Source organism: Cylas formicarius, unplaced genomic scaffold (assembly GCF_029955315.1).
Source record: "Cylas formicarius isolate icCylForm1 unplaced genomic scaffold, icCylForm1.1 PGA_scaffold_2__14_contigs__length_35257938, whole genome shotgun sequence".
NCBI classification, from domain to species: Eukaryota; Metazoa; Arthropoda; class Insecta; order Coleoptera; family Brentidae; genus Cylas; species Cylas formicarius.
The window spans coordinates 4,840,866-4,912,954 of record NW_026844319.1 but is presented as its reverse complement, the minus strand read 5'-3'; the positions used below and the strand labels follow the sequence as shown (position 1 = coordinate 4,912,954).

General features: G+C 36.6%; 1 protein-coding gene across 1 annotated transcript; it reads right to left on the bottom strand.

Annotated features, from left to right (window-relative positions):
* Window positions 1-40,964: 40,964 nt before the first annotated feature.
* Window positions 40,965-57,178, bottom strand: LOC132698556 (venom serine protease 34-like). The gene is made up of 5 exons (XM_060664713.1): window positions 57,085-57,178; window positions 50,804-51,002; window positions 48,937-49,137; window positions 46,521-46,829; window positions 40,965-41,057 (listed from the first exon to the last, which is right to left on the bottom strand). The coding sequence occupies exons 1-5, from the start codon at window positions 57,169-57,171 to the stop codon at window positions 41,035-41,037; spliced, it is 819 nt and encodes a 272-aa protein (XP_060520696.1). The 5' UTR covers window positions 57,172-57,178; the 3' UTR covers window positions 40,965-41,034.
* Between the last annotated feature and the right edge of the window lie 14,911 nt (window positions 57,179-72,089).

Here is a 72,089-nt window from a genome sequence, read left to right as displayed (position 1 = left end):
TTTAACATAAAATTTAATTTGTTTTATATCCCCAAGGCAATGTATCAGTAAATATATAATTAACCACTCTCTTATCATCGAACGGTGTTAAAACAATTTTCCTTTGGTTTACCGTAAAAACTTCATGGTTTTTACTACGAAACAGATGTTCGTTGGTATACATTTGAGTTTTATCAAACAGACAATTATAATAGTCTTCAAAAGTGATTGTTTTTAATGACGAACCGGTAATACCTTTGGCTTTTTTAATAGTTTCGACTTCTTTTTTGTTAGAAGATTTTTCTCGTTCTACATTTGAATAATATAATTTGATCGCGTACATTTTAGATTTTAATCCGATAAATTCGTGCATAATTCTACCGTTGTTTTCGTCTTTCATCAATCCCAAAACTTTTTTATTAGCCAAAGGAATATTATAAATGTTATCGGGAGGATAATCAGAAGTGTCAAATTTATGAATATCTTCTCGAATACATTTATAAATATCGTCAACGTAAAAATTATATATTAACGAATCTGTATCTGAATACAAGAGTTTTACATCCTTGCCGAATTTTGGTATAATATAATGATAATGAAAATCGTATAAAAATGTTTTTGAAATTTCTAAAATACTAAAACCAGCGTAAATGGGTTTATTAAATTTAATATTCAATCTCTTCATTTCAATGATAACCATGTCATTGTCGAAAATTGTTAAGCTATGAAAATTTGGTTTTGAAATATAACTCTTTGCACCGTATCGTCCCGACCAACTTGTTACCAGTTTAACGTCTTTATATTTCCGAACGTTTTCCATAGTCTTGCCGAAAACGGCATTATTCATTAATTTAAAAAAAATTTTTTCGAATTCGTTTTTGCTTTGCTGCCTCAAGTGTGTGTTTAGGTCAATGTAGGTTTTCAACCACGGAGATTGGTTAAATTGTAATATTTTATGAATTTTTGTAACACGTAAACCTAACTGAAGAGCCTGTATGAGATTTTTATAATGTATTACGTAGTTTTTTTTATCAAACAATGTTGTCAATAATTTCGGCTGTTTTGTTTGACCCGTTGGTGGAATCAAACGTTCCGGACATAGAGGTAGATCTTTGTGGATATCGTGAAGTATTGTAGGATATTCTATATCTACTTCAAGAAGATACCCAACGTCAGAATCGTCCGACGTGTTTATGATAGAATAAAATGCGTTATTATCGATCCATTGGAACCCACCCGTCGGTAGTGGTAGTCTCATTGCCGTTCCATATAGGTTATTTACATCGAAATACATTAAATATGATGAAGGAATGTCTGGATTATAATCGTTTTCCATGTATTTATTGTTAGCCTTACCGTATCGGTTACTGCATTGTGAAATTCCACCGCGTATTCCTTTTTCGATCATCATTAATTGATCGATGTCCGTAATTAATTCTAGTTGAACATTTGAAATGAGAAGACATGCATCGTATGCCAGACCCGGTGCCGTGTAATATTTCAAACATTCCAAGCCATACGTTTTTTGACATACATTTCTGAAATTTTCGAAAACGTCCGTCAATAATAGTACGTCTGTTTTCAAATACAATTCCATATATTCGCGTAAATTTTGAATTTTGAATGTTGTCCAAATATTTTTGGCATGCTCGTAATCTTTTATCGTAATACCGGATTTTCTAAGTTTACTATAGAAATTTTCAATCGGGGGCAATTCGACGTCGTTCAATTTTTCCCAATCATCTAGATATTCATACGGAAAGACTCCCTTTTTCTGTAACAACTGAAATTCTTCGAGATTTTCGCAAAAGCTTCTAGTAATGTTTTTTTCGCTAGGGTCTAAATAAGAACTTAACTTATCCAAACTACTAGCCATAAATCTGAATGAATCTAAAAATCGAAAATTAACGCTCGTGTTTTCGATATATTTTGTAAACGATATATATTTTTCTTTGTTACGAGGTAGTAATATTACCGAACCGGGAATTTCAGTTGCCAAGTTTTTAATAAAAAAGTGTAGATCGTATCCTAAGTTATGAAATACCACGGGTATCGTATGATCGTCCTTGTAATTAAGATTGCAAGAAGAATGAGCAACTCCTCGATATTTTCCCGTGAAATGACAATGATCTTTTACTCTTAAATCATTTTCGGTAAATGGTTTTGAACAAATGTGACATGTGGTTGATGTATAAAATGATTCTTTTTCATGTTCAGTCAAAGGTGTCATTGAAACAGCATTGTTAAATATAGGATTTAATTGTAGGGCCAGTTCTTGTAATTGTCGACAAAACCAGCTCATACAATCTTTACCCGTATACAAGTTAAATTTGGAAAGATTATTATCGTAACTGCACAACAGATAATAAGAAATACTACAAGGAATATGTTTTTGATATTTTTTAATGTTTCCCGTCGCAGCGGAATCTTCGTATTTTTGTAAAATACACTCGATATCCGCGTAAATAACAAACGGTACTTTTTCTTTATTTTTAAAATGCGAAAATGTTACGTGTTTCTCTTGTTCAGTTGGGAGCGTAATTTTGGTTTTATTTAATTTTCTGCAACTAAATATGTGTTTATTTAAAGTTTGTTGTGAATAAAAATGATTTAAGCACCTATCGCAATAAAATCTGCTATGAGTCGAATCTCCGCTTTGTTTCGATAATAACCGTGATAAACTTCTAATTAATGCGAAATGAAAAACTGTCTCAAAATTGTTAATGTGATTAGAGAGATTATTGTTGTCGACGTCGTCGTCGTCGTCGTCGTCGTCGTAATCATTGGTTATATCGGTGGGAAGCATCAATAAATTAACCGTTCTTAAATAAGAGAATTGACTTAAACACGCCGGTACAATTTCCCGCTTTTCTAATGAGAAAACGTTTATGGAAATATTATTCATTTCTTCAAACTTTTTTATGTCTTTTAATTTGATTGGAAATTCAATGCCATCGTATTTTAAAACTTCACTGAAATGAGGATATGAATAGGTAATACGCGGATTTTGATTTGTACGACAAGGATGTAGCGCGGCAACGATAGACCAAAGAAAACAATATTCATCGTTATTTTGAATATTAAGAACAGCTTTTTTATTAATAATAAATTTTGGCATCGATACATAAGTTGAAAGACCGATATTTATCGGTGTATAATTATTAATGTTAACTTTTAATTGTAGAATCCGGTGAAGAGCCCAACCAGAATCCCTCTCTTGAAAATCCTCTAATTTTGTTAATATATTATTTTTAATATAATTACTATAAAATTCTTTCAAATCGGTATTATGATCGATGACGCGATTTTTGGTGGAAAAATGTTTTACATCGGTTTCGCCTGTTTGTGGTTTTACAAAATCTGCAAGAAATATTACGTTAACTTTAATTAGGGACTCCCGAAGGGCTTTTTTTATTTGACAAGAGAATGATCTAAACGCCTTGCTAAAAAATATTATAGGATCTTTAATATCTAAATTAACTATTGCTCCCGTTTTAATACGATTTTTAAAGCAAGACTCGTTATCAACCCAAATTAATTTTGCATTATTTTTTTTAACTGTTTTATGATGTTTGAATTGTTCTTTAAAATTTTTTAAAAGACTTAAATTTGATTCTATTTTTGCCACCGCTTTTCTGTCTGTCGACGATGACGATACACTTTTTAAATATTTTTTCAAAATTAAATTGTTTCTGTTCAGAAATTTTATCCACTTGCAATATTCATGTTTTGTTTTAATTAACTCACCAACTTCTTTAATTTTCAGCAGCGTTTTTTCACTCAACTCACTGATTTCAGACATTTTTACTTATACGCAGCAGACTTTTTTGTCTATTCTAATAGACGCGTATGTGATAAATAATATCACTTTGTAGAATTTTACCGCTTTTATCGGATAGCGGGGTTAGGGTCAAAACTATTATGTTTTGCGCAATTGATAAATATAACGTAATCGCTTTTAATATTATGAATGCACTGTGTTATTATCGTGCTGACGAAGTGGAAATTTTAGGATAGATAATAATTAAAAAAAATAAATGCATATAAATATATCGAACTCTACGACAAGGAATCATTGTACACAACGACTATGGACACTCCGTCAACATTAATTTTTGAGTCAACGGATCCCGCCAGACTTTCCAACAAGATGCTGGCGGTATTTTTAAAAAATTTATTCAGGTAAGTCTGTCACCTTCATTGTTTTGTTTTCCATAATTTACTAAAAATCTATCAAATTATCATAGGTATGGGAGGAAAGAAGTGAAGATTGTGAACAAGAGAGTTCACTTGTATTTGAAATATTCACCGAAGAATGAAACGGTTCAGGGAAAATTAAAAAATCTTCCCGTCCGATACCTGAGAGTGGCGGCCGATGACGAGGAAGAATTACAATTGTTATTGAAGGGGATGCGTGAATTCTCGGACGTCAATTTTTATGCGGCTGCCATAGAGGAGGACGAACCGGTACCGGCTAAAAAATTCAAGCCGGCTTCGGAAGAAGAGAAAATAAAAATTCTGGAAAACAGAATTTTAAAATCAGCCACTACTACGACGATGACGACGACTACCACCACTCCCAGTACCAGCAAAGTTGAAGATTTTTGCTTCGTTTTAGACGACGACGCGGAAGAGTTTGAAAGTCAAAAATTTAGTGTAGTTAGTAAATAAAAATATTAAAAAATATTCGAGTTATAACTTGTTTAATTTTTTCCATCACATGATAAAAATAATATTAATTGTTCTTATGGTTAAAGTTAATAAAACAACAAGTTTACTACGTTCTCTTCATAATCTGAATCAATTTCATCTATAATTGATTGTTTCATTTCACTCGGTGAATCGTAATTACTAATAGGAGTCGAATTAAATGATAACTGTCTAGGCAATATTTTTCGTTTCTTTTGAATTACTGATAGCGGTAAAGTTTGTTCTTCTGCTGCGGCGGCGGCGGCGGGCTCCTCCACTTTTACGGGAGGATGATACTTTGGAGTAGTTTGTGTTACATCACTTACTAGAGTCGTCTTCGTCGTCGTGGTTGCTGGCGTTGTTGTTCTTGTTGAATTTTGCAAAGAAGACTCGATATTTTTCAATCGTTTTGTAATAGGCTTAAACATTGTCTCTTGCATCATTTCACCACGTTTTAATTCTTCAAGTTTTTTTCTTATATCCGTACGTTTAGAAATTAATCGTTTTTAGTTAGTTAGTAAATAAAAATAATAAAAAAATATTCGAGTTATAACTTGTTTAATTTTTCCATCACATGATAAAAATCATTTTAATTGTTCTTATGGTTAAAGTTAATAAAACAACAAGTTCATTTTTTAAGATAATTTTTATTAATATACCAATTTCTCAGCAATAGTACATTTTCTTTGGCACAATTAGAGAAATTATAAAAGTGATTATTACAATGAAAATTATACTGGTTATTTTCTTTTAAACTTTTAAAATTTGGACATCCAATGTCATGTAAATCGACAATATCAATATCATTGTAATAAAGCAGTGATTTTAAATAGTTTACCTTACAACTGCCTTTAACATAGATATAGTTATTTTGTACAATGTTTCTAATAAAACTAACTACACTTTCTTGAGGTAGACAGGTCTCATCTTCTTTTTCATCCCAGGATAGTCCGTGGACACGATTCGTGGTCTTCAAAAGATGGTTTCTAATTTCATCTGTGAACCAGTTATACGGACAAGGTGTTTTCACCATTCTATGAAACACTTCTCCACTGGACACGTTTATAATTGCGATTTCTCTAACGATATAATCGCTCTGTTTATACTGAAATCCTTGAACGTCGAGGATAAACATTTTTTAAATGTTCTACGAGCACTACTAATTTGCAACTGAATCTTCCTCAAACCTACGCAACATTATTTATATCTATCCAACTATTGTGTTTGTTATCAAACCCCAACCACTTTACAAACACTTTATCGCGTTTCCTTTTGAGAATTTTTTCAACTAGATAAACGTCTGGAAACTTCACTTTTTGCAATTGTTCGTTGTAAAATCCACCGAGAATATTTTGATTATTTTCATCTTTTAATAAATACGTAGTGGGATTGGTTAGTTGAACTTTATCTACCGTAAAAATTTCCGTTGACCAATTTGGTTGGTATTTTTTATCGAAAACACCTCGCCTCTTCGATATTCGTACGCGATCGCCAATCTTAAATTTGGTATTAAGATTTGTCATTTTTATTCGATTAAACACCGTTTCCATTAGATTTTTTTCGTGCTTTTTTATAACATCGGCCGGTTTCATTTTAATTACGCTGTGATGTGTATTATTGTAGTTTCTAACAATTTCCGATAATATGTCGATCCATTTATAGTTTCCTCGTAGACTAAACTCTTTCCACATTATATTTTTTATGGTACGGTTCACTCTTTCCACTATAGCGGCCTTTTTCTCGCTAAATACATTATAATGATTGATATGATATTTTTTCATTAAATTTTGAAAGTCTTTGTTAAAAAATTCAGCTCCAGCGTCAGTTTGTAAATTTTTTGGTTTTTTGGTGGACTTTAAAATTGTTTCCATAGCTCTCGTCACTTCCGCTCCCGACTTATTTTTTACAGGTAGCGCCCAAACAAATTTAGAAAAACAATTTATTACAATTAGTATGTATTTGTATCCACGATTCTGTTTTGCGTACGGAATCATTTCGATAAGGTCAGCTTGAAACAGATCATATAAAGATTTAATTATAGTTTTTCTACGTTTAAAGTTTATACGAGCAGGTTTATGAAGTTCCTCGACAACTTGTCGCTTGGCATCCGTAATAAATTTCGACGGCTTCATTCTATAATATCGACTTCGCGCAATTCTTCAATTAGCGAATTTATCTCATTTAAGTGACCCGTATGACCTGCAGACTGTGACGATACGAGTAGACGCAATCGATCGACTAATTCATTTGGATCGTCCCAATAAATGCAATCTTTTTTATTGGGTGTCACTTCCATTGTTGTCATTAAACCCTTTCCCCCAGTTGTTGTTGTTGGTGCAATAATATTTTTATATTTTTTCAGCTTACTTCCGTCAATTTGAGCATTGGGTTTATAATGTCTTTTGTGAGCGTTCGTTTTGTATACAATTTGTTTATAATTTTCCCTGTCTTGTTCGTTAAATAAACTATTGTTAGGATACTTTTTAAATAACAATTCGTATAAACCTTGAGTACCTCTGTACCGTTTACCTTGAACATAAATATCTGATCCTTGAATATCTACTTGTGAGTTACCAATAAAAAATTTTTCAGTACTTTTATCCATTCTAACGCCATACTCGTGATCAAACTCTCTATTTTCGGTATCTTCGTACATTTCTCGAATATATTTCCGTGGTAATGGATCGTATTGATCCAAATATTCAATAAAAGACACTGGTCCGATATCTTCAAATCGACTAGTAGATTCCTTGTCTACGTTTACTACGTTGTCTTCATAATCTGAATCAATTTCATCTATAATTGATTGTTTCATTTCACTCGGTGAATCGTAATTACTAATAGGAGTCGAATTAAATGATAACTGTCTAGGCAATATTTTTCGTTTCTTTTGAATTACTGATAGTGGTAAAGTTTGTTCTTCTGCTGTGGCGGCGGCTGCTGCTGCTGCGGCGGCGGCGGGCTCCTCCACTTTTACGGGAAGATGATACTTTGGAGTAGTTTGTGTTACATCACTTACTAGAGTCGTCTTCGTCGTCGTGGTTGCTGGCGTTGTTGTTCTTGTTGAATTTTGCAAAGAAGACTCGATATTTTTCAATCGTTTTGTAATAGGCTTAAACATTGTCTCTTGCATCATTTCACCACGTTTTAATTCTTCAAGTTTTTTTCTTATATCCTTACGTTTAGAAATTAATCGTTTTTTCAAAACTTTATCATTTTGTTGACTGATCATAGCGCTCGATATCACCGTCTATAGCAAGTTACGTTCTGAATGTAGAACCACTAGTGAATAACCTTTATAGGAACAGCTCTCTCTGATCAGGCGTAAACAACTTTTGATCGGGGACCTAAACAGCTCCTGAACAGGTCTAAAACAGCTCTTGATCAGGTCTAAACAGCTTCTGAACAGGTCTGAACAGCTCCTGAACAGGTCGAAACAGCTTCCGCCGCCGCCGCCGCGATAGGACGATTAGAAATGTATGAAGCAATCAAATGTTTTCCTATATCGACCTCCTTGATTAATATCGCAGTCTTTAAATACAGTTAGGAAACTAAACGCTTCGTTCCAGCATAAAGCACACATTTCTTTAAAACGTTCAAAAGTCATATCGGTACCGATATGATCGTTGTATATGTGTTTCAAATTTAAATCGTCTTGTTTGAAAATTACGAGACAATTAGCATTGTCTCTTATAAGATGTTTAGGTATTTTAGCATACGTTTGACATAAATAAAACGAATCAATTTTATTATGTCGTCCCATACTAAAGTATTCGCGTATGACATCTTGGTTGTCGCACGCTACATCGTCGAAAATGAAAATACTGTTCGGTTTAGCCTCCGACGGATGCATAATGCTTTCACCGGCGTTAAATGTAAAATATCGAATACCTTTTATTGATTTCAGCAGTTGATCCAGGTAAATATATTTTGGTTGGTTCAAAGATCGCGAATAAATGTATACGTTTTCAAATTTTACACCGTTCTCCTGTTCGATTAAATTAATCATCACGTTAGTTTTACCGCAATTCGAAGGACCCACGATAATACATCTTATTGTTGCGGGAAACAATTTACCATGCCTCTTGTAAGATTTTTCGTGAAACGTATTATTTTCAATATCTAATGTAGTACTTTGTTTAATAAGTTTCATAATGTGATTGTTTTCTAAAACACCGTACTATTCATAATGATATAAAATAGATGACTTACAAACTTTTTATATTAGTTTGTACTAACAAAACGAACACACACGATCGTCAGCATGAAATGTTACGCATCAGGTAACGGTTTATTAAATACGGTAATCAACAAATTGCCTTTTGAAATGCATATTCCGGGGTATAATTGGTGCGGCCCCGGTACAAAAGTTGAAAAACGTCTCGCTAAAAACGATTCCGGCATAAACGGTTTGGACAATGCATGCAAACAACACGATATCGCCTATTCAACGGAAAGTGATTTAAACAAACGTCACGAGGCAGATAAAGTATTAGCTTCCAAGGCTTTAGCGAGATTTAAAGCTAAAAATTCCGGGTGGAAGGAGAAAATTGCCGCTTTAGGAGTAACGGCGGCAATGAAAACAAAATTAAAACTCGGAATGGGCATTCCAAATACAGACCGCGGCGGTGGTGGTTACTATTACCGTTCCAGGAGATTAATTCAAACTTGTTTAAAAAAACTACAAAAAACTAAAAAAAGTTTATACGAAATTGAGGATTCTTTAGCCAAGATGATAAATCAGAAAGAGAAAAAGAATATTTGCAGCCAAAAGAAGAAAAAGAAGACACAGCAGCGAAAAGAAAACAACAAATCGAAACCACAGACATATGAAGATAAGAAAGATTTTGATATCGCAGACGATTATCCATTAGATAGAGTTCGACCTAAAAGCATTCTAAATGATGATGAAGATAATGAAATTTCAAAAAAGAAACCTCGTATCGTATTAGTTCATAATCGGAAAAGAAAAGCTGCCACGATTGATAGAAATGAAATAAAAAGGACAAAAAGATTAAACGTAGAAGATAATGAGAAAAACATAGAAATGGATGATTCTATCAAAAATATCGAATATTGATAATAGAAAATGAAAATTAAAAGTAAGTATACACACCACCTAAAAACTTCAAATTATAAATAGTGAATAAAGATGGAAAACACTTTCAGTACTAATTAGAAGTTGTAATCGGTACAATGGTCAGAAGAAAAAACACTAATCCAAGAAAACGTAAAACAAGTGCGATACAACGACGACGGCGACGAGAGAAAAAAATTGGCTTTACAAATGCTACTAAACGAATTAAAAAACACGTTATTAAACAAAAACCTAGTACTTATGGTGATGCAATTCGTGTCGCATTAAAGGCGGCTCAGAGTTTAAAAAATAAAATCAAACCTAATCGTATCGTACCGATACCAAAAACGGGTGGTGTTTTACCGCTCATTCCGATATTTGCTGGACTTTCGGCGCTCGGTGCTCTTTCCGGTGGAGCTGCGGGTATCGCGAAAGCTGTAAACGATGCGAAATCGGCAACGAAACAATTGCAAGAATCGCAACGCCACAACAAAACCATGGAAGCGATCGCAATGGGTAAAGGCATATACTTAAAACCGTATAAAACAGGAATGGGACTTTTTCTTAAGCCATATAACCGTTAACAAATAAATAGTAAATTTAGTACCGGCGTCGCAATTGCAGTACAAATTAATAAAATGAATAAGAAGCAAATACCTAACGATTATCCGTTAACGAATATTCAGTTGGAAAAGTATGCTAAAAAGTTGTTGAAAATACCTTGGTCTAGGGGTGTTTTTATGAGAGATAATCTGCCCAGAAAAATAAGAAAAAATGAACGAGGTATAATCAACTTGGACAGTAGAAGCGGAACCGGAACCCACTGGACATGTTACAAAAAACAGGGACCTAATATCATGTATTTTGACAGTTATGGAAATCTACCTCCGCCACTGGAAGCATTGACATATTTCAATTCGAATGGACCGTGCAATATACGATACAATTACGATGTTTATCAAAAATTTAATACCGTGAATTGTGGTCAGCTATGTTTACATTTTCTTTCCGAATAAATTATTTATTATTAGCAAACTGTTATTCATTAATCCGATAACCTTTGTACAGATCGGTCGGTATGTATACGTTTACATTATCTGGTAAAGACTCGATACTTTCGACTAAAATATATCCTCCCATAGTTTTGGACGATTCAAAAAGTTATGCGATCGGATTGATCGACTTTGTTACTTTCAACACAATTCCCAATGTAGACAATTCCAACAATAAATTTTATATCGGAAGTCAAGTTATTGCCGTACCCGAAGGTAGTTATGAAATTAACGACATTGAAAAGTTTATAATGGAGAAGATTACGGAGAAAAACGAAACATTGAAAAAAGAAAAACAAAATAAACAACAAAAAACAAATGTGATTGAAAAGGAATTGTCGATGAATGACGAAATCGTTTTATTTATGAGGGCCAATCTTAATACACTAAAATACGAAATCAAATCCAACGAGATGATACATTTTGAAAAAGGCGATTCGATTGCAAAATTGTTGGGATTCAAAAATAGAAAACTGTCTGCCAATCAATTACACATATCCGAATTTCCGATAAATATTTCGAAAGTAAATTCTGTTTGTGTAGAATGTAATTTGATAAAGAATTCTTATAATAATAATAACTCAGTACATATACTACACATGTTTTATCCTAGTGTGCCGAGCGGATTTCGTATAATCGAAAAAGTGTCAAATGTTATATATTTACCTATAAATTCTAATTACATTGACGAAATTATCCTTAAAATAGTGGATCAAGACGGTAATTTGATTAATTTTCAAAGAGAAACGATAACAGTAAGAATACATTTAAAGGAAGTGGTGTCATAAAAAATGGTGCTCCTCTATAACCTCAACATTCCAAATGGCGTTTTCACGTAGTCGAATATAAAAGAAAATACGGATCTACATAGAGTTAATCATAGTCGATCGTTGAAACCGTTAACAGTCGAAAATTCCGAATTTCTTCGCTATCTGGGATTAACATTGAAGGGAAACGAAGACTTATTGTCTTTTGCAAGTGTTTTGGAAGTTACTACAACCAGAAGAAGAAGAAGAAGAAGAACAAAGAAGATGAGTTTTAATATTCTGAACGTAGGTGAACAAGCATTTATGGACAATTCTATTATTAATTACGAGTTACATAGCTACACTCCATACGCAAATACGACATTAAATAATTCGGATGAAATACGGATTCCTATACAGGCTCAAGACGTTTACACTTTACCGACCAATAGTTACATGTATTTCGAAGGACGAATTGTCGACAGCGAAAAAAAAGTAAGCACGACTCTTAAACCGATCAATAATTTTATAGCGTTTCTTTTCGATGAAATTCGTTATGAAATTGGAGGGATCGTTATAGACAGGGTTAGAAATCCTGGAATTACAACTACTCTCAAAGGATTGGCATCTTTCACAAAAAATGAATGTGATCGATACGAACATGCCGGTTGGAATCACTTGCAAAATCCCGAAATAACAAACAAAGATGGATATTTCAATGTAAACGTTCCTCTTAAAAATTTAATGGGATTTTTTGAAGATTTCAAAAAAATTCTAATCAATATGAGACAAGAATTGGTTTTAATTCGAAGCTCCAACGATAATAACGCCGTCATATCTACGAAAGAAAACGAAAAACCCAAAATAGAATTATATAAAGCGATATGGAGAATACCGCACATACAAGTAGCAGATGTGGAAAAGCTACGACTTCTCAAGTATATAGAGAAAGGACGAGAATTAGAATTGGCTTTTAGAAGTTGGGAATTGCACGAATATCCATTGTTACAGGAAACGACTAAACACACGTGGAACGTTAAAGCCACAAATCAACTTGAAAAACCTCGATTTGTTTTAGTTGCTTTTCAAACTCTTCGAAAAAATAATGTTTCTAAAAATATGTCCAATTTTGACCATTGTAATTTAAGTAATATAAAATTGTATTTGAATTCAGAAACATATCCATATGATAACGTTAATTTAAATTTTACTAAAAATTATATCGCCATTTTATATGAAATGTACGCACAATTTCAACAATTTTACTATTATAAGCAAATAAGCGAACCCTGTTTAACATTTAAGACGTTTTTACAGTTGGCGCCTTTCATTGTAATAGATTGTAGTAGACAAAATGAAAGTTTAAAATCTGGTTCGGTAGATATTCGGCTGGAATTTGAAACTTCTCAGAATATTCCCGCAAACACAACCGCCTATTGTCTTATCATACATGATCGTTTAATAAAATACAATCCCCTCTCTAGCACTGTCAGAATTATTTAATTTTGTACTAATTTTTTGTATAGTTATTTGCAAATTAAAATAGTTTAACATGATGGTGATCTTTTATTTGCGCATGCTCTTATTAAAACTGTATAAAATGTATCAAACGTTGCAAATATTATTCATTGTGTAATTTATTGTTAATCTGTCAAGTTTAAACAAAAAACATGTTTCAAACAAAAATAATTTCTAGTCTGATTGTGACTTTGAATTTCATCGATTTTGTCGTCGTGCATACTCCAATCAAAGCAAACTCAATTTTGGAGAAAGTCTACGTTGAAAATTACACTTTTCCAATTGAACGAGGAACATTCTACCTATACGAAAAATCCAAAGAAAACATAACTTTGAAGCAGTGTCCGGCATTCTATTTTGACGGTGCTTTTCCCGTAGGAACGCAAATTCGAAATTCGTTTAATAAAACTATAGGTACAGTAATTGGTCAACATTTGAATTATTATCCGATATTTCCGAGAGAAAATACGATCATGTATTGTGGAAGATACGGCTTGGAAAATCTAATTGGAAATAAATCTATAATTGTTGAAAATTATGAATTTACATTAGATGATTTTAAAAAAATTTTTGTAGAACTATCTAGTCTAGATTATCAATGTTTTATTTATGCGTAAAATTATTTATATACTATTGAGAATTTAAATAAATATATTTATCGATGAATATGTTTTTATCTGCGCATCACCCAATCTCTGAAAAAAATAAGTGAAAAGTGCTACACCGTCAACTTATTCTAAATCTACGCAAATAGTGAAAAATTTAGCAAATTGTAATTTTAACATATTTACTTTGTATGTACAAAATATAATGATAATAAATAATATTTGATAACATTTGACCATTTAAATGAGATATTTTTGTGTTGTTCATCTAATAAAATGTAAAATTTGCATTAAAGTGTTTAGTCAAGTACGAAGCAGCAGCAGCCATGAATAGTGATCGTTACGTAACAACAACAACCGAAAAAAAAAAGTGAAACAAGATGTTTCGGAAAACTCCAAAGTCTACTACTATAACGGTACCAAGTACTGTAATAGCTGTAACAAATCTTTTTGCTTTTGTGAAGAATCCATTAAAAATCATCCAATATGTAATATAAAATATTGTTCGCAATCAACAAATCGTTCGAACAATATAAGTTTATATTGCGACGAAGTTATTCCATCATCGTCGTCGTCGTCGTCGTCGTCGTCGTCGTCACCACCAGCGGCCAAAAAAACAAGGATTTAGAACATACCCTATAGAAGAAGAAGAAGAAGAAGAAATACGTTGTGGTGTTTAGCAAATTTATATCGGATGTCAATACTTTGTAAATGTTTTCAATAAATCATCAATTTTATCGGTGCACATTTATTTAATTGTATTCACCTCGACAACCTTTTTAGATATTATTTTGTTTTCTATTCAAACTTATCAATGTAAATGTTTTAAATAAATCATCAATTTTATCGGTGCACATTTATTTAATTGCATTCACCTCGACAACCTTTTTAGATATTAATTTGTTTTCTATTCAAACTTATCAATGTAAATGTCTTAAATAAATCATCAATTTTATCGGTGCACACTTATTTAATTATATCGACCAGCGCGCATACACGACGACGACGCGATAACGTGCCGGCCCAGTTACGCTAGGGGAACAGCGCGCGCGTCGGCGGCGGCGTTTATCTCCGAAGGTTCGCGGTTCGAATCCCGCCCGCGCGAGACATCGGCGGCGGCGGCGGCGGCGGTCGCTTTTTTCGGCTCTCAAAAATTTCTCACCCCCGCACCCCCACACCCCCCGTAGTGTCGAAAAGGCACTACGAAATTTATTTTTTCTACGAACCCCTTTTTTTACCGGGGTGCAATTGCCAAAAAGGCACTAGCGACTATGACGTCATAAAATGTTTTTTAATCAGTGACACCACTTTTTCCCCAAGGGGAGGCGCCAAAAAGGCACTATGACGTCACACCTCGACACAGGTGTAATTACCTTACCCACCCCCAGGGGTCCCCGTACACCTGTCTACACCCTAATGGTGACACTTTCCACTTCTTCGGCGTGACCTTTACTTCTTTTACATGACCCCCCTTACGAAGAACTGGCTTTGGTACACTGCTGATGGAAAATGCCATCGGTGACCTTGAATCGTCACAGTCCCGCGTTAGAATAACTACTAAGGTTATAATATGGGCTATAATAACGCGCCAATGGAATACGTGTACTGGGTAAAATTACTAGTCGCGTCGAAACATGCAGGGAAGACGTCCGCGGATAAACGAAATTCTTTCTATCGTCGAAGAGTTAAAAGAAGCCGGTATAATACGTTAGTTTAATAATGAGTCTCGACAAGTTCCAACGGAGTCCGCTCCAAGCGAACTACCGTGATAAAGAGCTCCGCCTTCGATTATACCGCGGGGGGAAACGTCCATATGAACTATTTAAGAATTTGCAATGTCCAAACGCCTCGCGAAAACTACGACGCGGCCACCAAAAAGTACGTGGATGATGAGGTGTTCGAGGTGCTTACAAAAAGGTTAACATCCAAAGACGCCATCGCATCACAACCGCTGCTACCCTCAGTGCGTCAGAAGAACAAGCGTTGGAAAAACACGCTTTAGCGGTAGAACGACTCTCGCGGCAAAATAGGGACATTAACCTGGTGTTGAAAGCAAACAAAACGAGATTCGCACATTTAGAGCAACAAGTCAGAACGTTTCGAGGTGAATTTCTACAGTTTCGCCGCGACCTTGATCGCAGACTAGGCGAGATATGCACAAAGCAAGAGTTGGAAAATCACGCGTTAGTGGTATCGACCCAAAAAAAGAGCAGCGGACCAAATTGACGAATGAATAGTAAAGAAAAGATAAAACTCGTGCGGGAACTGCACAAGCCGGCACGTAGAAATTGTGGGCGTCGCAGAACTATAATACGAGGGTTGGATGATTTGTGGCAGGCCGATTTGGCCCAGCTCGACCGACATGCGAAACAAAATAAAAACTTTAAATTTATATTGGTCGATATCGATTGTTTTTCAAAATACGTGTGGTGCGAACCGTTAAAAACAAAAACGGGTAGTGATGTGACCAAGGTCTTCTCCAAAATTCTAAAAGAGGCACGGGATCGACACCCAAAACGGATCTGGGCAAGGAATTTTATAATCTCAATTTTGAGAAGCTCATGGACAAGCACGAAATTAATCATTATAGTACGTACAGTAAGAAAAAGGCTGCGATAGACGAACGGGTAATAAGGACACTCAAAGAAAAATTGCAACGGTATTTCTCTAAAAACAACAAGAAAAAATCTGTTGAATCGGAAGTGAAAAAAAATGTTACATATACATTTTACATTAGAATAAAAAAAATTGAACAACTAAAAAAATGACTAACATAACCCTAATTTTACAAATGTTTTTTATTTTTGTTAGCAATGAATATGACAAAAGAAATCATTTATCGCCATTAAATTATTATGTATTCTGGCGTGATAGTTTTCTAAGGGTTCTTATTTTAAGTATATTTCGGAATAGCAACTTTCCCACCAACTCCCCTGACTCTGATATACCATAAATATTAATGCACGGGCTTCGACGGTAGATACGTGTCGATAATCGTAAAAATCAAATTTGTCAAAGCGTCTTTGCAAGATTCACAAACCATCAACACTAATGTTCGGGTCATCACTATATTGTTAGATTACGTTCGAATATTTAAATATTGGCGCGATCTATCGATTTCGGATGCGTCGGGAAATCTTCGGGTCTATTCGCGCGCGTGAGCCGGGACGCCGCAGAGGGTGGCGACGGGCATCAGTTTGATGCCCTGCTCTGGCATGCACCGCTCGACATTGACGCCAAGATCGGAAAAGTCGTCTTTAAAACAATCTCGATTTATTTAAATCTAACATCAGGTGTGGGGTACACGTGTAATCGTTTAACGTAATTTGGAGTGTGCTATAATGGCCGAAGAAGAACTGAATCGATCTTTGGGCGCCATAGCGTCGATCCTTGAGAATTTGCAACAGCGTGTCGGTACAAAGGAGCCGTCGCCGACATCAACCACATCGCCAGCCACCCAAACCACTCCCATTTCGTTGGCCTTGCCGAGTTTTGACCCCGACAATATGGATAGTGGTATTTGGTTACAAAAAATTGAAGGGTATAAGAACGAATTTGCTTGGTCAGATCGGGAAACCGTGAGTAGAATTGGTCCATTTTTGCAAAAATCTGCACTAAGATGGTTTTCGGCATGGCAACCCACGGAAGAAACGTGGGAAAATTTTAAATTTGACTTTTCTGTATCTTTTCCCAAACAAAAGAATTTGGGTAAACTGTTAAGCGATGCTGTAAATTATCGTAGTTCCGATGCGCGCAGTTATGTTGAATACGCGAGAATTAAATTAGAAAAATTAAAGCGCACGCGGGCAAGTTGGTCTGATTCGGATTTGATCGAAATAATTGCTCATTCAATAGACGATCTTGCGGTCAGAACTGCGGCCTATAATTGTAGTGCCGCCTCTGTTAGTGATTTAATTGCATTTCTCTCTAATTACATAAAAATTCCTCTGGTCGAAAAATCGGCATCCGAATTGAATAAGAAAAATAATGTATTTTCACACAAAAAAACGACGCAGGCAAATTGTTATTCTTGCGGTCAATCGGGACACTTTTCTCGCGATTGTAAATCTAAAACTAAGAATACCAATAACTCGGATAATAAAGGGTTTGATGTTTGCCGATATTGTAAAAGACCTGGTCACGGCATTGAAAATTGTTTTCGTCGGCAAAATAAACAAAGTCGAGGAAGTGAAGTTTCAGAGTCCGGACAGGACCCAACCGTAAAGAAATTTAAATCTCATCACGTTTTGCTCAATTCACATAATTTTAATGAAAACAAGTTAAAAACTGTGCCTATCGTTATTTCGGGTTACACTACAAATTGTTTAATTGATACCGGCTCCACGTGTTCGCTAATAAAAGAAACGTTGGTAGACAAATTAAATCTAAAGAAAATTCCGCGTGTTACTCCTTTACGATGGTTCGACGGTACCATACATAATTCTTTTTCTTTTACCAAAGCATTGGTAGAGTTTCCCGAAATAAAAATAACGCTTGATCTTGTTATTGTGCCGCATAGTCATTCCAAATATGACGTTATCGTTGGTGAAAATGTTTACGAAAATAATGTAGTTTTAATAAAAAATAAAAACGTTCAAAAAATTATGCCCATGCTTGCGCTTACAAATTCTACTCGAACCATTCATAACTCGGAAATAACAAGTGATCTGGAGCATGCAGAAATGGCTGAACTAATCAAACTGCTGGGGAATTATCAGAATTTGTCAACTGCTACTGATTTTACCATTAAACCTGTCAATACCGGGGAATTAACCATCACATTGACAGAAAACAAAACTGTTTATCACCATCCCTACCGTATGTCGGAGTTTGAGCGTCAGAAAGTACGTGGCATCGTTGCTGATCTAATTAAAAACGAAATCGTCCGGGAGAGCAATTCTCCATTTGGGAGCCCGATTATACTCGTTAAGAAAAAAGATGGGACATTTCGATTGTGTGTCGATTATCGTCATTTGAATAAAATAACTTTAAGAGATCGGTATCCATTGCCACGTATTGACGATCAGCTCGATCGTTTAGGCAAAAATAAATTTTTCACGTCACTTGATATGGCTTCGGGCTTTCACCAAATCCCGATTAATCCCGAGTCGATTCCAAAAACCGCTTTCGTGACACCGGATGGTCAGTATGAGTATTTAAAAATGCCTTTTGGACTGGCCAATGGTCCTGCGGTCTTTCAGAGAGCAATTAATATGGCTTTAGGTAACCTAAAATATGACACCGCGGTTGTTTACATGGATGACATAGTAATACCCTCCATCACACTTGAGGATGGATTTTGTAAACTAAAATTAGTTCTTGATGCTTTGTCTAAAGCCGGATTTTCAATTAACCTTCGTAAATGTCGATTTTTTATGCAAAACATCACCTATTTAGGTCGTCAAATATCGGCTGATGGTATCCGACCTGATCCGAATAAAGTTAAAGCAGTCAAGGAAAGTCTGTCACCCACTAACGTGAAACAAGTGCGCCAATTCATCGGTTTGGCGAGCTACTTCCGTAAATTTATTCCCGCTTTTTCTTCCAAAGTAGCTTGTATAACTCACTTGACTCGTAATGATGTTCCCTTTGTTTGGACGACTGAATGTGAAAAAGCAAGGCAGTATGTTATTGATGTCCTTACTCAAAAACCCCTATTGTCAATTTTCGATTCAAATTTAGAGACTCAATTGCATACTGATGCGAGCAGTATTGGTTTCGGTGCTATTTTATTGCAGAAACACAGTGATACCTTTCGTCCAGTTGAATATTTCAGTCAAAAAACCAATCCAGATGAAGCTATGTATCATTCGTTTGAACTAGAGACTCTGGCCGTTGTGAAAGCTTTAAAAAATTTTCGTGTATATTTGCTTGGATTAAGATTCACTTTAGTAACTGATTGCAATTCCTTAAAATTATCTGCAAGCAAAAAAGAACTTAAGCCGCGGACCGCCCGCTGGTGGGCTTATATGCAGGATTTCGACTTCGAAATTGTTTATCGTAAAGGCTCTGAAATATCTCATGTTGACTTCCTTAGCAGGAACCCAATTGAAACTGTAGCTCATATCGATTCACAACCCTATTTTCATAAAAATTGGCTTACCGTATCACAAAGTCAAGATGAGGAATGTAAACAAATCATTCAATCTTTGAACGATGCTAAAGATGATGTCAAACGAAAATATAAATTAGAAAAAGAGACCTTATTTCGTATTACAACCAATAAAAATAACAAATCGTCTCAGTCTTTACTTTTTGTACCATCTAATAACCGTTATAGTCTTTTGAAAATATTTCACGATGATCAAAGTCACATAGGTTGGGAAAAAACTCTTGCCTCAATCAGACTTTACTTTTGGTTTCCCCATATGACCAGGTATGTTAAAAAGTATGTTGAACACTGTTTGATATGTGCAGTACGAAAAAATCAGACGGGTCCTAAACAAGGCTTCCTTACTTCTATCCCAAAGCCCGATGAACCATTCCATACAGTTCATGTCGACTGTCTGGGCCCCTTACCAGGTAATCCAAAAAACTATAAATATATCCTTGTTATAATTGACGCCTTCTCCAAATTCTGTCTCCTATATCCTCAATCCACCGTTACTACAGAAGAAACAACACAAAATTTTGCTAAATTCCTCAGCATATTTGGCACGCCCTCCAAACTAATTCACGACGCTGGAACTAATTTCATAGCAAAAATATTTAAATCATTTACCGAATATTTTGGCATCGAATTACACGTGACAACCCCCGGTGTTCATCGCTCCAACGGACAAATAGAACGCTATATGCGAACTATTACCAATTTGTTAAGAGTTGAATCCAATAAAGTAACAGATTGGCCGAACAAAGTATGGAAGATCCAGTTAGTAATCAATACTACGAAACAAAAGACGACTGGTTGCTCACCTTTTAAGTTAGTATTTGGTCGAGAGGGTCAAACGCCTCAAATTCGTACAGTCTTAACCGATTTGCCAATCCCTGATGAAACTAAATCTCCAGTGGATTATTCCGCAGTTATAAAGAAACTACGGCAAAATTCAGAAAGGCAGTTGAATTATCTAAATAAGAAGCGAAGAGACAATCAGCTGTATAAAGTAGGTGATACTGTTTTGTTAAGCCGAGGTCAAAGACCTGAAAAGTTTTCTTGTGAATTTGTTGGTCCTTACATAATCAAGAGATCACTTACCAATAATCGGTATTTGATTAAGAAATTAGGTACTCCGAAAACTTTTAAATGTTCTAAGGATCAGTTGCGGCATTGGCCTACTGATTGGACGCCTGACGATTTCCAAAGATTATTACAACTAGACAATTGTAAGTACATAATTTGACTTGTTGTGCCGTGTTAGATTGATTTGAGTTGTGTATATAAAACTAATTTAAATAGTCTTTGGAGTATTTTGTGTTTTGATTTTGTTGTTTGAGAGCCCATCGCAAATACGTGCTTATTGCAGTATTTCCATCGCGCTGCTCAAGTCAACTCTGTGTTTTGATTTTGTTGTTTGAGAGCCCATCGCAAATACGTGCTTATTGCAGTATTTCCATCGCGCTGCTCAAGTCAACTCTGTGTTTTGATTTTGTTGTTTGAGAGCCCATCGCAAATACGTGCTTATTGCAGTATTTCCATCGCGCTGCTCAAGTCAACTCTGTGTTTTGATTTTGTTGTTTGAGAGCCCATCGCAAATACGTGCTTATTGCAGTATTTCCATCGCGCTGCTCAAGTCAACTCTGTGTTTTGATTTTGTTGTTTGAGAGCCCATCGCAAATACGTGCTTATTGCAGTATTTCCATCGCGCTGCTCAAGTCAACTCTGTGTTTTGATTTTGTTGTTTGAGAGCCCATCGCAAATACGTGCTTATTGCAGTATTTCCATCGTGCTACTCAAGTCAACTCTGTATTTGTAAATGCGTGCTTACTACAGAATTTCCATCGTGTCTGTCAGCTTGTGAGTTATTACGTAAATCTAGTCCCAATTGTTTGTGAAATTCATTTGATTGATGAATTCTCGTTTTTTGTTCATTACAGGGAACTCTGGGACGGCTGATGATAAATCTGCAGAATGAAAGGTTTACGAATTTTTACCGATGTACACATCTATATATTTTAACGTTGCTGTAAAGAAATAAAACTTTGTTTTTTTTCTGTGTGTTCATGTCTGTGACACTTCAAATGAGTCATGCATTCCGAGAGCGGAATGTTGTCAGTTTGGCCGTGTTAGATTACGTTCGAATATTTAAATATTGGCGCGATCTATCGATTTCGGATGCGTCGGGAAATCTTCGGGTCTATTCGCGCGCGTGAGCCGGGACGCCGCAGAGGGTGGCGACGGGCATCAGTTTGATGCCCTGCTCTGGCATGCACCGCTCGACATTGACGCCAAGATCGGAAAAGTCGTCTTTAAAACAATCTCGATTTATTTAAATCTAACAATATAGTGTTTTTCCCATAAATAATAACTATAGTGCTCAAAAGGATTGTCTGTATACTTTGGCCATACTAAAATGGCATTCCGATGTTCCAACGATACTTTCTTTTGACGTGTTATAGAGCTCAAATCTGGTAGAGGTGGCCGTTCACATCTGACATCGAGTGCATTAATATATTTCCACCTATATTTGGGATATTTTTCCATTATCTGTAGCGTTAGCTTGAATCCACCTCAGTAAGGTGGATTCAAGCAGAAAATGTGCAACAAAATGAACGTTTTCACTAATTGACTTTATACATAGATCCTTCAACGACAACAATTTGTTCATTATCTGCAACAGAGAAAAAAATTTACAGAGCCTTGTAATGTCCCCACGGAACAGTATCAAACTTGTTTGCTATATCTCTTGTCGTCATACGGACTTAGCGCCACTTTAGTTTGTTCGATACTAAATACCTCGTGCGTATAAGAACGAAAGGTTCGTTGAGTAGCATGTTTTTCTTTTACATTTTTCAAGCAATCAACAACATCTTCAAAAGTTATTTTATTTTTAACAATATGGTATTTTACACCCTTTGATTTTTTTTATAGTTTTTCGGTTTAATATTTTATAAGTGTACATTTTCGATCTTAGTCCGGCATAGTGTGAAATTATTGTACCGTGAGCCTTGTCCTTCATTAGACCCAGTACTTTCTTATTGGCGCGAGGCATATTATATGGATTATCAATGGGATAGTCGGACGTGTCGAATTTGCTTAAATTCGACTTAATAACCTCTTCGTTTACATTATCACAATGGATGTTGTAAATGAAACTGTCCGTATCCACATACTGAATATTACATTTCTCCGGATCTAACTTAGCAATTAAATTTTTATCGCCGTAACGATCCCCCCACTTTCTTTCTAAAAATTTTAAAATGGTCGTGGTCGCGGACAATGACGTCTTTCGATGAGAAAGGCTCTTCGCAAATATGACAATGCGTCGAAACTTGAGAGAAAGTAATTTGCTCTTCCATCGGTACGATATTAATAAATTTTGATTGGACAATTTTCGGAAAGTCAGATATTTGTCGGACGAACCAATCCATACAATCTGAGCCGCGATATGATTCGAAAAAGGGCAAAGAATCGTCATAAGAACATTTAAAATAATACGCAGCACTATATGCCTCATGCTTTTGATATTTTCGCGTTTTGTCTGAAATTATTAAATTTACATCTTTAGGTTGACTTTCGAAATCGGCGTAGATTACAAATGGCGTGGTTTGTTGGTATATATGGTTTCGAAATTCAACATAGTCGTATTTGGGAAAAGACACTTTATAAACGTTCAAACTAGCACACAACGTTTCATGATCCTTTAAGAGCATTTCGCTACTGAAGTAATTCACCTATCGCAAACATATTTTTACAGTGATGTCTACTAAGCTGGGACGACACTAATCGAGATAAATTTTTAATATAACAATAAGGATTTTATTTCTTCTTCTTCTTCACATTGATGGTCCTCTGCCGTCGTCGTCGGTTCCGGATCAAAATCATTAATTTTTGGATAATACTTATTTTGAATTAATAGTAAATTGACATGTTTTTCGCGTTTTTATTTAGTTAAACGGGCCGGTAACACTGAATAAAAACTTTCGCTGTTGTTTTGAATTAACTCTAAAACGTACACATTTACGGAAATTCCGTTGGATTTTTCAAATATATGAATTTGGTTTAGATCCATCGGTGTTGGACAATTTTCAGTTCTTAAAACGCTCTTATAATAAGGATATGAAGTCGGTAAGTGTGGTTCGCGAAGTTCTTTTGCAGGAAAAAAAGCACAGACCACTGACCAATAAAAACAGGCTTCGTCATTATTTTGAATATTAATGCATGCATTTTTTTTCTTAATTTCTCGGGGCAATTCAATAATTTAGTTTTTACCCGAACAGATAAGGGCAATACGGTGATTGCTATGTGGAAGAATAATTATATAGAGAAAATAACACTATTTCTAAACCCAAATAAGTTCCAAATCCTCCCATCGGACCCAGCAAATCTGTATCAGAAACAAATAAAAGATTGTATTAAGAACAATAGCTTATTTATAGATTCTAACAAATTTAACCTTATCAATATGAACCCAACAGTTCCAAAATTATATTCGCTAGTTAAACTTCATAAAGAAGATATGCCAATCAGATCAGTAGTATCCTTTATGTCAGCACCTTCATACAAAGTATCTAAAAGACCAATTAACATAAATAATTACCACTGTAGATTTTCGGCCAAGTATAGAATCAAAAATTCTTTTCAAATCAAATAATATCAAATCCATAGCATTACCAGAAAAGTCGAAATTAATTTCATTTGATGTCGAAAATTTGTTTCCAAGTATACCACCAATAGAGACAATATTTAACAGAATATTTAGTTCAAAAGAAGGTCTAATTATGGGAAATCCCCTAAGCCCTATGCTAGCCGAAATTTTTAGGGACCATTTAGAATCCATTATACATCAACACGCTCTTGCCAAACAGTTTTTATTTTGGTATAGATACGTCGATGATGTTATCGCTTCTTTTGTAGGAAGAGAAAGACAATTACGTAGTTTTCTGAATTATATAAATTCCATAAAAACTATGGAATTAGAAAATAATAATTCAATTAACTTCCTTGATTTAAAACTAACAAAAAGAAAGAAACATACAAATTTCTCCATTTATCATAAACCCGCACATACACACACAGTAATTCACAATAGTTCTAACCATCCATACTAATATAAAATTGCCGCTTTTAATAGGTATTTACATAGATTACTTCAGGTCCCGCTAAGTCAAGAAAATTACGACAAGGAATTAAATACAATTAAACAAATTGCATTGAACAACGGTTACGAGCCCAATTTAATTGACTCACTGTTAAAAAAGAAACTATATAACAAGGCCATGAATCTAGTCTTTCCTTAACAATACTCTAATAAAACAAACAAAAATTTTAATACATTAACTTTATTTTGGACAACCAAGTGAAATAATAGCTAAAAAACTTAGAAGGCTAAATCGGAATATTGCTTTTAAATGTAATAGGACATTAGGATCTGTAATTAAAAATAATAAAACGAAAATACACAATTTATGTAAGTCGGGAGTATACAAATTAACATGTGGATCTTGTCCAAAAATATTCATAGGTCAGACAGGCAGAAGTTTCAAGAAACGGATTCAAGAACACAAAAGTTCATTCTTGAATTCTAAAAATGACTCCAATTATAGTAATCATTTAATAGAAACAGGACATTCCTTCAATAACGATGTTAAAATATTACATAGTCAACGCAAAAGCAAAAAATTTACGTTATTAGAAACAATAGAAATTAATAAACTGAAATATACAAATTTGCTACTAAACGATCAAACCGACTTAAATAATTCTGCCCTCTTAAACCCTTAGGTAAATATTCTACCTACTGTATGGATAGTCTGTAATCAACTTTGTGATAGTTAGTTTATAGATTCTTTCTGAAGAAGGTACAGTGTACTGAAACAATTGTCAAAACAATAAACAAGTGTGTGGTAATCTTAAAGCAAGTGTTTGTTTTTATTAAAATCTAAATTTTCGATGGGGAGTGCAAGTTTCTGTTGCACCACCCGCAAGACTACAACCCTTATTCAACCACCCCCTTATATATACATATTTCGTGCATGCTTTGGACGCGGCATATAAGGTCCACGACATTTTTTAGTCGCTGCTGTCCATTAACATACAAAAACCACAAAAGACAAACAGAAATCGCAAAATCAAAAGCCACAAAAAGCAGTAAAAGAAAAATCAAAGGAACCCACGAAATAAAAACCGCAAAAACAACAGCCGACAACAAAAACCACAGAAGCCCGACAGAAATCGCAAAATCAAAAGCCACAAAAAACAGTAGAACAAAAACCAAAAGAACCCACGAAACCAAAACCACCAAAACCGCAGCCAACAACAAAAACAACAGAAACCACACGGAAACTGCAGAACCAAGGGCCACAAAAAACAATCAAACATCCAACAGAACTAACGAAAAAAAAAAAACACCGAATCAATAGTCAACACCAGAAGCCAAAGAACAACTTCTAACTACCGAAACAGTACAAACCGTATGGGAAAAACTCCCGAAGAAGTAGATTTCAAAATTGTATCTACGTTGGTCGAAGATATACTAACTAACCCAAATAAACCACTCAGAAAAAAAAACGCAAAATCCACGAATTAATATATTTCACCAATAAAAAAATTGAACCACTTAAGACGACAATCGAAAACGAAGAAAAATGTAAAACCAAAGTAAAAGAAGCTATACAAAAAAGTGAAAAGTTAAATTAAGACAGTGAGATATTTCCCCATCCAGGCATTGAATTGTATTTCACATAGCGTCTACAGAAGGTAATCGAGATTAAAACAAAACGAACAAAAAAAAATCCTCAAAAAATTATATCCAGAAGAAAAGCCGTCAACATCAAAAACTCACCCCCCGACAAAAAAGTCACATCAAGAAAAAACCGAAAGAAAAACACAACGAAAAGATACAACCGACATGAAAGATAAAATTAACAATAAAACAATTTTAGTGAATGCAGGCTGTTAATTTGCTTAAGGAGGCAGAGCGATGTGACAAGAAGTCTAGTGAAATTTTAGAAACCATTAAAGCTCTGGACAAACTGGAATTGGAGACTCGTATAGAATTTTATAAAAAAACGAATCAATTCAAAGAATTTCTGGAGACGACTAAAAGACAGGAAAAATAGGAAATAGAAATTTGGGACCACTGCCTCATATTGACTGTCTTGTCTGTGATAGTGCGCGCTTGTGCTCTTTTTCAGTGATCTGATCGGTTTCTCACTGTTTTAGCGCTGTCGTATTTTAGTGCAGCATAGCACAGTGTTTTGTCGTATGATTGTCGGTCCAATTTGTACTGTTTAGTCATGAATTTTCTTTTATCTCTTTTACAATTTGTATGTCAACTAGTTGTGACTCTTATTTAGTGCGGTTTTCCCCACCGATGCAGACTTGTCACTGTTATTATTGTTTATTGCGGTTTTGGATCTTGTTGTTTCTTTCTCTTTGGTGCTTTTATATTTGTTAGTACTCGTCCGACCGCTAACGTATTTTATGACTACCATTTGCTCCCTGTTGGGCTCTACTGTTTGATTTTACATGTGACATTTTGTATTATTTTTATTTAGCTTAGTTTATGGCCACTACGGTCGTTATCAGTAGTAAAGTTTGTTCTCTGTTCCATCTGTAAAATCTTGGTAAAATTTTACGAGAATAAACGTTTTGGTAGCCAAATAGCTCGTCATCTAATTAGCGACGCGCATGAATGGATTAACGAGATTCCCACTGTCGCTACCCACTATCTAGCGAAACCACTGCCAAGGGAACGGGCTTGGAAAAATTAGAGGGGAAAGAAGATCCTGTTGAGCTTGACTCTAGTCTGGCATTGTAAGGTGGGAGTAACTATGACTTTCTTAAAGCTTTTTGGCTGGGGAGAAGTAGTTTGCTCGCAAAGTGTGGGGGCTTGTTAAGCGACCGCTTGTTTGGGGCGCGCGAAGCTCTGGTCAAGCACCTTCCGCAGTCCAAGTCGTTTGAGGTGTCGGACCGTGCGGTACTAGTATCCGAGACTTGGACTCCCCCTCTCTTGCAAGGTCAGCTAAGACATGGTTGGAGTCGCTTGAGGTGTCGGTTTTTAACTAGTGGGGCTCTGGCTATGCGGGCGGCGGGCGTAAGGCTCGAGTGTGGTCTAGCTACCCACTGCATCCGCTAGGCATTCAGGTCCCAAGGATAGCCACCAGGGGCTAATGTGAGAGGGTTATGTCGCTACGCTTGAAAGCATTTGAGGATGGAGGTCAACCAGGCCTTGTTCAGCGGACTCGGTTCTGGTGTGTGAGAAATAACTCGTCAGTGCGGTTAGGTGGCACCTCCGCATTTTGAAGGACTAGTCCTGGCCTCGCCAACCAACACCATGGCCGTTCTGAAATGGAAGCCTACCGAGCGGTAGGCGGAACTATGCGCGGAATAACCCCCCAATGGGAGAACGGCGTCTGGAGGGTGTACGTTTATGGGCAATGGAGGGGGGGCCCGGCCGCCCGACAATTGTGCAGGCACTAAACCAAAACATAAAGCCTCGGATGGACTTTCCCGGGGTGGGGCCGCTGCCCTCCCCTCCTGTTACGACTGGTCGAATGGAGGAACGCGCAAGCGGATCTTCGAACCCGGCCCCGCGGCGGGTGGGTGGCCCTCTGACAAGGTCGAAGGCCCGTCGAGGTGGGTGTGCTGTTGCCAGTGGACGTTCGCAGCTGAGGCCAGACACCGCGGGACCAAGTGGTACTAGTAACGCGGTGGAAGATGGCCGCGCTGTAGTCCTGTTAACGACGACCAATGCCGATCCCAACGGCGTAGCCGGACCGACGCGGGCAGATGAATTTCTCTGTCCACTATGCGGTCGATCCTTTACCACCAAAACCGGACTGGGAGTGCATCGGAGGCGGGCACATGAGGAGGAGTATAACGAGGGGCTCAAAGCGCCCAGCGTCAAAGTACGCTGGCAGCGCGAGGAACTCGAGCTCATGGCTGTCTTGGAGGCGGAGGCAGGAACCCTTCTTGAACCTCTACCTACTAGACAAAATGTCAGGGCGTTCGCAGGAAGCCATTAAAGGCGTTCGGCGACGTCAGGACTACAAAGCCATGGTTGGTGAAAGGCTTGCGGAGCTTGAGCATGAGCACTGGGCGGAGGTGATGGGGGCCGAGTCGCAGCAATGCGAACTGGGCCCACGGGACCACCCGCCCGAGATTCGTGCAGGCCTAGCGGCGGTTTGGGAACTGATGACGGAGGCGGAAATCTCGGCAAATGAGATCAAGCTGAACTCTGCGCCTGGCCCTGACGGTATCACGCCACGCCAATGGAACGAGATTCCCGAGCGACTTCTCAAGGCTCGGACTTCTCTACTTCCAAAGAACGCTCTCCCAGAACATCCGGGAGAGTACAGACCGATTACCGTGGCTCCAGTACCCTTGCGGCAGTTTAACCGTGTGTTGGCTGGCCGCTTGGGGAATTCGAACTTAATATCAGTGGACGGTCGAGTTTCTGATGAGGTGAGAGTTCGGCGAGGAGTTCGTCAAGGGGATCCCTTATCACCCCTCCTGTTTAACCTGTGTTTTGACTATGCGTTGCGCAGTATGCCGCGGGAAGTTGGATACACGTTGGGGGGAAGCGAGAACATCCAGTGCCTGTCTTATGCCGACGACCTGGTCGTGCTCTCGAGCACTCGATTCGGGATGAACGTCGCGCTTAAGCACCTGCAGTCAACAGCGGTTCGGTGGGAGTCCGTCAAGGCGATCCATTGTCACCGCTACTGTTTAAGGACAGATCCTCCGTCATGATGCAGTTTGCCCTGCCTTGGCGGGTGGACTACGGAACAACGGCTGCCACGTCGAGCGGGAGCGGATCTTTTGAAAGCCCGACATCATCGCTAGCAAGGCTAGCCTCGCTGTCATAGTAGACGGCCAGGTGGTCTCACCGCGGCAGGAGCATCAAGCAAAGGTTGCGAAGTACGCTGGCAACAGTGCACTCATCACAGGCGTGTCCCATAAACCTGCACGTCCCGGAAGAGAAAATCTCGACCACCGCAGCGACCATTTCATGGAACGGGGTGTGGTGTCGAAAGTCCATAAACTCACCTAAAGTTCCATGGAAACTTCTATCAGGGAGATATGGTTTGCAACGCGAAGAGCACCGCAGTTGCAGCGGTGACCACATCTTCCCCTGGGACCTTGAAAATCCGTAGTAGTCATCTGCAGTTTTAATATATATTTCAGTCTGCCAAGTTATGAAAATGCAGGTTTTGACTATAATCTACTCGAAATCAAGAGCGAAAACCCAATTTTGTCCCAAAAAGAGGGGTTTTAAGATCATATCTGCTTTTCTAAGGTAGATTTGGGTGCATTAAGAGGCGAAGAAGCAGATTCTGACAGAGATCTTATCGAAATCGGCAACTATTTGATTTAAAAAGGGGTTTTACACCCATGATAGTTTAAGCTGATATTTGCAGTTTTGATGCAGTTTTAGATACCATATGAATCGAAGAAGCCGATTTTGACTGGAATCTGTTTAAAATGACAAAGAAAAACGTACTATCAATCCAAGAAAGTGAATTTTTAAGTAGTTACCTGCAGTTTTAATGTAGATTTCAGTCCGCTAAGTTATGAAAATGCATGTTTTGGCTATAATCTGCCGTAAATCAAGGGCGAAAACCAATTTGTCCCAAAAGGAGGGGTTTTCAGTATATATCTGCGTTTCTAAGGTAGATTTGGGTACAATAAGAGGCAAAAAAGCAGATTCTGAGTAAGATTTTATCGAAATTGGCAACTATTTGACTCAGAAAGGTTGTCTTACGTCGAAATCTAATAGTTTATTAAGGTTTTCGTTATTAAAATGCCCAAAGACGCCGACGTATTTGAAAGATATTGACATGAATATGTAACTGTTTGTATCAAAAAATGATAGTTTAAACTGATATTTGCAGTTTTGATGCGGTTTTAGGTACGATCTGAGTCGAAGAAGCCGATTTTGACTGGAATCTGTTTAAAATGATAAGGAAAAACCTACTATCAATCCAAGAAAGTGAATTTTGTGTGAAGTTGGTGAAGTTACATGTAGTTTTAATGTAAGTTTCATTCCGTTAAGTTATGGCCACGTGGAGACGTCGGGCCAGTTCATACCGATATCCGCAGCAGGTCTCCAAGGTGAAGAGCCTCTAGTCGATAGAATAATGTAGGTAAGGGAAGTCGGCAAATTGGATCCGTAACTTCGGGATAAGGATTGGCTCTGAGGATCGGGGCATGTCGGGCTTGGCGAGGAAGCGAGTTCCGGTTAACGAGCCGATCCGAACCGCGGAACCGCCTCACTACCAGACCTGGAAAACTCCGGTTTTCCGGTGTTCTCTTCGCCCGCTATTTAACGGTCAGGTCAGAACTGGCACGAACCGGGGGAAACGGACTGTCTAATTAAAACAAAGCATTGCGATGGTCTTAACGTGATGTTGACGCAATGTGATTTGTGCCCAGTGCTCTGAATGTCAAAGTGAAGAAATCCAGCGCGGGTAAACGGCGGGAGTAACTTAACTATGCCTCTCTTGAGAGACGTCGTCGAGTGTGGACGTGCGTTTCGCGACTCCACGTAAATCGGGGCTTTTCGCCATCGCCCTTGCGCCATCGAATCCGGGATAGTCGCGTGTGTCATCTTAACGTGTTGTGTGCGTTCTGTGGCTTTCCCGATGGGCGTTTCGGGCGTTTCGTACTTGACGGCTGCTGGCCTTTCGCAACATCGCAGACGGTACTGCCGAGGCCCAGTGGAAGAGGGCCCTAGTGGATGCGCGGAATGTGGCCGGGCCTTCCGGACCTTTGCCGGCATATGCAGCCGCGCCCATCCTGAGGCGTTTCAGAGGAGTGTGGAGCTGACGGATCGACGGAAGGCCGATCGTATCTCGGAGCTGGAAAGGTCCGCCATCTGCTTGGCTGAGCTCGAGTACGACGGAACCGCGGTGAACAAACACCTACCATATAGGTTCCACCGTACGGTTGACGCCATCATAAACCTCCGTAAGCTCAAGAGTTACGGCGTAGTACGAGCTCAGTTAGAAGCCGTGCAGAAGGAGACGCCGGACCACCCGACACATTCTCCCGTCCGGTTCGACCGGCCTCCGCAGGAAGGCCCGCTACGGCCGCCCTCACCGCCGACGCGTCTCCGGCGTGGCCCCAGGACCCGGAGGATGGCTGTACGTTTTAGATCCGGATCTTCCACCAGCGACGGGTCTGCCAGTCCACCACCGCGGAGGCCCGCCCCGTCGCTGTCCCCGCCAGCCGAGGATGGCGACTCCGTGTTTCGGGCCGGGCCGCCTACATCATCTTGTCTGATTATGCATATAAATATACAGGGCCTAGCATCACACATAGACGAGTTAACTGAGGACAGGACAATCAACCTCTTGCTGTCTGTATAACGCACATCACGGAGGATATGCAGCAGACATACTGGTGGTAGAGGAATGGTATCAACTTCAAACCTTGCTTTAAAGACGCAGTCGACTACAGCTATTGGGCAGTTGCTGCAATAGTCTTCTTTGAGAGGGAGACGATGTTAATAGGATCACTATATAGATCACCGAATGGATATGTCAAAGAGTTCTTAGATTATCTTGTAGAAACAAAGGACATATTTTTTGGGAGACTTAAATATCGATTATTTGAAAAATAGTAATGACTCCAAAAAACTTCAGTTCGTTGTTAATTCGACTGGTTTTAAGCAAATAGTAACAAAGGAAACACGAGCTACCGTAAGTTCAGCTACACTAATGGATCAGATAATAACAAATGACTTCAACGTAGAGGAGGTCCCGAGAAACTTTCCTGTCATCTGTGACCACGTAACTATTGGCGTTCAAGTGGAAGTTCGAAGCAAGACACTAGTAAGTGAGGATGTTTATATTAGAAATCTGAGTTCTCAAAATATTAATCAAAGACGGGAAGCACTTATTGGTCAAAATTGGAATTACACATCCACGGATGTTAACAAAATATATGTGGATTTTATAGGAATTGTACAGGGAGCGTTTGATAGGATATCTCTGCTCCGCAAGACCCAACCAAGGAAATATCCGTGGTTTTCATATGCGATAGGACAGGCGCAACATGTTAGGGACATTGCTTACAAAAAGTTTAAAAACACCAAAAGTGAAGAAGACTGGGAAGAATATAAAAGAAAAAGAAATAGTGTTATTTCAGTTATCAGAAATGAAAAACAAAGATACTATAACCAAAAAATTGATGATTGCAAGGGAAATGGAAAGAAAATGTGGTAGACATTAAAAGGACTTGTTGGAAATAAAAATAAAAAGCAGATTTTACCAATATTGATTTTGGACATTACAGTAACAAAGAAGAAGAAAACATGAACAACTTTTATGCCGATAGCCTAAATGAAATAGCAGAGAGTATAGAAAAGAAACAATGGCACTCTGTGTGTGACATGGTCGGCTGTAGCTTGTCCTGCTTTAAAAAAATAACTATATCGGAGCTTGAAAAAGCTGTAAATAACTTAAAAAATAGAAGTACAAGTGACTCTGTTCTAAATATTAAGCTCGTCAAGGATTTATTTTCCGTAATAGGTTATCCGTTGTTATATTTGGTAAATGCGTCTTTAAGTGCCGGAAAAATCCCTGATAAACTAAAAACAAGCATCATAGTGCCCATACCTAAAGTGTCAAAACCGAAAACACCTGGTGATTTTCGACCAATTAACTTGCTGCCCGTAGTTTATAAAATCCTGGAAATGATAGTGTGTGGGCAGTTGAGAGACTACCTGGAGCGGAACTGCCTACTCTACAGTGGACAGTCTGGTTTCAGGAGCAAACACTCGTGCGAATCTGCGTCGCAATATATGTGTGCAGTGTGGCGGAAAGACATGAATAAATCAAAACTAATTCTGAGTGTTTTTGTAGATTTCAAACGTGCATTTGAGACTATTGACAGGGACATTCTTATTACAAAATTAGGTTTATATGGCATTAAAGACTCTGCACTAGAATGGATCAAGAAGTTTATATCTGATAGATATCTCACCAGACTAAAATTAATAATAATGTTTCTAGTCATAGGGATAGCAGATGGGGGGTACCGCAGGGAAGCGTGTTGGGCCCGCTATTATTTATTATTGATATAAATGATATGCATCAGGTTTTAAAAAACTCCTTTGTTAACTTATTTGCTGATGACACGCTTATTTCAGTCTCTGGAAACGATTGCAAAGAAATAGCTACCAAACTGAACACCGAAATGCAGTATTCCTACGAATGGCTGTGTCAAAATAAATTGAAATTAAATAGCTCCAAAACCAAGTGCATGGTTATCGGTTCTAAAGTTAACTGTCAGAAATTTTATAAGTCGGGGTATTCTGTGGATATACAGGGTAATAAAATTGCGTTTGTTTCCAAAATTAAATAGTTAGGGGTGTTGAATATGTATGCAAAAAAATTGGTAAGAAAATAGGGTTTTTTAACCGTGTATCGCGGTTTTTGTTGCAGCACGATCACCAACCAGGCTATCTTAAATTATGGTTGGAAAAAAGTTCAAACTTTTATCAATATAATCTACGTTCCAATCAGCACTTCAACGTTTCTATGGTAAAAACAACAAATTTGCAGAAAACTCTATTCTACGATGGTGTTTGTAATTTTAATGAACTGCCGGATAATATTAACGGCGCGCCTTGCCCAAGAGTGTTCAAGAAGAGACTTACGGGGTATTTGCGAAGTTTATAGTTTTGTTTATGTAAATTTTAATTGCTTATGTAAATAGCCAAGTGCTAAATAAATATTATTACTACTTACTACGAGGCAGTATTAGCTGCGGTAGCACCCGAGGATAGGCAGTCGATCTCGGACCACAAAACTTCGTCTCTCGGTCTGTATTCGCCAGTTCTCCTGCGGTCAGTGGAGGCCGCCATTCGCTGTCCCAGAGCGTCAGGTGCTGCCGGTCCTGACGGCATGTGAGGGGCCGAACTGAGGAGGCTGAATGTCAGGAGCGTAACGATCCTTTACAACGCTATGCTCCTGACCCGCCGCACCCCACCAATCCTCAAGGGCTGCCGTACCACCCTCGTCCCCAAGGGTGGCGGTGACCAAGCCGATGTCGGCTCCTGGCGGCCCATTACGGTCTCAAACATTCTCACCCAAACATTTCATCGGATCTTGGCAGCACGGATGCGCGCTCTGGGTTTGCACCCAACGCAGCGCGGATTTTGAAACCTGGACCGGACCATGGCAAACGCCATTATTTTACAGGCCGCCGTCAAAGGCTGCCGGGCCTCTTCAAGGCATTACTGTGTAAGCGCCCTCGACCTGCGGAAAGCATGCTTCCATCGAGAGGGCGCTGCACAGATTCCGTATCGAGCAACCACTCATCGACTACCTGATGGACGGCCTGTCTGGCTGCGCAGCTTCCATTCGCATCGGGGGCGCGCGCGTCGAGGGCATCCCGCTCCTACGCGGCGTTAAGCAGGGCGACCCACTTTCTCCAGTCCTGTTCAACATCGTCCTTGACGAGCTGATGGTGTGGCTGTCCCGCATGCCGACCGAAGTCGGCATCGGCGACGAGAGGGTCAACGCGATGGCGTATGCGGACGACTTGCTCCTCCTGACTCCATCTATGAGGGAAATGCAGGTCGTCCTCAGGGAGTGTCAACAACCCTCCAATGGGAGAACGGAGTCTGGAGGGTGTACGCTTATGGGCAATGTTCGGGGGGCTTGTCAGGCCAGCCCCGGCCTCCCAACAAATTGTGCAGGCACCAAACCTTCTAAAAAAGCCTCGGATGGACTTTGCCCGGGGGGGGGGGGCTGCCATCGACTTCCGGCTCCATTCGTGGAGTATGTGATGACGGAGTACGACAAGGCGTCCACGGTAATATCAGTGGATGTTCGAGTTTCTGAGGTGAGAGTTCGTCAAGGGGATCCCTTATGGCCCATCCTGTTTAACCTATGGTTCGACTACGCGTTGCGCAGTATGCCGCGGGAAATCGGATACACGTTGGGGGAAGCGAAAACATCCAGTGCCTGTCTTATGCCGACGACCTGGTCGCGCTCTCGAGCACTCGATTCGGGATGAACGTCTCGCTTAAGCACCTGCAGTCAACCTGCGGAAGCATGGGTATTAAATTCGCTCCAGCCAAGTGCATGTCGCTAAGGTATGTACCTGTGGGGAAGGAGAAGAAAGTGAAAGTCCTCACTGAGCCTCCGCCCCCGGATTCTTCGGAAGCTGGAGTGGGCGCGAAGGGATCCGAATAACGGCACTTGTGATGGTAGCGAGCTCTGCGAGGCAGCGTACTGTCTGCGAGTCCAGCAAATGGGTAAGACCGGCTGTTGGTATTCCAGGCGGAGATTACGTGCAGCTCAGAAGCAACTCATTACCGTCCCGCATGCGGGTCAGTAGGGGGGGCTCGCCAGGAAGTGCTATGCAGAGCTGGCTGCGGCATACCGGAAGCGGCTGCCCATATGGTACAGCATTGCTTTCGAACGCCCGGCGGAAGGGTCCTTCGTCATGATGCGGTTTGCCGTGTCTCGGCGAGTGGGCTCCGAAGCAGCGGCTGGCACGTCGAGCGGGAGCGGATGTTTCCGACTCCCATTGGGAACCGGAAGCCCGACATCATCGCTAGCAGGGCTGGCTCCGCCGTCATAGTAGACGCCCAGGTGGTCTCTGGGAGCGTCGAACTGCCGCGAGCGCATCAAGCGAAGGTTGCGAAGTACGCTGGCAATAGTGAACTCATCACGGGCGTGTCCGAACAGCTACACGTCTCGGAAGGAAAAATCACCACCACCTCTGCGACCATTTCATGGAAGAGAGTGTGGTGTCGAGATTCCTCAAAGCCTTAAAAGATTTAGGCCTTAGTTCGGGTCTGCTCTCAGGCGTAACTACTCGCGTCCTGCAGGGCAGCCATACGAACTGGACGAGGTTCAACCGCACGACGCTGGTGAGGGGGAGAAGGTAGCGCAGCGAAAGATTCCGGGAGACCCCGCTTTCCTTCTCACAGGAACGGGTGGTGCGTCCCGACTGGTTGCCTGTGTAGCGATACACAGCGCGGCTGGGAACACGCACAACATTCCCGACTCTAGTCCGCCACTATGCACAATACTCCCGTCGGAATACTCGCACGCCCATCGGTGCGACACTTTTCCGTGATGACGACGGCATCATTTGATTTACCATGATGATTTTTCCACCGAGTCGATGCATAGCATCCGTACGGGGAGGAGGGACTGAGTAGCCAAATGCCTCGTCATCTAATTAGTGACGCGCATGAATGGATTAAGATTCCCACTGTCCCTACCCACTATCTAGCGGATGGAGTAGCCGCGTGGGTGGACCCTAATTATCGGGGCCCGTGGCATATGGCCACGATACTAAGAGGAGTAGTAGATTGGATGACCTTGAGCGGACCAATTTTCGCTAATTTGTTAAATTTTCTTATGAGAATTTACATGCACAAACGGCCGAAATTGCTGTTGAACGCACATAGCCTATCGACTCTCCGCCCCCTCCAACAATATATAAGCAGGTACAGCAAGTTCGATAATCAAAAAATGACGCATAAGGAATCCAGAAGATTGCAGTAAGTAGTAAGTATTGTTTCGCGCACACATGTGCTTAATGTCTTTCATTGGGATAATTTGCAGCTTATACTCGTTTATTGACATATAGACTCTTAAGTAAGTAAGTTCTTTGAAATGTGTTCACTAAATCTTAATGATACGTTCATCGTTACTCCTAAATTTTTGGCCTTGGTAGCAAACGATCTTTTGTATCTTTGTATCTTTTCGGGAAGAGCATTGCAGTCGCGGGCAAAGAGTGGTACCTGAGTTTTAGCCGCATTTAACCTTAAAGCATGCTTGTCACATATGTAAAAACATGCTGCAGATCGAAATTAATATCTGCTTCGACCTCACTCCACTTTGTGGGATACAGGTTAAGTATCTAGCACCCTAAGAGCCTGTATTTCTACTGATAAAACTCACAATTTGTTAGGAAATTTTATTAATATCGTCTTGAGTTTGTCTTAAAACAGCTTCTAAACTATTTAAACAAGTTTCCGAAAAAATATCTTTAGAGTCAATTAATTAAAGGCGAATTTACAAAATGTTTACAATTTTATTTGTTTAACTTACATTACTACCAGAACAATGTTGCTATTTCTTTCTATAAGGTCTTACTTCTCGGATAGCGATTTTGTCTTTTCCAAAGCAGCTAGTCCTCACGAATTTCGCCCGATGTAGTGACAATTCCCCAAATCACCACAGAGATTCGGAATAAACATTCACGGATACTCAGTTTTTGAAATGTCAACACGATAAACCAATGTTCATTCGACTACCCGATTGTTGGAACTTTTCGATCGAGAATGGAGTCTATCAACGATCGATCGACTATTTTGATTATCCTACCGACTGCTCCAGTTAACTTATTCGATACGCCAACGATTAAAAAAAATAATTTTTATTAAATAATGAACATCGTTTATCTGGACTGAAAAAATCATTAAATTGTTTCACGGTCTATTAAAATTCGAAAAGTAACTCATTTTGTCATTAAACTAATCTGATTGATCCTGAAGCGTTATTAATTGCTTTTAGTCTATATGTAAAGAAATATGCCGATTTTCAATTTTTAGTTCCAACGAAGCTAAACACGAAAAACGCACATAGGCAAAAATGTTTTCGATTTATAGATCTAAAATCAATCAATTGTAGGACTTCACTGAAATTGAAAATATTATGTCAATTGCATAAAATAAAGACCCTTCCGATGACAAATGAGCTTGCCAAATTTTGTCGAAATTAGAGAAAAGGTTTTTGTGCAATTGATTAGAACCCCACTATTAACTTTGAAACACATAGGTAAAACTAACCAAAAAAAGCTCATCCAATATTACAGATTCAAATATTTTAAGAAAATAATTTAAAATCGATATTGGACGATAATTTTTTACTTCATTTTTTCAGGCCAGATTTCAAAATCAGTATAATTTTTGAAGTTGTTGAAGACAAGTCGTAAAAATGATGAAAAACAGTTTTGTCAAACTTGGACAAGACTTTGTAAACAGAAAAGGCACTCTATTCGATCCTGGATCCTTTTTCGTATCAAGTGATTTAACTTTCTTTTCAATTACTTCCATGAACTTTCTCTTTTTGAAAATTTTGTTGCGGTTTTGAACTAATAACTCTGGTACTTGTGCTGGCTTTTCAAAGACACTTTCAAGATACCTACTAAACACGCCACAGATTTTTTTAAAATGACGCTGCGACCAAAATGAGAAAAGTTTTAGCACAAACATCTTTTCAAATCTTCTGTCACCATACTTTATTATCCGTTATCATCTCGTGGAACATGTCGCAACAATTTGTAGTTTTTTGCAACTTGCAATTTAAGTTTTGGCTTTGGCTGTTCATCGCTTCTGATGCTTGGATATTTCTTTTGTTGAATGATGATTTGCCTATTGTATAGTTCTCCCTTAGAGAGTCCAGTCCCTTTTAATTAAGGTATCCTCCCAGGTTTTTGGAAGTACGTCACCATTAATCGAAAAAATTATCCGAATTATAGTTTCAGTCGTGGCCAATAGCATCAAAAAAACTACAAATGTCACAAATTTTTGACTCACAGTCTGAAGATTTGTCCACTGAAGAGTATGTAAGATTTTTTGCCAGAAAGAAATCATGATATGTGGGTTAAGGTCAGCGTCATTGTAAGTTAGGCTGCTATAAGAAGACAAGAAGAACAAGACAAGAAGAAGTAATAAAAACTAATCAATTTTTTATCACGACTGAGGGAATACAGGAAGAGAGCATAATAATAATGATAAAATAATAATCACGAAATGTGGGTTAAAATCAGCATCATTATGAGCTGACTGCTATAAGACAAAATATTATTAGAAAAACTAACCAAAACTAATCAACTTTTGTATCACGACTGAGGCAATACAGGGACAGAACAGAAAAATAATAAATGGAATTGGAAGTAGTAATCATGGGTCAACAACATGTTTGGCCACAAAGACCCAGAAAATCAAAAGTGAAGTCACCAGTTCCATCAAAATCACTATCCGCAAGCTTCGTCAATATAGACAAAGACGAACCCACTAGCAAGAGAATATGTGCCAGAAATGCCTGAATTGGCATGCGCCTAGATTGTCGGGCGTATACAAAGCTTGTTTAAACTGCAATCATCAGTTCCGTTTGAGAAAGTTAAATTAAAAAACTCAAAAATATTGATTTAAGTACTTTGTCACCAATTAATAGTGATAGTAAGACCATTTATTCTAATGATTAAGGATTAAGCATACGCCTTTAGCTTTACTCTAATCTATTGTATTCCAAATAACTAAAAAAATAATTTTTAGACTACTTGAACGTTGAACTGATTCATGAATTAATTTAAGAAGTGGGTCTATAAACAAATTTGATAAGTATAATGCACAATTACGATACGAAATATTAGTAAACAAATTCATCAAGTCCTTCACAAATTTATTGCCGAAATTGAACTAGAAATAAAAAATATTCATTAACGCATTTCGAAACTTTGTTTTCTCCATCTGGGCCTTCATACGACTCAGCATATTAACAAAAGTGTGATTAGACATTCTCAAAAACTGTTTAAACTTTCCAGAGTTCTTTTTAAACTCTTTCTTGACAAATTTTAACACCGCTTAAATCCTTTTATAGTTATTATTTTTCTGTAGAACATACTGGGGCATAAATATTTCAACTAAATATGAAATATTTTAAATCAACAAAATATAGTTAAGAAACAAGATCCAATATAACAGCTAAAATGTATGAGTTGGTTGAACTATTAAATAACACTTTGAAGCGTCAAATCAAGCGATTATGTTTTGTCGACCAACGGAGCTTACCGAGTTAAGCCAAAAAGAATAATTCAGAATGCTCTCTGACGAGAAAAAACCATTTTGGTTTTCGTTTGTTTTAAAGCTGGACAGGAACTCGTGACAATTCTTGCATTTTAAACCTTTATATTTATAATTTTCTGACCAGACACCACGTGTATAATAGTCCATAGTGGGGACGTTGATTATAAAATTTACCTTTCAATGTCGTCAAGGTGTTCTGCTTGTATCGAACCCAAAGTCATGAGTACATTAAATTTCACAGTATCTTGGGAACTCTACCCGAACATTTTCTTCTACTCGTGGCCTATTGACGATTAAAATAAAAAAAAATTATATATACTTATATATAAATATTTATTGATTCTACGGTGACACAAATATGTTTAACCGAATATTATTATTATATATAAAATAATAATGTTGCACACTTCCGTAAAGGCGTCCCTAGCGGGTACAAAAATTTACACCTGAAAAAGAAAGAAGACGCAGTATAACAATAAAATAACTTTATGAAAATAAATAAAACTTCTTAATGGCAGTTGATTTGCATTGAAAATACTATTCCTTTGGATTTTCAGCTAGTGGCGCTAAAAGCAACACGTTATTTTTCTATGCGTCAATGTTGTTGGATTTTTTATCGCTATACCCCTCTCTAGTTAAATGGGTGTGAATGTCAGCGAAAAAGTTCCATTTCATAACAACGAATTTGATGTGATGGAAGACTACATGTCATTATCTCGGGACGTCTTTGTTACCTCTTTAATATATTGCGTTGCTGTAGAAATATGACGATTTTATGAAAATCGGTATTTAAATGTATCAAAAAAATTGCAAAGATCTCTTGAGACGTGGACCTAGTGATTTTCCCAACATCAATCACTTTACAGGTCTTCCCATCTTGTCTAATTTTTTTTCCAAAAAATATAAACATTTCGCAGTGCTACATTCACAAATGAAATTACTACAAAGGAATGTCGAAGTTATTGTCAGTTGCCACTGAATTTATTTAAATTATTAAAACTCTTTTCATGTTTGGTGCATCAATGTAAAGAAAACCAATTCGAAAACTTTTTTAAGTAAAAAGGTGTAATTTGTTCAAGTTCTTCGAGAAAAGCTGCATCGTGAAATATAAAGAAAATATTTACTTGTAGATGCACATCTACTGTCTTGTATCGTGTTGACTCTGCCTTGGAAAAAGTCTTAGCTTTGTACCCCATTTTTATCATTCTATTCAACAACTAAAAAGTATTAAGTTAAATGCAGACGACATTATAGTTAGTTTCCAAGTTAAATCTCTCCCGAAAACCTCCCTGCAGAATTTCTCATATTAATAAAAAAAATAGATTTGGGATGTAACAAACAAATTTACGAACAAATATTAGGAACATCGGATCCGCGATTTCCCATGCATCACAAATATTTTGTGTTACATTTTGAAAAACTAGGCACTGATAAGTTACACCTAAAAATAAAATGTGGACGAACTATCTAACCTCCATACATACAAACATCAATTTCAAAATCGAATTCGAAAATAACAACACCCTTCACTTTATAGACGTTTTTATTAATCGAAAACCAGCTTTAACCTTGGGCCATTTCGTCTATAGAAAACCGACTCATACGGATCGATACGTAAAAAACGTAAAAATCATCCATGTTCAATTCAGTTCTTCTCACCAACCATTTCCATTATCAAGATATCAGACGGCCTATTAAAAAATACACTTCAACAAAACCACTTACAGAATGCAACTCTCGTTTGCCATTGAAATATTTTAAAAATGTCAGCGATCTCTTGTCCTATAATCTCCCGATCTCTGCGATCGGTTAAAGGTAAAATTTTGCATGAGACAGCATACCGTGAAACTGCGGCAAAGACTTAATCGAAGAAACAGATCCAAAAATATCAAGCAGACTAAAAAATACCAGAGATCACTCAGAATTCGAGAAATAATTACATCAGCGGTTTCTGAACATCGTCACGAAACAGGAAGCCTCGTTTTATGCGACAATACCAAATACTTGCCTCTAACCCTCTCTTTTATTCAAGAAAAAATTGTGAATTTATCGCAATAATCAAACAGCCCAATAATATAAACCGCGGTACAGGTGTCATCCCGTGTGGGGTTTGCTGGATCCCCCATCGGGCGCCTCCCCAGGTGGTGGATAGGGGAACGCCTCCCAAGATATAGGTGGTACCGAGGAAATAAAATACTCGGGGCGAACCAAAATCCAGCCTGGAGATGGGCAGCAGCATTTTCAGTACCGAGCTGAAGCACAAAAGGAATGATCTTGGACTGGTTTAGGGGAGGACAGTGAAGGGCTCGACTGTAACAGTATTAGATGGCCTTCATACTGCGATGGGGAAGGCAACGGGAAACCACCCCATTATTTTCCCGCGTATATGGCAAGAAACTCACAAAGAATGGCCCTCAGTCCCCGGCAGACCTTCGATGGTCAGAGGGTGCGAAGAATCCCCGGGTTAAAAACTATGAACCACACTTACAAAATAGCGACATGGAATGTGCGAACACTGTTTGAGGGAGGTAAGCTGGCAAATGCCTGCCATGAGATGGACAGGCTTGGTATACATATCCTTGGAATTAGTGAAACGCGATGGCCCGGCTCAGGATCGATCACGACCTCAAACAAAACCTTTTATTATTCGGGAAACAATGATCCCAGCCATCGACATGGAGTGGGCATCTTGCTGAATTCCAATATAGCGGCCTCGGTTGTAGGTTTCGTACCATTATCTGACCGATGCATGCTCATACAACTAACTGGAAAGCCTGTAAATATTAATTTGATTCAGGTATACGCTCCGACTGGCGACAAACCACTGGATGAGCTTGAGAAATGGTATAGTGACCTCAAGGAATTACTTAGTTACACGCGAAAGGAAGAAGTTACCTTTGTTATGGGGGACCTAAATGCGAAGGTCGGAAAGGGAAGCTCGTCGGAGATGGTTGGGAGCTTTGGATTGGGGCAAAGAAATGACAGAGGGGACAGGCTAATAGAGTTCTGTCAGGAAAACAAGTTTGTAATCTTAAATACCTTGTTCAAGCAACCCCCGCGAAGACTATACACGTGGACATCTCCCCAACACAATAATGACAACATAGTGCGAAACCAGATTGACTACATCATGGTGAACCAGAGATTCCGCAGCTCAGTCAAAAATGCAAAGACGTACCCCGGCGCTGACATAGGATCTGATCATAATCCTGTGTTAATTGATTTCTCTATGACACTCAAGCTCACGAAGAAAAGAAAACCAACACCACAAGTTGATGTGCAACAATTAAAACAAGAGGCAAAGAAAAACTCCTTTCAGATCGAGCTTAACGCCAACCTCCAACGAATTAACCGAGGCTAGCGGACAGCAGATAACATTGACGCGACCTGGACTGAAATATCTTATATACTAAAGGAAGTCACAACTGAACACCTTAAGTCAGAGACTAAGAAAAAGAAAGAATGGATGACCAGAGAAATTCTAGATCTAATGGACAAGCGCAGGGAATGCAAAAACAAAAACCCAACAGAATATAGACGCATCCATTCAATTATTCAGCGGAAAATCAGAGAAGCAAAAGAGAACTGGATGAGGGAAAGGTGTGAGGAACTAGAAGACCTACAGCGTAAACATGATGGTTTCAACCTGCACAAAAAAATTAAAGAATTATCTGGAGCAAATAAGCGACAAGCACCATATAGACTGTTTGATAATAACCACCAGCAAGCAAAAGACATCTCTGAGGAAATAGTCATATGGAAAAATTATATCCGAGACTTATTTGCCGACTTAAGAGAAGAGCCATCCACTGGCAATAATAACGAAGGTCCTACCATAATTAAATGTGAACTTGAACGCGCTATCAACCAACTAAAGAACAATAAAAGCCCAGGACCTGACAATATTTACTCAGAAGTTATTAAGTTAATTGATGAAAAAAACTTGGATCTCTTCTTAAAACTACTTAATCAAATATATAAATCTGGTAAAATTCCGACAGAATGGCTGGAATCTACATTCATTCCCATTCCCAAAAAGCCGAATCCTCGTCAATGCAATGACTTTAGGTTGATTAGTCTGATGAGCAACGCCCTAAAGATCCTTCTCAGAATTATCCACAATCGAATCCGGGAGAAATGCGAGCAGGTAATCTCAAGAGAACAGTTTGGATTCAGGAGAGGCATGGGCACTCGTGAAGCACTGTTTAGCCTCCAAGTTTTGGCTCAGAAATGCATGGACCAGCAGAAGAGCCTATACATATGCTTTGTTGACTTCGAAAAGGCATTCGATAGAGTTCCACATACAGGCCTTCTAAACTCCCTTGTCAACGTGGGAATCGATGGAAAGGACATTCAATTAATAAAGAATCTCTATTGGCATCAAATAGCAAAACTAAGAACAAAAAATACTACATCTGCGGAAATAGAGATTTGTAAAGGAGTACGACAGGGATGCATATTGTCACCGATTCTTTTTAATGTTTTCTCGGAGGAGCTGTTTAAATTCGCATTAGAGAATATCTCAGATGGAATCAAAGTAAATGGGGAAACTGTCAACAACATAAGATATGCTGATGACGCGGTTCTGATGGCCGACACAGACATCGGGCTTCGGAATATTATTGATAGCGTTCAAAGAGCATGCTCACAATATGGGATGAAGATCAACATTAAGAAAACAAAAACAATGGTAATTAGCAAAAATCAGAATATCCCGATTCCATTGCAAATCGACGGCGAAGTCCTAGAAATGGTAAATCATTTTAAATATTTGGGTTCCTGGATTGAAAGAGACACAAACCCCGATTACGAAATAAGGACTAGAATTGAGCAAGCGCGCCAGGGATTTATGCGATATAGGCGGCTCCTCTCTGATTCATATTTGGACCTGGGCCTACGTCTGAGACTGGTACGATGTTACGTCTGGCCTATCCTGTTGTACGGCGTTGAATCATGGACGCTGAAGGCGGCCATGATGAATAGATTGGAGGCGTTTGAACTCTGGTGCTACAGACGAATGTTGAGGATCCCTTGGACAGACAGAATTACGAACGATGAAGTACTTCAAAGAGTGGGTGGTGAGCGAGAGCTACTACATATCATAAAAGTAAAGAAAACATCATACTTAGGCCACCTACTCAGGCACGAACAGTATGAGTTGCCACGACTGATAGTTGAGGGAAAGCTGGAAGGAAGGAGGGGTTTAGGAAGAAAGCGACTGTCCTGGATGCGAAACATCAGAAACTGGACCGGCCTGAACTTTGAACAAGTAATAAGAACGGCACAGGATAGACAAGCATTTGCCAATGTGATCGCCAACCTTCACTGAAGACGGCACGCGATGATGATGACAGGTGTCATCCGCGAAGCAATTAAAACTCTCCCTACCATTCGACCAGGCCGGTATTTAAGGTGCGCGCAGAACAATCATCAAATCAGTTTCAGACAATGCTCTAAAGAAGTCACGAGCATCCTGCGGAAGTTTCTTTGAAAAATAATTATTAGCACGAATAAACATCACAAACAAAACAAAATTTTCAAAACAAAGTTTAAAAGTAACTTGCAAATGTACATAAAAATTACAAATTGGCTTGTCCTAGAAATTTTTACAATTTATTCAGGTGCATTGGACAATGAAGTTTTTCTTAATATTCAGACAAAAGTATATTAATTACATTAATTAATTAACACTTCTCGCAGCTTAAGGTTTTATTATAAATTTATAAGAAACCTTAACTTTTATAATATTTTTTTTTTACTTTTGTAAGAGGTCTAATAACTAACCAAAATGGTTTTATAATATTATAAAGGTTTCCATTTTAATAATAATGTCAGACTTTAGCTAAGCCTCAATTTTACGAATGAATTAAGTAACGTTTCCGTATCATACACATCAGCAATTTACATACCAGTTCTGGCAACGATCCAATCCAAATACGAAGTAACCCTGGTGTTAATTGAGGGACTGTCGATATTGCAGTCGAGCCCGTGGGATATGATCCCGATAAGATGCAACCTTTGAGTGCTCGGATCCATCCACAGCAACGGGCCTCCAGAATCACCAGCGCACTCGCGATGTCTCAGAGTAAATGTACATATATGATTGTTGTTGATATTCTCAGTCTGGTCCCGGGCGCACTGCTGGTTTGAAATTACAGTGAGACTTGTCTTCCTTAGCACGTCCGATTGGCTATCGGAAACGTTCAGGCTACCCCATCCTAATACAGTAACAAACGTAAAACGAGATACAAAGTTACTTATTCATAGAGGTACTACAAAATATCCGTATATAACGTGAGCAAAGAAAAACTGAAAATAGAAAACAAAGAAAATAAAACTAAATTCTATGGGATTATTAACCTCAACCGCCTCTTAATATCCCCAAAAACGTTGGTCGAACATGTCAAGTTCTACGTGAAAAGTGACCATACCGTCCATAAAATTTACACACTAGGAGTATACTATTGAACTAATTTTTAAACTTTAAAACTAGCGGCATCAATTATTGATAGGGTAGATATACCTGATCGAAAATCCTTCACCAAACTGTACACGAAATCTAGCATGGCTAACGTAACCGTTTTATCAATGTGGGCTTCCAATATAAATTTAGGATTTAAATAATTCTAAGGGTTTTTAATGTCATCAACCAAATGTATTCTGTCACCCCAAAGAAAAGTTCCTTACTTTACTATGTCAATTTTTCAAAGAAACTTCCTTAGACTACTGTAATACTGTTTACAAATCTTGTGGGTTCTTCCTGCGCCGGTTGTTGTTGAGTCGAACTTGGTAACGTTTCGCCAATCATCCTGTTGGCTTCTTTAGATCTTAACTGAAATTGGCTTGTATTTTACTCTGCACCTGTTTAATATTTGCTGAGAAGCGGAGCTAAATGAGGGGCATAAACATCGTCTCGGGTGACTGATTCACATAGAAACGTGGAGATATCTGAGTCGTGATAGATTTCTATAGAGTCTGGGAATTTTCGTTGGTAGAACGGATTACATGCAAGAATTTTAATTTATCGAATAAAATTTTATTCCCGGTTTCGTGATTGTGTTCGGCAACTTGTGATGAGTTTATTTGTCTTAGTCTTAAGGCTCTTTCATAATCTTTGAGCCTAGTTGATATTTTTCGTCCGTTCTCTCCAATGTATTCTTTGCCGCATTTGTATGGAATGCTGACGATGTTGAGACATTTTCGAACTCCTCGCTTTTGGAAGGTTATGGTGAAGTGTATTTTGTAATGGAACGCTTAAAATCTTTAATGTAGAAATTGTTAGAGAGAAGAGGAGAGGTAAGGTGTTTTAATGCTGGGTGTAGTCACTCGGGTTGAAATAGTTTTACGGATCTGTAAACAAGCGACTTGATAACCCATGATTTTTAGGCCGGATGCTGATGTGACAATGCATTAAGGTATCGGTCTGTAGGTGTAGGTTTTCACACAATGACCCAATGTTAGTTCTGATTTTCTATTGATAAGAATATCTATGAATGGGAGGTTGTTATTAGTTTCTAATTCAATGGTAAAACGTATGTTAGGGTGTATAGAGTTTAAATGTCTAAGAAAATCTACTAGGGAATCTTGAACATGAGGCCAAATAACAAAAGTATCATCGACCGTAACGTATCCATAATTTTGGTTTTAGATGGAAGGTGTGATGGAGAACCCGTAGCTGTTCCTGACGTTTGACCGTTTTAAGAAAAATATGTTCCAGACAAGTATTTTTCAATTAAGATGAGAAGTAAGCAGTAATATAATATTTCTATGCAGAGTATTGACAGAGATCTTTATAAATTTCAATGGTTTTACAGTTTTTTTTTTTAATTTGAACCAACCACCTGCAGCCAATAGAATGGGGTGAATTGATTCTTTGTCAATGTCAAAAGAAGTAAATTTAAAATATGTAATAGCTACTGTCACTCAATCTTTGAAGAATGCAACACAAACAAAAAAAATGGTACAAATTGGTACTTTAATTGACGTTTGATTTTGAAATAATAATAATTTCAATTCGAAGTCAACCGACCTATCGAGTTGTTGTGCAATATTAGATTTTTCACGTATTCTGGTTATCAATCCATTTATAAAATATTTTAAATTGATCATGTTCATCTAGGCATTGTTTACTATGCAAGTTATAGTCCATATCTTCTATTTGGCAATTCAAAAATATGTATTTTAAGAAGAAATGATACTAAAATATTTTTCGGAAAATGACTTGGAGAGAAACAACATTTTTAATAATTGCAAAAACAATACTGTTAAAGTCACTTTCAAATTTTTTAGATCTAAACTACAGCGTTTTTGATTGTAGAAACTTACCCAATGCCGTAACAAGTTGACCAACGAAATCGGAGGTTTTATACCGAAGTGGTAAGCATATGGGACCGATATACAAACTAAACACTATTTGGTTTTGAGTTTGAATGATCGCGATGTCAGCTATCACCGTATTAATTAGACTGAAGTTGGGGAAGATTTCGTAGGTGTTAACATTATAAATCTTCGAATAAGGGGTGGTTCCTAAAACGAAAATTATTCTTATAAATATAGGTCGGTCGTTCAATCTCCTAATTTTATCTCGCACTTTTTAAAAAACAATAAGATAATTCAAGATTTAAATATACAGATTAAACATAAATATGGTCGCAAGATATTTGAGAAGGAAAGAAAAGGTTTAATAACAACTTAATGCTGCCATTTAAGCCGCTCCTAACTAGGTTGTCATTCAATTTAAAATCATAAAATCAGTACAGATTCGGATTCTGTGCCATAAAAATATCAGGTTTTGCCCGAAATTTGATTCTGAATTCTCGGTAGCTCGTGCTGTAACCTCCAGGCCATTTATCTATCATGTTTGTCAAGAAATTCTCTAAAATCCCAATTATGCATTCATCATTCGTCACCAAAGTGTCACTTTAAAATGTCAGCTTCATTAAACACTGTCGCGGGTCAATTCGAGCGTTTGCATTTCTCTCTCAAATTGTTTTCGGTAGATTTAAAAACTGTTTAAATTTACAATGGTTATAATTGCCGGTGTTCGTAACAATAAGACAAAAAGTAGGTTACTAAATTACAATAGGCACATATTCCTTTTCTCAAGACATGCAGAACGACAGATACTACAATTCTTACACAAAATGTTAATATATCAAAAATGGTATATACCCCCTTTGACATTTCATTTAATTTATAAATGAATAAGTGCATAATTAGACATTTTGGATTAGGGAGTGGAAAAACATGTTGAAGCTAACAATAAAGTCGGATTTTTGACAAATAGGATAAATCGTCTTTTTTGCTAATACAGTGCCATTAACCGAGAAACAAAAGAAAAATGAGATGTCAAAGTTGCTCTCCCCCTACCACCGTGTTCATGGAATGAGGGTCTTGTTAGGTGTTATGAAACAGTTTTATAATTCTTTAGGTATTCCACCGTTTTCATACCTTTTGGGCACTTGGTATAGCTTTAAACAAACGAGGCCATTAATAGTTCTTAAGAAATTGAGCTTTTCATATTTTAAATACAACGTTAAATATTGCAATTGTAATTGTAAACTTGAATTTAGTTTTATTCAAAAAATTTTAACATTTTATTGATTTAAAATTCTGGACATGGATAATAGAATTGACCACTTAAAACAGATTTGAGTAGTTACCATCTCGAAGCAGATGAAATCCACTTTAGTGTAAGTATCTACGATCCTCGTTATTAACATTAAATTTAATGCAGTTAGCTAGACTTATGATACAGGGTAAATCAAAAATGCATAAGGCCATCATTATAAAAAAATAAATATGGCGGGAAGAACTATAAACCACGAGGAAAACACAATTTGGAAAAATTGAATTTGTGGGTTTATTTTTTTTAATAAAAAAATTCGGTGGTGTCCATTGGAGAGTCATAGCTCCGTAGGTTGCGCCTATAGAAAAAAAAATTTTTTCGTGCCTTATCTAAATCTCAGAGACTTTCCCGCACACCCGGTATAATTTGGATTCGGGAGTAGAAAGAGAAAAGTAGAATTCGGGAGTAGAGGAGAGGGAGTAGCAACGACGTTTACTTAATGTTTGTCGAATGAAACCCACTAAGCGGATATCGAAATATCGATCTCTATAGACAAATCGATACTTTATATTTTGATCGCAATACGCGCGCGATTTTACGTGAAACTGGACGATATTGCATTACCTGAAGTGATGTTGTGCCCGCCCACTAAAACCGAAAACGTGCTGCGATCTCTATTGTAGACGCAATGACCGGCGGTCAACACGAAAAATTCAGAGATTATGCTAGCCCCGCAAATTATGATGAAAGGGTTCAGATTTACCAGCCCCGCCATCGAAGGGAACTCGTTGACGCCCGTTTCTTGTCCTCCAAGGATTGTAGCCTAAAAAACGTACGTTTTGCCATGTGAAATTCGAAATTTCATCGGCATGGCCTACAATAAATTCAATGAAATATAAAACCTTTCTAGAACGGCGGGAAGAAGTGCAATTTAATTTTGCTGCTGGAAAAGCTATTCGGAAGAATGTGAACCAATCAGTAATGGCATTTAAATTTAAACAGCTATATTTCAATCCAAAGAAGATTGTTGCGTAAAAATTGAACAGGTGTTTGGCAGGGTAATTCATTTTATTATTCAAAATAAAACAATCAACCTTAATTACTTTTTCAAAAATAGAAGTGTTTTCTAAAGTTGCAGCTATATATACGTTCTTTTCCTACTTTAGTTTGCAAAATAGAAAGTGCGTTAAATAAGTCTTTAATTTTATTTATAATAGGGTCAATAATTTTTAATTTTGAGAAACTCGAATTTTCGAAATCTTGTAAAATTATTAGAACTTCATATTTGTTAATGACCTATACCAATACATCTTTATTAAACATTGAAATCTCTCTATAAGCTGATTTTTAAACATTTAGACCTATTTGATTAATCTCCTATTCTAGTTATTTGTCATTTTGACACACTTGCTGGAAGGTTTGGTTAAATTTCTCAAGAAAGATAAGAGCTAATGAATTAAGGAATCGGCGTAAACATCTAATCGTTTTGCTGTCAGCTAGAAACAAATAATAGACCGGTATATACGGGCTATAAATAAAATTTATTGATTTATGGATTATATATTTACGTCTCAGTATAAATTCATAGAGTCAAAAAGACGATGCCTGATTGACATAATTTTTTCAATACCTTCTCTTTTGTTCAGGAAATTTAGAAAATCCGAAAATTCTTCTACTTGAAAATCCATGTATTTGTCCCTGCCGGTGAAACGAGCACCAGTGTTGTAAATTTCAAACAGCATATTTTCCTTGATCCTAATAACACCAGTGGACATTTCCTTTTTTTTGCTGAGTTGAGTACACTTTTTGAGTCACGGTTGATTTAGGAGTTTTGGACTATACGCCAAAAATTTATACAGATCGATCCCTTCTTGCGAAGGTGTACCCGTCACTAGACACAGTAGAATTAATACTTTTTGGAATTATCGCTGCGGTAGCTGCTACTATTGAAAGTAATCTTTGCCATTCGCCGAGATAATGGGATACAGCCAACTCCATTCTTTCGACCAAACGTCATTTTTAAAACAAACGTACGCTGCTAATAAATTTCAGCACTTAACTGAGACGATTTAATTTAATGATCTTATTTTTATAACCCTAAATCAAAGCGGACCTTTATTTTGTGGAGGCAGGTTTAAATTGTTTTCCTGCTTATTAAATAACCTATGCCACATAACCAGCGAGTCGTATGATATCACGCCCGAAGTTCATCAACGTTGCTTATTTGCTCGCTTTGCGTTAGTCTGTTTTACATATGCCGGTCGACATAAAATTGCAAATTTTGAAAGCATACCTTTTTATTGTTTTTTCATATAGGAATTTGAGCACATAATCAATGATATAATAGTACAGATTTTCGTAAGGCACACAGGTGTAATCTACCGTTCATATGGAAGGTGCACACATATTAACAATCAAAGGTCGGGATACCTGTAGTTGTTCGATCTTCGAAGTCAAAAATCTGTTTTTGCTTGCCCTTATAGGTGCGCAGTGTGAACCAACCGCGTAATCAATTCGTCGATAAGGTTTATAATCTATAAGGTATTTTAATCCGTGGTGAAAACGCTTGAGCCAAGGTACGCAATATACGCTTCACTCTCTGCGGCTTGATTATGTAGTAAGTAGTAAGTAGATTTCCGTCATAAATTGCAATCTCTTTAGCGACGAAACCTACAGTGTCCTTTAGATTAAACCCTTGAATATCTAACGCCACTATCCGCGTGGTGACAACCGCCAAAAATGTACTGTTTCGCCGAATATTTTGTGGCAAATTTTTTGAACATATAATTTGCGAATCTTTTTAAAAACCGTTGAATTTGTTTTACTATTTCAGTTACCGGATTCTAACTAAATACTTCGTCATGTAAAATGAGACAGTAAATCGATGTATCCTTTTGGATATTAGCGCTAGTTTCAAATTCAATTCGCATTACTACAAAACCATTTTGATGAGAACCATCAATGTGTGTAATGGGACATTTTTCTTTGCTACGTGTGAAAATTGCCTCGTGCGATGTTCCGTAATAAGAGTGCCTAAAATTAGCAACCATATCAAATAGAGTCGAATACTTGTTTTTTCTTTTTAAATGGTTCCGAATTTAAAAATACTTTTATATTAGTTAAATTGACGTCATCAAATTTTTTTCTACTTTTCTACTTGACCTTTCCTATTATCGTGGATAATGATTTGCGTCTGTAGTTTATTTTTTGTTTCTACGGACCACGTACGAGTTGTGGTTTCAATAATTTCCCAAGATCCATTGTTATCTCTTTATTAGACTCCATGATTTTCGTTAGAGCAAGTTCTTCGGCATTATTTGCTATAAATTTTGGAATTTTCCACCGCGTCTAAATCGTTGCTGGTTCGTATTAAAGCCTGGTAGTGGACATTATGAATCTATCACTGATAAATGCCCGCATTTGTAAGAACTGGACTTTTGTTTGGTTGAATAATTGTAATATATGAAGAAAGCCTTAGTTTTGTATTTTATATAGCTCACCCAATCAGTTCCCCGTTCAGTTCTCAATATCCAAGTTAAAAAATTCCGCATTCTCTAATTTGATTTTTTTGCTGCAGATTATCACGCATAAAAACGCCTCTGAAATGCTGAATTTTCTCCAAACGAAGACTGCTTTTGCTTTATTCCTCTGCCAAGTCTTATCCTTTAAGATCTTGTGTGGTTCGTGTCTCCTCCTTAAATCGTTAGACTGAGAATATGCTATATCGTGCTCTTTACAAGCGGCTTCTATGGTATTTATACCAGAATCACCTTCATTTATTCTCTTTTGTAAATGGGTACCCAATTCGCTGAATAGGCGACCACTATTACTATGCAGTTCGATAGTAAGTTTGTTTATAAGTTTATTTACCAATCCTGAACCTTTCGACCTGTTTCGATGTACAATAATCAGAGTGTTAGGAAATAGTGTTTCTAAATATTTAGGTATTGTGCTATAAATACTTTTGCAGGTTCCTGTTAATGTCTCAGTCGAAATGTGAGTAAAAAAGCAAGCCTTTTCTTTGCCCGTAAAAAAACGACGACGCAAAAAGTTCGAGCTGCGAATTTCAAAAGCACCCCCATCACTTTAGAGGTAATTGCAACAGGGCACTAAAATTCGGGTAAAACCAACGTCATATTTGGTCGAACATCCTGGAATGCAAATAGATTTGAAAACGTTGACTTATATTCCAAATCCCCGTAACAGCCAAAATACGTGTATTTGAGAGAACTGCTAAAGCCTTTACAAGAGATAGCATCATTATAGCATCATCGACTAAAGTCATGGCTAACCGATGCAAAAAATCGAGAAGTTCTTTTAGAGATTTTTTCAAATTGAAAATGACTACAGATTCGTATTCGAGACTACCTAGAAGTAACTAGACCAATGACCAAAGGTTTTAATGTTTTAAAAAAATAGGTAAACCTTGTAAATAACAAATAGAAATTTTAATTACACAAAGTCCAAAAATATTGTTAAAAAAGACTTTTCAAGAGACATTCATTTTGAAGTATCATCTGAAAACAACAAAGTTAATAAATCTTAGTATTCGAAAGGTATAATGTAATCAAAATTAAAATATAAATTAGCGAATGAACTTGACAGTCGAATGTTCGCTTCTCCATGGCAAACTTTTACAAAGGAAACAGTATGCCGACGTCAATAAATTTTGATATTTCAATATTTCAAACACCCCGTAATGAAACATTATTAAAATTGGTATAGTTGGATTCTAAGTACTACTGAATAAGAATTCCTTGCCATAGAGAGTACTTCCTCAGATATTCGAGAGAGATGGAGAAAAGGAGAGAAATCACGGAACTTCGTGCATAAAGTCACACGCCCAATGATATTAGCGGTACGAATTTGTTTTGGGAACGAATTATTCATTTAAAGAAAATATGCGCATATTTATGCTGCTATCGGATTAAATTAATTCTTTATTGATAAAAGGAATATTTTTAAGGAGACTATTTATTACGAAGTGAGTATTTAAAAGATTAGTAATAACAACTAAATAATGCGACTTAAATTACGACTTTTCTTAACCTGGCAGCACTGCCGTAGACGTCAGAGCAAATCAGGTGTTTGTCGATGAGGCAAGAAAAAAAATTGCTTAGAATTTGAAACGTAAGCACGGAAGTACTGGACCGTATTTCACTATAAAACTCTGGTCAAGTGAACATGAATGATTGAAATATAAACACTAATCTACCAGGATAACTGTCCCAAGGAAAAATATGAATTAGCCCTAGAAATTAGTCTGTTGATCAACCGAAATGTAAGCAATATTTAAGGAATTATTTCCCTATATTTTCGTCACCTGTTCCTCCAGGAATATGTACGAACAATTAATGGATGGTAACAAATACAATTGGATAGCATTTTTATGTGCTAAATCGTTTCTTCGAAATTTATCAAGATTTTAAAATTATGCTCGGAAAAAATTATGTGGAGTTCATTTAAAATAGTCATATTTAAAGATACATGCGTGGGAATTAGGTTTTCTGGTTTATTTGTGGGACCTCGGTAAGATTTAGGCTTTCATTTAACTTCAGGTTGAAAGTCATCAGCGGACGGACGAGTCGGCGGTTCCAGCGGTACAACGTATTCTGTGTTATCTTGCTGATAATAGTTGCTACAATGTGATTTATAGTCTCGGTAATATGATATTGATTTAATTGATTGTATCGATTGATTTCTGAGTTGCACAACTCATCGGCTTCCATATTTTGCAGCTTTTGAGATGTACTTGGCACATGATGGTTTTAAAGATTATTTTGTTTATTAAATCATGGTATGCCACTGTTTTGTGTAGAAACCAACATGGGTGAAGGAAGACTTTTATGTGGCTGCGCCTGAAAACGATTTGCGGTTTACCAAAAGCATAAGAATTTGTCTATAACTTGGCTTACTATTGATTGGACCGGTGGCAAACGGCTGTTGCTGTTGCCTAAAATTATTTCGGTTATGCCTATTTTTGACAGGGTACCAAGTTACTTACGTCTAATTGTTGTTTCCAAAGGTTCTTTTAAACCTGATAAAAATGTTTTCAGAGCAAATGCGTTATGGAGTTAACGTTTTATTTGTTTTGCTTCACTACTCATTTCATGTGTATCAATAATATATAATATACCCAGATTTAGAATTTGTCACGCTTATAGGAATTGCTACCAGGTTGAATAGTTTCTAAATTTAAAGGAAAATAATTTTTCTGACATGAGCTTACATTAACCGATAGCAAATGTTTCAAGATTATCAATTAATTTTTGGAAATGCTGCCTGGAGGGCGCCAATTAGTTAGGGAGACCGTTGCCTTTTTAAAAAATATATTTAAATTTACAAGATATTCGTTACAATAATATATCTTAACTCATTCTTCGAATAATGAAAAATAGAGTTTTTATATTATATTTAAAAAATAGATAGAAAAAATAAGTTGTGTTGCTAACGTAATATTAATTCTAGAAATAACTCGAATCTTAGTTTTCACTCATCCCAATGAAGGTATGAATTCATTCTATTGACCAATTCATGTAATACAATCTTGATCAATCCTGGCGAAATTTTCTGGTATTTTTTTGAAATTATCCTCTCTAAATATTGAACATCTTGACACGGCCCTCGCTGACAAATGGTTCATTAAAGTAGGGTGGTAAGTTCATCTGAACTATCAGGTCAAAAAAGATAAGAATATCTGTGAATAGCGCTTCCATCGATCATACGTTCAAAATATTCCATAACATTCAATATACTGCTGTCACATAATTCACCTTGTTTTTTCCAAATAAGTCGCTTTTGTAAAGGTCTATAAATTTATGTGAGTTTAATATTGTGTTACTTGAAGCATTTACAATAGCCCTCGTTTAGATGCACTCCCGGAAGAGCATACAAGTTTGTTTTACCATTTGCTTCCAACCACAATCGCAGGCCGCTAAGTTTTGTATGGTCGGTACCCACAGTTCCTTTGAACTGTCCTTGATAGCGGTCATGGTACAGTGGAACTGTCCACCGGGAGAGGTAAGCGTGGAAAACAGTCCTGAAAGAAAACGCCAATCAACAATAATAGCCTAGTGTTTGATCGAACCACTTTAATTTTTATATAAAAATTAAAATAGATAAATTTAATTTATCTGTTTTAATTTTTATCTGTACAGTTCCATAGGTAAAATTCAAACTATTGAACGGCATCTTAAAGACCCATTTAAATAAAAAATTACAAAATAAAGCATTGGGTTAACTACATTTTGTATAAAAAATCCTGCAAAATTCACTCCGAGAGAGTGATTATATATATATATATATATATATATATATATATATATATATATATATATATATATATATATATATATATATATATATATATATATATATATATATATATATATATATATATTCACGTATTCATTCACGGATGGAAAAATGTGATGACACTATATTCCGGGATATCATCCGTTCGCTCGTTGAACTCCGACTGGAATCCTGCAGACGTTTCGCCAAAATCTCACTTGGCATCTTCAATGCTCGCGCTCCGAAAACACTTCGAACACTCGAGTTCTGCCATACATCAAGGGGGTTACTGACAAAATCGGCCGAATATTACGGAAACACGACATATCAACGGCATACAAACCTGACCATACCATCGGAGCAATACTAAGAAACCCAAAACAAAAAATTACTCTGGAAAACCAAGGAGTATACAGTGTAGCATGCGGATCGTGCAGCCTGACGTATGTGGAACAGACCAACAGAAGGATTTCAGCCAGGCTCGAGGAACATTGTTTAGCCATAAAAAACAAACAAACAACATCTGCTTTGTTTCAGCACCAACATCAGACAGGCCATAAAATTGATTTCGGCACTTGCAAACAAATAGCTAATATTCCTGATTTTAGGACTAGGATTATACGAGAGGCCATCGAAATAGAAAAGTCCGGACACCTCAATACGAGAGACGACGCTCTGCATTTATCCAACACGTGGAGAACAATAATCAAACAGCAGGGCGATGCGCAGCAGCCAACGGGGACATCGCAACTACGATCGGGCGAAATTAACAACGCGACAATTCGGGGGGCGGAGCCACCTCCCCCCACGCACAAGCAGCACTGTTACCATCTCCTGCGCAGAGTATAAATACCGCACGCACCGCCGATAACCTCCCAGTGTTCGAAGTGTTTTCGGAGCGCGAGCATTGAAGATGCCAAGTGGGATTTTGGCGAAACATATAAGGTATCTGATTAGATCGCCTCCAACTCTTATCATGATTAGTACCTTTTTACCTCATCGAATATATAAACGTAATTTATAACGGTAGGGTTCGCCTCCTGTGGTGTTGCCAAATTTACAACTCCAATATAGCCGTGTCTCGTGAATTAAATAATATTTTTGGTCTTTCTATCAGAAAATATACACTTTAGCGCTCTGAGTTGAAAAACATTTTGACTTAAATTGGTACAAAGTTAATTAATTAGATTGGTCATTTTAATTTATTTATAAGAGTAGTTACACCAGATATTTCATTGACATTTTGTACACTGCGTTCAAGCAGCAAAATACATTTTTTGATGCCAAAAATTAAAAAAAAAAATAGCAGTTACGTCCGTACCAGATTTGAATAGAATATTTTTTAAACAAAAAATAGTGCGACACATTCAATTTGGAACAAATTTAATCTCATTACTTTTTTCCGAACGATGCACCGGTTTCAAGTAAAAAAAGTAAAAACCATTTTGATGCATGGCGAAGTCGTCAAAATTATGATAATAAAAATAAACATTAAAGACCTAAAGTTTCAAATTATTTTTGTGAAGTTTTTATTATTTAGAAGTAAAATTGATATGAGACAATTCCATAAAGCGTGTTCAAGGTGTGGAAGGTATTCTTTTTTTTCCTTCTTGCCATTTAAAGTATCTAGAGTGGTTTGAAAATTATAATAAAAAAATAGTTTTTTTTTTTTCTTAGTATTTCAACACTCTGTATCTCGGAAAGGATTTTGGATCATATGTTTATATAGGAAATTAGGGCTTATTTTCGCTGTAGAATATACCATAAAAATTTGGCGCATTAATTAATTAAACACCTTGTAGAGGCTAATGAAAACAAACATTTAGAGTTGCATCTTTGGGAATGAATTAAATTTGTCAACTTTTTTGTTTTTTCGGCTATAACTTGAAGTCATAATTGTATCAAGATTTTTTTTGCCGACAATTAAATTTACTATCGAAATGACTCCTAGTTAACTGAAAAATGTATTTTTTTACGAAAACTAAACCCAAAAAACTGTTAAAAAAACTTGAAATTTAGCTTTGTTGATATTTTCGTCTGTAATTTTTTAGAAATAAAGTTAATAAAAATTTCCTACAAAATGACGGGTGGCAAGGGTTTTTACGACTAAAATTGGACGAGAAAGTGTATTTCAAAATTATCCTTTCTGGTTTTTTCTTCTTTTAGGTTAACTTTATGATTTTTTAATGAATATTTACCATTTTTTATGAAATTCTATAAGCTTTATTTTTGTACAGCATTATCTATACCTAAATCCAGTCAGAAAAAAGTTACAGGCAAACATATTTTTAAAAAAATACAAAAATTATAACTTAATCGTTATTTTAAAATTGTTTTCTGGGTTCATTTTTTGTAAAAATATATTTTTGAATCTTTATATTTTTTAAATATTGATATGCATTTTTGTCGTATTGATTGAATAGTCGGCAAACCGACTAGTATATTGATGTCAAAAAAAACAGGGGTAAAAGGAACTAAGGCATTCAAGCAATTTTATTCTTACATGCGTTAAATTGGTGTTAATAAAATATAAAACTGCCAAGTGCTAGTAAAGTAAGGGATGTGTTTTTGAGAACGAGGTAACTTTATCCACTTTTTGCTTTTTCAGCTGTAACTCGAAAACTATGCTTTTTAGGTGCATAATTGTACATATAAAGATTATTTGTAGGAAATTGAAATTCCCGTCCAGATGAGACTCCGTATATGTATTTTTATGAAAAGTAAACTCTGAAAACAATGTCAAAATAATTTAAAAAATGCAGTTTTTGTTCTTTTTTTATTTTTGCCTGCAACTTTTTTTAAGTGGATTTAGATATTGGCGATGCTTATGCCGTATGATAGAGGTTTTACGATTAAAATTGACAGAAATACTGTATTTCAAATTTACCCCAGGGTTTTAAGCGATGCAGAACTTTTTAAACTTAAAACAGTAGGTACCTAGATATACTGTACAGAATGGAATAAGCGCTAAGTCTCAGCTCTATTGCGGAGATAGATTTGGGTAATTTTTCTAATTTTACCAAAAAATATCATTAAAAATTCGCAATTGTTACAATTTATTTGTAACTGGAAGCAATTAGCAAAGTCGCATCTCTCAATAATTAGACTAATGTTTGACAAATCGTTTTTTTTTCACATTTTATTTTAAAAATATTCACACACAACGAAAAAGTCGACATGTTAGTTACTGTTACTGCTAGCTAGTTACTGGCAACAGCTTTTCCACTTATTCACAAAGGCTACATTAAATTAAATCATATTATTATTATTAAATTAATTCAGAAAAATTAGTTCAAAAAATGCAAAAATTTTTGCCGGGCGTTTTTATTTTAATTAATAGATCTGCTACCTGTTCACCCTGTAAATGTAATGTTTATGCACTTAAAATAAATATTTTCAAACCAGCGGAAAAAACTAAAACTGGACAAACCCATCCAGTTCTCAAAAACACACCCCTGAATTTAGTTGCACTGCGCGGGTTTTACCTTTTTTGAACTAGTGTATTATATGAAGCAATTTCTTGAACATCTTATCAAGATGAAAAAGTAAAGAGGCAGAGGTTACTGAATTGGATATTCGACGAAGAAAATCAACCGGATGAAATTAACCAGACCAAAAAGCCAGATGTTATTGCATGGGATTATGATTACGCCTTTGTAAACTATGAGTCACCAATAGTACCATATGTGAAACATATTACCACATTGCGAAATCATAATGTATCAAAAGAAGGAATCACAAATGATGCCGATCCACGACTGACCGTGTCTTACTTCGCAGAATTTCAAGATACAAACAATGATAGGTCCGAAGAAAACATGTACGATAACACAACGGATGGTCTACTAGACATTATTGGAAAGCGTGAATGTGAATATGATGATCTTTCAACTGTTTGCACCTCAAGTGTATCTTCTGAAGTTAATATAAGTTATAGGCCCAAATTTAGAAAATACATTTCATCAGACTTAGATAGCGATATTTCGCAGAATAGTAAACAAAAACCAAATCAAAAAATAAGTGTTAAGCCCAAATTTAGGAAATACATCTCATCAGACTTGAATAGTGAGCAAGAAATAAGTGTTAAGCCTAAGTACAATTCATCAGAGTTGGACAGCGATATTCCGCAGAACAGTGAACACAAAAATGTAACTGATATTTTAATAAGTAATCACATAACAAATCAAGAAATATGTGGTCAAATTGACAGCGCTACCGTCGGCCAGGAACACATAAATGTAACTAATATTTTAACAAGTAGTCACGTACCATATCAAGAAATATGTGGCCAAAGTAATACTGCTACCGACAGCCCAGTCCAGAACGCAATTTCTCAGTATGTCGAAGATCGTTTAGATAAACACAGAAAGAAAAGAACAATCTGCAAATTTTGTAGAATAGATGTTACCAATTTTGAGCGGCATCTAATGAGACATCACTCAGAAGAAAGGGAAGTACAGGCCCTTATGAATTTTCCAAAAAATACAAAAGAAGGCAAACAAATGCGAAGAAAAATTTTAGCTCTGTTAAGATATCAGGTAAAGTTCGAGGAATATATTCAAAGTGACAACCCGCCCTTCGAAAGGTTACCATGTGTTCATTGTAAACGTATTATTGCCAAAAAATATTTAAGAAGACACTACAAAAAATGTATTATAAAACCAATTAATGAAACGGGTCAATACGTAAGGCATGTCGCGGCCTCCCAGACAATGGTGGCTTGTGCAAGCGAATATGCAAATTCAGCTGCCACAGTAAGAGTAAAAAATGAAGTATTTCGAAAAATGGCGAAGGACGAAATTGGATTTTTAGCAAGGAAGGATTCTCTAATTCGACATTTTGGCGAATATTACTTAAAAAAACACAAACGCGCTCAGATTTCAATACCTTGTTCCAATAAAATGCGAGAATGTGCCAGATTGCTAATTGAAATGCGAAGTAGAATTCGTAAACCCACATTATCTTTCTTCGAAATACTAACACCTGCTCTCTTTGATGACGTTGTTCTTTCTGCCAAAGGGATCAGTGGATATGACCATGAAAAGAAGACATATAATGCTCCAAGTTTGGCCATTCATTTAAGCACTACACTTCAACAAGTATGTGAACTAACTACACATCTCTTATTAAAAAATTCTTCCGACTTTAAATGTGATAATTTGGAAGGTAGATTAAAAGAAATAAAGAGATTCAGATTTTTGGTCCAAACTCAGTGGAACGGCGAAGTGTCTTCATTGGCCCTTAAGGACCTAGCAGAAAAAAAGTGGAATAAACCTGTTATATTACCGTTAACCAATGACATAATAACTTACAGAAACCATATCATAGAGGTTGCTAATAAAAATGCTGCTGTATTAAAAACAGATACTACTAATATAAAAGCTTTTAAGAATCTTGTTGATGCTTCGTTAGCATTTACTATTCTATTTAATCGCCGAAGAATTGGTGATGTCCAATATGTAGAAATTAAATCTTATTTAACGAATTTTGCAGCAAGTAATCAAACAGAATTTTTAGAACAACTAACTGAGTCGGAGAAAGCATTAACTTCAAGTCATAAACGCGTAGTAGCAGGCGGAAAAGGCAGTCGAGCGATAGTTATTCTATTTCCCGAAATTGTACAAACCTTTATAAACCTACTTCTTGAAATAAGAGAAAAAACTGATATTGTACCCAAACAAAACCGATACCTATTTGCATACCCCGGAGTTGTCAGTCAGTGGGTTAGGGGAGATATTGTTATGAAAAAATTCGCCAAATCTAGTAAAATTAAAAATCCAGAAGCAATGACGTCAAATCGCTTGCGAAAACAAATTGCCACCTTAATGCAAATAATGAATTTGGACAAAAATGATTACACTCAGTTCGCCAAATTCATGGGCCACACTGACAAAACTCATCAACAATTTTACGAAATTACTCAGGATGCATTTCAAACAGCAAAAGTTGCAAAGTTTTTATGTTTATTTGATAAAGGAAAGGGAATAGAATACCGGAACAAAGAAATAAACTCTATTGATATAGACCCGAACACTGAATTGGCGGAATCTGATGGTGAATTCCAGGATGACATACAAACCGAAGCGACTCCCGACATAAAAACCCAAGTACTAAACACCCAAGCGATATCTGATATAAACACCCAAGCGATACCTGTCATAAACACTCAAGCGACATCTGTCTACCATATTCAAAATGCTGGTCCGGAAAAGGAAAGTAATATAATCGGTAGAGTTAGGTGGTCTCAGCAGCAAAAAAAATTAGCTCTCGCGCACTTTAAGGGACATATAAAGAACAAGAAAGCCCCAAGAAAACGTGAAGTCACTAATTTTTTCAAAAACCATGAAGATGTATTTGGCAACTTGGATTGGGTCCGAGTTAAAACGTTCATTTACAACACTTATTCAAAGAAGAGCGAATAAATATATATGTTGATTCCCCTCAGCAGAATTTCTTTTTTCATAAATACAACTTAGTACTTGTTTATCGATTCTTCAGAATTGGTTTTATTCCTTAATGAATTTGTAATGATACATTTGGGATAATATCAATTTAAATCAAATTATTTTAACAGCCATATTTTTCTTGTATGGCTAAAATGGCTAAAATAAGAGCTAGTATGCAATTGTCAATTTATTATTGCAGTCTCAAAGAAGGAATAAAATACATTCCAAAATGTCGACAAACAAGACGTAAGTACTTATTTTATTTGTTATCATATCTTGAAGTCTATGTATTCTGACTATTATGATCTGAGTATAGAATCTAATAATTTTAAAAGTTATGTTTGTAAAACTGGGAGTTTTCTTTTTTTTTTAATTATATTTCCTTTTACATTACTATGGTCTTATTTAGATATCCAAATAGTACCTGCAACCAGGATATGTTTAAGTTTTTTCTTTTCATTTTAAGAAGTTAGTCAGTTGGTCACTGCATGATTCAAGTGTGTCTGTCAATTATATCAAAACGATCAATTTTTACCCAGTAACCTTCTAAACCCCCAAATGCAAGACTAAAATCAAAAATATACCACGACTCTCTGTCTACATGACTTTAAAATCAACCGAATGGTTATTCGAATTCGAATTTGTAAACTAGACTAAACTAAATTAGAAGAGTTAAATCTTATTGAAAATATTTAAGTTTTATAATTGTATCGTTCTGATGACGAAATATAAAATTATTTTATGGTGTTTTATTTACCATCTATATAATTTAACATAATTTGGTTGATTTGATTGATCTTTGATTGCTAAACCACCTTTTAAACTTCTGTTAGAAAGACTCGACTAATGAGTTATTTTGTCTATATGGTTAAATCTAAAACTAAACAACAAATTCGGTGAATTTTTGATAACTTTATCAGTTTTTGAGATAACATTTCTTTCAAAAATTGTTGACATTTTGTAGGTATTAATTTTACATGTTTAAATTTTAAATAATTTTAGCTCTTTATGAACCTAAACCTCATTAGCAATATTTTTTTTAATTAATGTGGTATGTTCGTTATTAAGATGATATTATCTATAAAAACTGGTTGCTATTTGTGAAAAAACAAATGTCCAGCTCAATAATAGGTGCAATTTGCTTTTGCTAAGTTTTTTTTCAATTTGTATCCCGCAATTTCTTATTTTTTTGGTTTCGGTTTTATGGTATTTATATTTTGATTCATTCATGTTCATCTTAAGCAATGAAACTAGAAAATACACGCACGAACGATAAACTGAATGTAGAATTATTCCAGAATATTTTCTTTTAAACAGGAGGTTCATCAGTGAATATAAAACGCAAATCTATATTTAAAAAAAAAACACAAAAAATCATCAAAGCGTTACTAGAAGCTTCATTATAGTCATCACACTTACGTATCGACGTCCATGATTTACCACTCTAGGCATTATTTTGTGCTCTAGTTTAAATAATTCATTTACATTTGAAACCTACAAAATGAACTGGACCAGTTGGTTGGCACTTACGACGTAAAATAAGCTGACATTTGCCTTCAAAATGAGGTATTACTGGAAACTGGAATTCTTTTGACTTTTGTTTCTATCAATTTTTATCCAAATCGGTATTTTAAACCTCGTGTATATTTCCTGGTTTTATTGTTTAAGATAAACATGAATATTTCAAAAGATAAATATCCAACCAAAGCTAACCAAAAAATATATATTAAAAAAATTGAGGCTTTTATTAAGAGCTCAAAAACCCTTTAGGTGATTTTAAGAGACAACTTTATTTTATGTTTTTCTGTTTTCGTAATTAAATACACTGCGAAACTTTTTTGGATATTGTGCTCCAAAACAGTTGAGAGACGAATATGTATTTTTAGCGGATTAATCTGAATAATTAATAAAAACCTCAAAAAAAATATGTGAGTTTTTCTTCTGTAAAAAAACAACAATTTACTTGCAGAATACATCTCGTAAAATTAGCTAAATCGTTTTTAAGTTAATAAAAATCTCAATTTTAGAACAAGAAACTAAAGGCACTCTATTTCGGAAATAAAGCATTTTAGGATTAGGAGTTCATATGAACTTTTTTTCCTATATTGTGCTAAGCAGAATCTCAAATAGGCTTTTCCCACTTCAACTCTTTTGAAAATATTTTGAGTCTAGAGTCCTGACTACAAAATATTAAGATTTAATCTTAACATCTTCTATGAAATATGATATTATACACTGATTTACAGGGTGTTTAAATGTAAAAATCACTTGAAATAATTTTTAATTTTAAGAGCCGGTATTTTGAAAATAAATTGACGTCCGAAAAAAAAAGTGTACTACATTTTCGTACATTTTGTTATACTTACTTTCTTGAATCCTTTAAATAATTTTAAAATAAGCGCTAAACCAAAATCTTTCATTCAGTATGGCGAAAATAGAATCATGTTTTTAAAGAAATATCCACCGATATATGATCCGGAACTATGAAAATATATATTTCATAATAATAGATCACCACCGCCTCCAGCGCGGTTGCCAATTCGTTGAAGCAGACTGAACCGCTGAGTGTACGGAGGCACACTGAACCTAGATATATCGAGCTTGTATATACGTATATAACACGAGTGCACTCTGGTGAGATTTTCGACGAACTACGTTGTATACCAAAACGAAATTGGTCATTTTCGACTCCCGGAAAAATTTTGCCATACGATAGAGGGAGCATTTATTATGCGAAAAATGTTGAAAACAAGGCAAAACGCTTTCGACTCCGAAATCGGAGGCGAACACGTAAATTCGGAGGCGGAAGCTACCTCGTCGTATAGCGTACGGAGGTGTATGGACCCTATTCGCAAATATATATATATATATATATATATATATATATATATATATATATATATATATATATATATATATATATATATATATATATATATATATATATATATATATATCCTCACGTATTGATTCACGGATGGAAAAATGTGATGACACTATATTCCGGGATATCATCCGTTCACTCGTTGAACTCCGACTGGAATCCTGCAAATCTTGCATCCGACTGGAATCCTGCAGACGTTTCGCCAAAATCTCACTTGGCATCTTCAATGCTCGCGCTCCGAAAACACTTCGAACACTGGGAGGTTATCGGCGGTGCGTGCGGTATTTATACTCTGCGCCGGAGATGGTAACGGTGCTGCTTGTGCGTGGGGGGAGGTGGCTCCGCCCCCTGAATTGTCGCGTTGTTAATTTCGCCCGATCGTAGTTGCGATGTCCCCGTTGGCTGCTGCGCATCGCCCTGCTGTTTGATTATTGTTCTCCACGTGTTGGATAAATGCAGAGCGTCGTCTCTCGTATTGAGGTGTCCGGACTTTTCTATTTCGATGGCCTCTCGTATAATCCTAGTCCTAAAATCAGGAATATTAGCTATTTGTTTGCAAGTGCCGAAATCAATTTTATGGCCTGTCTGATGTTGGTGCTGAAACAAAGCAGATGTTGTTTGTTTGTTTCTTATGGCTAAACGATGTTCCTCGAGCCTGGCTGAAATCCTTCTGTTGGTCTGTCCCACATACGTCAGGCTGCACGATCCGCATGCTACACTGTATACTCCTTGGTTTTCCAGAGTAATTTTTTGTTTTGGGTTTCTTAGTATTGCTCCGATGGTATGGTCAGGTTTGTATGCCGTTGATATGTCGTGTTTCCGTAATATTCGGCCGATTTTGTCAGTAACCCCCTTGATGTATGGCAGGACAGCGATCGATCTTCGTTGGGTCTCGTCCTGCACTCTCTGCTGCGGCTGTTGTTGTTTACTGATTGCCTTGCTGATGGTACGCCTTTGGTATCCGTTTTGTCGAAGACAGGTACTAATTTTCTTCAGTTCTTTATCTCTGTTCCTCTCGTTTGTGAGCCTGAAGGACCGAGCAATTAATGTATATGCCACTGCCTGTATCTGTGATGGGTGGTGATGAGATTTAGCGTTCAGATATCTATTATTGTGTGTTGGTTTTCTATAGACAGTGTGTTCCAAGTGTCCATCTTCGGTCCTTGTGATGTGCACATCTAAAAAGGGCAGACTGTTATCCTCTTCAAGTTCAATTGTAAATTGAATCCTTGGGTGGATGGAATTCAGATGATCTAGGAATTTCAAAAGCTCCTCCTTGCCAAAAGGCCATACACCAAATACGTCATCAACGTATCTTGTCCATAGTTTTGGCTTCAGATTTGCCTTCTCTATTGCTTTCTTTTCGAAGTAAATCATGAAGAGGTTAGCAATCACAGGTGAGAGAGATGATCCCATTGCTGCTCCATCTATTTGTCGGTAAATTTTCCCGTTGTGCATAAAGTAAGCGTTTTTCAGGCAATGTCTTGACAGATCCATTATGTATGGCGGAAGATCTTCGTTTTCTTCTATAAGCAAGAGTGCCTCTTTTACTGGAATACTCGGGTAGAGGGATTTGACATCGAAACTTGCCATAATGTCGTCCTTGTCCATCCTGAGAGAACCTAAAATCTGAGTGAAATGTTCTGAGTTTTTAACATAGGAATCTGCCTTTTCCACTATAGGCTGAAGTGCACTGGCCAGATGTTTTTCCAGCTTGCATAATGGTGAGTTAAAGGCGCTTACGATTGGACGCAGGGGAACCCCGTCCTTATGGATCTTTGGGAGCCCGTAGAATTTTGGGCAACGAGACTCGATTTTTCCCTCGGAATAAGTTTCTTCTTTGTATCTTCGTTTATTGATGAATCGAGAATTTTGGACTTAGTTGTTTTTTCCAAATATGTCGTGGGATCTCTGGTGACTAGTTTGTATATTGGGTCGTTCAAAATATCCTCCAATTTTGCATTATAATCCGACGTATTCATGACGACAGTGGCATTTCCTTTGTCTGCTGGCATTATTAGAATGTTTTCGTTTTTGTTTAGATTTCTTAAGGCTTGCATTTCTTCTCTGCTTAAGTTTGGTTGCGGTGGTTTTGACTGTCTTAAGACTCTGGCGACATCTTGCCTAATTAACTCCGCATCTTGTTCGTCTATGGTGGAAAGACTTGCTTCGACGTTGGAAACGATCTCTTCGAGGGGTACTCTTTTTGGAGCTATTGCGTAGTTAAATCCTTTATTCAGTACGCTGACTTCTGTATCGGAAAGATGGTATGCTGAAATATTATGAACTGTACTGCTTCGGTTTGTATTCTACTATATATATATATATATATATATATATATATATATATATATATATATATATATATATATATATATATATATATATATATATATATATATATATATATATATATATATATATATATATATATATATATATATATATATATATATATATATATATATATATATATATATATATATATATATATATATATATATATATATATATATATATATATATATATATATATATATATATATATATATATATATATATATATATATATATATATAGATACTTGTTAAGTTGGGACTTCCGCTACGTGAAGCAGGCGGCCTGACATCCACTATTTACGGGACGTATATTATAAAACTTTCGATGTATATATGATGAGGGGGGCTTAAATATATCGTTTCGCATAAGAGGGGTAAATATTTTTCTTTTCAAAATTATTGCACATCAGACACTCATTCTGACTTCTGCCATATACGACTCCGCGATGATGCCAAGTTTCTCATATATACAAGAAGTGACAAGATATGTTTTACTGTTAGATTGTATATTAAGGAAGTCACAATGAGTAAAGAGATTCAGCTGTATATAGAATTCGCTCGATACTGCAAACGTGGTTCACCCAAAACGAAATCCGTTGCACGTTTGCACGTCACAAATGGCTCCGGATGCGTTTAAATTTAATTTGCTGGCGGTCGCTTTGTGACGTGCTGCGGATTTAGTTTTGGAGGAGCTACATATTTTTTAAAAAGGTGTCAACTTTTGCTAAGATTTTATGGGAATACGACAAAACCTTAATAATTCTGACTGATTTTGCACAAACCTTTTTTAATATTTTTTGAGTATTTTTTTGGTTTATTTAAATTTATATTATCTAAAACTAAATAAAAAGGATCAGTATATTTAAAACATTTTTATTGGTCGAGGTATTAGTTACGCACACGAATAAACGCTTGCCTTGAAAGCTCATTTTTATTTTATCGTTTACCTTGGTGTAACTATTTGGAATCTGTTACTTTTTCAAAAACCCCGTTTTAATATTTTGGCAAATTTTCATCATTGCTGACGAAGATTTGCCAAAATATTAAAACGGAAATAAATGGCATAATTTAAATTTAAAAATTTGAAAATTAAGGATTACAAAACGCATATTCCAAATAATTTATATTTTTTAACAAGTCTTCTTGGCTCCAGCGAAACATGTAATGTCAGGAAAGAAACGGAAATACTTAATATTTGTCAAGATGATGAGTTTAAATGAAAAAAGAATATACCCCTAAACTTATTGGTTTGGGACTCTTAACCTATTAGGAGACCAAGTCAAAAAAACTGGTTGAAACCAGCCACGCTTGTTGTCACACAGTATCATACACACAAATTTCAATAAATGAAACTATACCTGGAAACTTTAAACTTTTGCCATATAATGTAAAATTCAATGAAAAATTTCACATGTATTGATAAAAGAAGCAATATTACAAGAGTATACATCAGTTCTAAACACCTGTCAATATAAAAAATGGTATGCAGACATTCAATTTTCTGTGACTTTAGATAAGCGAGACAAAAATGATCCCCGACCAACACGAATGGTTTTTTTTTAGATTAGCTTTTTACTTCTACTTAATTTTAGTTGTTATTATGGATATAATTTTAATTTTTATTCTAGCTTCTATGTACACTTATGTACTATTGGTTTAATATGCAATGTTGCAATGTCAAAAATAACAAAAGAGTATCATCCCTCTCAAAAAATTCGACTATGAGGGCAAATATGTATCACATTCGCTACGAAAGATGGTATACAAACAAAAACGATCTTAAGCGGCCGCCGTAACCGCAAGTCTTTTATTACCTGACCGTTTTTGCAAATTTGACCCTTTCTCTCTGCTTCGCTGGCGGCCGTGATGTTCACGACAGGGCTTCATTATTTTACTAATTAAAAATAAACGATCCATCCGATTATAGTTTTTGAAAATGTAGCTGATTCGTTGATCTTCAATGCATATGATTTATAAAAAGCATTTTTTTGATAAACCAAATAATTTTCAAGTTACAGCGAGGTAAACGATAACATAAAAATGAGTTTTCAGGACAAGCGTGTATTCGTTAAAGATGTAAAAGCATTATGCGGTGTGTATTTAAAATGAAAAAAAAAAGATTTCTAATAAAAATATTGAAAAGCGGTTTTGTCAGTTTAATGGCTGTATGTCGTAGATAACAACAACATAATAATATTTTTTTGTCATTTTTATTATAAAATTCACTCCCACCACCCCCTGCACCATACGATTTTTGTACGACCAGTTGGTTTTGTATTCTTAGGGACAGTGTAAAATTGCTACACATTTATGTTTTTAAAATAGGAAAATAATCACTCAGACGAGCCTGTAGAACTCCAGAGTTTTTGATTAAAGTTACATCAAAAACACAAATATAATCAAGCCATTTTAATGAAGTTTTTGTAGTTCTTGTAATTTTTGTAAGGTATTTAATAATATACAGAGGGTTCAAATGAATTTTTGAGGGGTGGAACTATTATAAAATAATTTTTTAAAAATGTGTCTGGATTGTTAGGCCTTTAAAATTTCTTAAACAGCAAATACCCCTTAGCCTATGAATTCATTATAAGAGGCAAAAATATTTATATAAACAATTTCAGTTTGAAATGTTTGTTTGCGTTTTATTTACGTTGACGCAATTAAATGAATATTAATATTTTTGATCGCATTATTTAAAAGAAAGTTTGAATTAAGATTCTAAAATTTGTAAAATTTTTATCTTGACATCAATTTATAGAAGTTTATGCCTCTTTCAAAAAAAAAGTAATTTTTTTAAGATTAACTTTTTATTTCTACATAATTTCAGGTGTTATTAAAGATATAATTTTAGTTTTTATTGTAGCTTCTATGTACACTTATGTATTATTAGTTTAATATGAAGTGTTGCCAATAAAATATAATACAAATAATTACTAATGTCAAATATA

Coding starts and splice junctions, on each gene's coding strand:
- LOC132698556 (XM_060664713.1), bottom strand. CDS start 57,171: ATGACCGCTATCAAGGACAGTTCAAAGGAACTGTGGGTACCGACCATA. Junction 51,003..57,084: donor ATTGTGGTTGGAAGCAAATG/GTAAAACAAACT, acceptor TACGTTTTTTAG/GCTACAATCCTTGGAGGACA. Junction 46,830..48,936: donor TCAACTTGTTACGGCATTGG/GTAAGTTTCTAC, acceptor TTACTGTATTAG/GATGGGGTAGCCTGAACGTT.